Raw genomic sequence first — 71,659 nt, forward strand, 5'->3', positions numbered from 1 at the left:
CTTGAAGGAATTATAATCCCAGTGAGACCAGACAGGCAGGATCCCTGCCCAGGAATACAGTCGGTAGCCCCTCCGGGGACTCTGAGACCCCAGCCTCCTCAAGGCTTCCCTCTGCAGGAAGGGGGCAGCGACTGGAAACTGCGCCTGAAAGGAGCACAGGAAGGACCCCTGCCTGAAGCAGCCCTTGAAGCACGGAGAGGAGGAAATGGGAGAACGGGCCTTCTGGCTGGAGCAGGACTGTCCGTGGCAAGAGTTGGCTGTGGTGCCAGATGAGATAGCAGCTAAAGCGGCTTCTCTGCAGTTCTCTGGCTTGTGGGTTGTCTGTGAGGGAAGACTTGGGTGGGATGCCCAAAGGGCCCTGGGGTGGGTATGCTACCGTCAATCGTTATTTTGCTCTTTCATTGCCATCAGCCATTGGTATTTGTTAATTCCCACTGCTAATTTACTTACTTCCGATTCTTGATGCATGTAGATGTGAGAAAGGTGGGTAGCTCTAGGAATTGCAGGGAAGCTATGGTTTTCCCCTGAAGTGACGTTGTGGCACAGATGACGCTGTTTTGTGTTTTCTCCTGGGTAATGAAGGTTGCTGGTGGGCTGGCAGCCCTACCCTGGCGTGTTTGCAAGTAGTTGCAAATGAAAAGTATTTCCTGGGCAGTATATTTCTATCCCAAGCCAAATTCCAAGGTATCTTGGGACGGAAAATGTCATGCCATACCAAAAATGTATGTGTTGGCAGAAGTCATTGGCAATGTTGACAGATCCCACGTCTGAGAAAAACACTAACATGAGGCAGAAGGTTTTTTTTAGAAGACATACTGCTCCCGTTTTTGCATCTACCTCAGTGGTTCCCAAAGTGGGCAGTACCACCCCCTGGGGGGCAGGGGGATTACCTAGGGGGGCACGTGTTGGGTAGCCTACAGGTTTTATGTATCTCGTTCATTACCGTAAACAATTTGGGAGTTAACTCTTCCTTAAAGCATTTATAATATTTGGCCGTCAGACCATCTGGTCCTGGTGCTTTACCAATTTTTAAATTATCGATTGCCAGTTGTATTTCCTCCGTTGAGATTTCTTGATTTAATACATCTTTCTCTTCATTAGATAGCTCCTCCAGATGATTTTGCACAATATATTCCTTAATTTCATCCGTTGATGTATTTTGCGAGTTTTCCTTATAAAGTTCCTTATAATAATTTACAAAACATTGTGTTATTTCTTCTTCGTGAGTTATTTGTCCGTCTACTTTAGCAGGTGATATTACTCTTCTTTGTTTTTCTTTGAGTAAAGACGCTAAATATTTACCCTGCTTGTTTGCATGTGCGAAATGTTTTTGCCTCATAAACTTAAGTTTTCTCGCCATTTCCTCTGTGTGTAAGAGATCAATTTGGTGTCTGGCTTCTGTAATCTCTTTTTAAAAATTTTTATTACCCGACAGTTGGTGGGACCTTTCAAGATGTCTAATCTTCGTTTGTAGATCTAGTAGTTGTTTTTCTCTCTCCTTCTTATTTTTGGAGTTGATTGCGATAAATATGCCCCTCATGTATGCCTTTGAGCAGTCCCAGATTGTGGCCTGACTCATTCCTGGTGTTTCGTTTCTCTGAAAAAAATCTTTAAGTTCTAAACGACTTTTATCAAGATCTATCTTTTTAAGCAATAGAGCATCATTCAGCCTCCATCTAAAAGGACCATTATGTTTTTTAAACCACGTTACTGCGATAGGGTTATGATCTGAGAGAACTCATGGTAATATTTCCACACGATCGAAAGTATGGAAAAAATACAAAAAGAGAATAAGTCCTTCTCCACCATCTATAATGTCGCCGGTTGAAGCTTATCACGACAATGTCAAATTAAAACCGGGTGTCCTTCTTACCTATAATCAAATGATCGAGTCCACAGGAGAAATCAAGACCCTGACCAATCTTCAAGAAAACTTCCAAAAACTGAATTGGCTGACTTACTTACAATTGAGATCTAATTTACAAAAAGACTGTTTTTATCCCCAGCCATTTCACGAATTAACAGAATTTGAACAGATAATATCCAAAAATGACTCACACTTATTAGGAAAAATTTATAAGCTTCTACTGAAATATGAAACAGAAGAAGAACAAGTGAAAACCAAAATGATAAAATTGATGCAAAACTTTGGAGAAATGATTAGTATGGATTTATGGGAAAAACTTTGTACTTCCGAAATGAAATATACCGTCTCTCAAGAAGTGAAAGAAAATTGGTATAAAACATTCTATAGATGGTATTTGACTCCTAATATGCTTTCCCAGATGACTACTCCCGGAAAGAAAGGTGCCTGCTGGAAGTGTCAAAATACTGACGGTTCTTACTTTCATGTTTGGTGGACATGTCCAAAGTTACAAACATATTGGAAAAGAATTCATCAAGAACTTCAGCTAATGTTCAATATTAAGATAACATTTGATCCTAAATTTTATCTACTCAGTATCGTGCCACCTAACTTGCCTTCGGAACTTTATGACATTTTCAAATACGCCACTACAGCAGCTAGAACGGTTCTTGCAAGAACTTGGAAACAAACTGTTATACCCGAAATAGAAGACTGGAAAGAAAAATTATTGGAATATGCCAGCATGGCCAAGATGACTTTTGAGATAAACTTAAGATCCAGTGAATCTACAGAGCAATTTGACGATAAGTGGGTGTTATTTTATAACTATATGAATTCTAGTTAACTGAATGAAATGCGATGGTTATGTATTATTTAACTTGTTATAATTAACTGACAGTAATTTCAGACCTTTATATAATAGAATATTAATACAGTAGAATACTTGAATGATGTTTTGCAACAATTCTGTTTCTTTTATTAAGTTAGAGAAAGTCTTACAACATGTATCGGAATTTACTTTATTTTTAACATTGTATTGTTTTTATGCTATAATGCTTCATCCCTTCCTTTTTTTTTCCTGTACCCCTTCAATTTAAAAATAAAATCTTTATAAAAAAACGATCGAGATTCCTTAAGAGCGATGACGAGGCCCAGCACATGACATACGTAAAACGCTCATTGATCCAGTTTTGTCTAACTTCCCAGATAGAGACAGAGTTAGCTATACCACCTTACTATTAGATGATACTGTTAAAGATATTACCTATCGGGTTGTAAGATTCTGTGCTAGGGCATGTGCAATAAGGCAGAAGAAGCTATTAAAATGTCTTTTACGTCAAACAGACTATTTTACCAAGAGTTGTTGTAACTAAATTTATGATTTATTTGAGCAAATATCAGACATTTTGTTTTTAATTATTATGATACCTCTTTTTGTGCAAACTGGTCTTTCACCGTAATAAACAAATGATGATGATGATGACAAGGGGGTGGGAAAAGGGCAGAACAAAATACCGGAAAAATAACACCCAAGAACACAGCGCATGGAATCCCAAACTAAAAAGCAAGACAGTTGAACTACATCAACAAAGTAGTTCACGTGATCTTGGCTATAACAGGTTCTAGAGCATGTACCGAGGGGTCCTTGCAGTTACAAGATGTTAGAGGAGTCTTTAGCTCCTACCTGACCACATGTTGCTCGGACTCCTTGGAACAGCTCCATTCTGAAAAGAGAAGATGGGGTTAGTCAGACTTCCTAATGTCTGCCGTGCGGTCGATGAAAATACGGATAGCCCTTCTTAGGTCTAGTGTGTGCCATGAAGTTTCCTTTGGCCCTGAAGGTTTGGGACAGAATGATGGCAGATTGATCTCCTGGGCCCTGTGGAAGCATGAGTTAACTTTAGGGTGGAAAGTAGGGTCGGGTGTCAGCACTACTTTGTCTTTGTGAAAGACACACAGTCCTTTTCTAAAGGACAGGGCTCTGAGCTCAGATACTCTTCTAGCGGAAGTGATTGCTGTAAGGAAAAGTACCTTCATGCGAAGGTATTTCATGGAGGATGTTCTAAGGGGCTCGAAGGGTGGTGCCATGAGAGCTTTTAGGACCAGATTGAGGTTCCATGTCGGAAACCTATGGATGACCGGTGGTTGTGTTTGAGAAACCCCTTTTAAGAATGCTAATATATGCCTATGTTGAGATGTGGGGCATCCTTCTGAGAATGGCACCACGGTAGAGATAGCAGCTACCTGGCGCCTCAAAGTAGAGGCCTTAAGTTTTTGTCGAACTCCCTCCTGTAGGAATTCTAGGATTCTAGGAATGCCTGGTTGGATTGGATCAAACTTTTTTCGTCTAGCCCATCGGACAAAGGCCTTCCAGGACGTGTTATATATGCGCCTGGTAGATGGCCTTCGGGCTTCTAAGATGGTATTGACTACCTCGTCTGAGTATCCTAGTTGTGAGAGGGCCCTCCTCTCAAGCGCCAAGCGGTCAAAAAGAACCACTGAGGATCTGGGTGTAGTAGTGGTCCTTGGCGGAGAATGGCCATTTTTGCTGGAATCTGCCATGGGTCCTGGATTGACTTGCGTTTCAGAGTCACAAACCATGGTCTCCTGGGCCAAAAGGGAGCTATCAGGATTACGTCTGCTTTGTGTTGATTGATTTTGCATAGTACTTTCGGGAGGATAGGGAGTGGAAGGAATGCATAGAGTAGACCCTTCGGCCACGGGTTGAGGAGAGCATCTGTGCCTTCTGCTTCTGGATGGAAGTACCTGGAATAGAATCTGTGAACCTTGCGATTTGACTCTGACGCGAACAGATCTACGGAAGGGGTACCAAATATATCTGTAAGACGATGAAATGTTTGTTGATCTAATTCCCATTCTCCTTCGTCTACAGACTGGCGGCTTAGCCAGTCGGCCCGTAGGTTGAACACCCCCCGTATGTGCTCCGCTCAGATAGATGGTATGTTGGCTTGAGCCCATGTGAAAATTGCCACTGATTCCCTGTGTAGGGAGGAGGACTTGGAGCAGCCCTGTTTGTTGATATGTGCTTTTGTTACGATGTTGTCTGTCCGTATAAGGACGTGGTGATTCCTGATTAAGGGAGCAAACTTCCAGAGAGCCAGTTTTACTGCTCTAAGCTCCAGTAAGTTGATGTGTAGTAGTGTTTCCTGTTGTGACCATCGCCCTTGGGCAATGTGGTCTCCCAGAGCGGACCCCCAGCCTGGAAGGCTGGCATCTGTAAAAATTTGTATGGGATCTTTGTGTATGTATTGTGTTGCCTTGCGCAGGTTTGATGTTTTGGTCCACCAACGAAGGCTGTGTCTGACGTTGTATGGAATTGTTATTCTTTTGATCTTTTTCTTTGTAATGTCTAATTGGTGTGGACGCAGGAGCCACTGCAGAGGGCATGAGTGGAATCGTGCCCATGGGACGATAACTATACAAGACACCATCAGACCCAATAGGGCAGCTAGAGACATGAGCATGGCGGACTTCGCTTTGGTCATGTTGGATGCAGATATCATTAGCTTGTGTACACGTTCCTGTGGAAGTGATAGGGAGTTGTTGTTTGAATTGATTTTGGCTCCCAAATGTGTCATCACTTGTGGAGGTTGCAAGGAGCTCTTGCTGAAATTTATAAGGTACCCGTGTTCCTGAAGGACTTGTAACCCTTTCCGTATGTGTGCGTGCAAGGTTCAGTGTCGGGGCACAGATCAGGATATCGTCCAGGTACGGATGTACCTGGATTCCGTCCTGTCTGAGGGTTGCATTGACGGTTACCAGAACTTTGGTGAAGACCCTCGGAGCGGAGGTCAACCCGAATGGAAGGGCCTTGAATTGGTAGTGATTGTGCCCGTAGGCAAACCTTAGGAATGGTCTGTGCAAGAGGTGGATGGGGATATGAAGGTAGGCCTCGGTGAGGTCCACCGCCGTCATAAATGTGCCAGGGAGTAGGGATTCCACTATTAATTTGACAGTCTCCATACGAAAATGTCTGTGGGCCATCCTCTTGTTGATGTATTTTAAGTCGAGGATGGCCCTCCAGACCCCGTTTTTCTTCAGGACGGTGAAGAAAATGGAGTACACTCCCTGGCCCCTCTGACGGTGGAGTACTGGTTCTATGGCCTTGATATGGATGAGATGCCGAATGGCTGTTAGGGTTCTTAAGTGTTTTCCTTTCTTCAGGGATATTGGTGAGTTTAGAAAACGGTCCCTTGGACGGGATGTGAACTCCAATAGGTAACCGTTTGATTTGCGAAACCCATTTCTCCGGGTTTGACCGTGCCACCTTGCCACGAACTCCTGTAATCTCCCACACACACACACACCTGAATGTGACTGGCGTCACTGGGGATTACTTTTGGCAAATCGGTCTCCTTTTCCCCCTCTGGGTTGGAAACCTTGGGGTCTAGAAAACCTTCCCCCCCCCCTGCGGAATGACCTTGTTTGACTCCATGAGCCTCTGGTAGTTCCCCATGAACCTCTTCTATATTCAGTTCTGAATCTAGGTGAGAATTTGGGGAAACGAAAGGAATGATATGAGGAAGGTCGATGATCCTTTTTGATCTGCATTGGCAGTACCTGTTTTTTATCTTTTGTTTCTATGAGAATACTGTCAAGTTTCTCTCCGAAAAGGCATCCTTCCTTGACAGGGTATGCCATAAGTGTAGTTTTGGCCTTGAAGTCTGCTGGCCAGGCCCTGAGCCAAAGTCCCCTTCTGATGGCGGTGACCAATGCCATTGATCTCACTACTAAGGACATAGTATTAAGTGAGGCGTCAGCTATTAAGGTTATGGCTCTTTGGACATTCTCAAGGCCCCCGAAGACCCTGAGGTTGTCCTCGGGAACTAGCTGGATAATTTTTTTATCCAGAGGTAGGATGCCCGAGCGAAAATGGAAGTGGTGGCGCTGGCTTGGATGGCAGTAGCCGAAGCCTCGTGCGCCTTTCTGGCAAGGTAGTCTGCTTTTCTGTCTAGTTGGTCTTTCAAAGAACCAACCCCGTCCTCTGGAACCAGTCCTGGTGACTGTAGGTCCAAGACAGGGGCGTCTACCAGGGGAACCTTGAGCATTGCCATAGCGTGAGGTGCCAGATTGTATAGCTTTTTGATGTTATTGGGTAGCTGTCTATTAGGGGCTGGATGTTCCCATTCATCCCTAACAGCATTGATGAAAAATTCTGGAAAAGGTACTGAATTTGTTGAGGATTTTGGCCTGGGGAAACATTCCTTGACTCCTTTTTTCCACTTTGATTTGGGTTCATCGGTCTGATCTGTTTCCTCCTTAAGGTCAAGAGCAATCAAGGCCTTGGTTAGTAGGGCCTGATATTCCTCACCAGAGAACAGCCTGTCATGCTGGTCTGCCTCCTGAGGTGTCTCGTCATCAGAATCAAACTCGCCCTCCTCTTTTTCCTCATCTCTTTCCTCCTCCTCATATTCTAGGGAGGAGTTGGGGGATTTGGAATGATCGGTTTGAACATCCGTAGCTGCAGAAAGGTTAGCCTTCATGGCCGCTTTAGTGGGCCAAGTAGCATTTCTCGTATTAATAGAGGTAGTAGGACCTTCGCCTTCGATGACATTATTGCCAGTTTGGAGAGAATGGTGGGGGAAATTGGGGGGAATCCCGTAGGGGCCCAATTCTAGAGGAGGGGGAAGGCGAGCCTGAAATGATTGGAATGCCTGCCACTGACGCTGAAGGGCATAATTGATTAATTCGTCAGCGTTTTGCCAGGAAAGAAAATGGCCGCCGGCCGCCGACTGAGGGGGGGGGTTGCCAACTCCCGCTAGGGAAGGTCCCGTTGCCGCCAAATTAACGTTCCCCGCCAGGACGAATACTGGCGCCACTGCCACCGCCACCTCTGAGAAAGCCCGTGTTTGTGTGCTGGGAGCTTTCGGCAAAGAATCGGGTGTTTTGCGCCCGGCTTTCGGGCCAGTGCAGGCTTTGCTGCCGCGCCTCTTTTTCCTGCCGGCCGGCTGTAGGGAAGCGGCTTTTCGCGCCTTTGATTTTAATTTGAGCTGCGGGTAGTTCAGCGGCCAGGGTCTCTCCCGGTTGATCTGCACCCCCTAATGGTCCGTCATAGCGGCCGTTGGGTGAACCAGAGCCCTTGGGGGTGGTTTGCACCAACCCCCTTTGGTAGTCCTTCTCAGAAAGAAGGTTGTCCTCTCTAGTTAAGATGGCGTCGGCCATCTTAGATTAATCCTGCCCTGAACCCTTTACAAATAAAGAGGAGAGAGGGTAACGAGGGAAGGAAAGAGAGGGGCAGAATGTCAGGGAAGAAAGCCAAGGAAGACTCAGAATAGATAGGTAAGTGAAGAATTGGGAAAAGGTAGATCTCACTAATCCTAATGAAGCGCTGGCACGAAGCTGTGATAGGTTGCCTGCTCTACCCGGAGAGGCAGGACGGAAACTGGCTTCCTCAGGTCGTTTTCCCGCCAAGGGGATACAGGAAGTCAGAACATTTTTTGTCCTGCCTACCCGGATGGAGAGGAAAACAACCCACAGCTCAGGATGCCCTTGCCTCAGGGGAGAATGGCAGACTATAAATAACATAAATACAATAAAATAAATAATTTTCTATAAGTTCTTGTAGGTTATCCGGGCTGTGTGACCATGGTCTTGGTATTTTCTTTCCTGATGTTTTGCCAGCAGCTGTGGCAGGAATCTTCAGAGGAGTAACACTGAAAGACAGTGTCTCTCAGTGTCAAAGTGTGTTGGAAGAGTAATATATATAGTCAGAAGGGGGTTGGATTTGAGCTGAGTCATTGTCCTGCAAAAGTATCAAAGGTAATGTGCTGATTAGGGTGTGGTATGTTAATGTGGAACCATTGTATCCTGAAGTGATCTGTTAACGTGGAATCCAAAGCTAATCTGCATGGCTATTGTGGACTGTAGTCTTTGTTAGTCTGGAGTTTTTCAGGACAGGAAGCCAAGCCTTATTCATTCTTAAACTCTCTTCTGTCAAAGGGCAAGAGTCCAGTAGCACCTTAAAGGCTAACAAAAAATTTTTTGTTAGTCTTTAAGGTGCTACTGGATTCTTGCCCTTTTCTACTACTGCAGACAGACTAACACGGCTACCCACTGTGAATTCTCTTCTGTCAAAGTTGTGCTGATGTTCATGATTTTCTATCTTTGCAATCCAATCTCATCCCATTGTTTATTATATGCTTTACACTGTCCTTACTGCATTGCTAAACAAAAATATTGTGCTCTTGTCCTAGCAACAAAGCAAATAAAGCAAACAATAAAGCAAATAAAGCAACAAAACAAACTATGAAGCAAATTAAATACATGAAATCTGTTCCCACACAGGATTGGATCGTAAAGGGCTGTTCCCGTGGCAGTTCATCCAGCAGAGAGACTTCCAGAAGCCAGCGTTGTATAGTGGTTAAGAGCGGTGGTATGGAGTGGTGGCCTCTGATCTGGAGAATCGGGATTGATTCCCCACTCCTTCACATAAGCAGTGGAGGCTAACTAATCTAATGAACGGGATTTGTTTGCCCACTCCTACACATGAAGCCAGCCGGGTGACCTTGGGCTAGTCACAGTTCTATTAAGAGCTCTCTCAGCCCCACCTACCTCACAGGGTGTCTGTTGTGGGGAGGGGAAGGCGATTGTAAGCTGGTTTGATTCTCTCTTAAGTGGTAGAGAAAGTCAGCATATAAAAACCAACTCTTCTTCTTCTCAGTCTGTGGAGGAGGGGTGGGTGACTCTTTGCTGATGTCCCCTCCTTGCTGCACTCACCTTCCCACCCCCCACAAACAGACCCATTTCCCAGGGCTCCACTCAAGGGCTGCCAACCTCCAGGTGAATTGCCTTTTGTCCATCCTGAATCTGTTGCCCTAAGAGGCGGTGCTGCGTAAGCGTTTGGGTCACCAGGTCCCTCTTCGCCACCAGCGGGAGATTTGGGGGGCGGAGCCTGAAGAGGGCAGGGTTTGGGGAGGGGAGGGACTTCAATGCCATAGAGTTCAATTGCCAAAATGGCCATTTTTCTCCAGGGGTACCGATCTCTATTTGCTGGAGATCAGTTGAATTAGCAGGAGAGCTCCTGCTACTACCTGGCAGTTGGCCACCCTAATAAGCGTGCTACATGAAAAGTGGTGGAGCATGGATCTTGAAGCATGGGAGCCAGTTCCAATTTTGCCACAGCCACACCTACGGTTGCCAACAGGCCTGGACAAAAATCTCCGGTCCCTTGACTAGAACCTGAATGTGTGAAAATGGGCAGCTGAAGCTCTTCATGGCATGCAGGGGAATCGGGTTGCCCGGCTGCTGTGCCACCCCTCCCTGGAAGGAATTGGGGTGGGGCCTGGCACACCAGCATCATGCCGGCACATTTATGTCACTTCCAGTTTAAACATTTTGCAAAAACTCTATGGTTTTGTCATACAGCAGGAGGCCTGACATCCCTAGCTGGAAATCACACCCCATTAAACCTCTATTCAATCAGCAGGACCTTTTTTCCCTTTAGGCAGCTGGCAATGCTACCCACACTATGGAACTGTCCCTGTCCACGGCTGTAATCCAACATACACGGACTTGGAGGGAAGGCCCACTAGACAAAGTGTGGGGCTACCATTAGACTAGGGAGGCCTGGCTTCGAATCCCAGTGAAGCTCAGTAGGTGATTGGGGGTTATTGTGTCTCAGCCTAACCTAGGGTGGTGTAGTGGTTAAGAGCGGAGGACTCTACTCTGGAGAACCGGGTTTGATTCCCCGCTCCTCATGAAGCCTGCTGGGTGACCTTGGGCCAGTCACAGTTGTCTGAGAACTCTCTCAGCCCCACCAACCTCACAAGGTGTCTGTTGAGGGAGGCAACTGTAAGCTGCTTTTAGTCTTTTTACGGTAGAGAAAAGCGGGGTATAAAAACCAACTCTTCTTCTTCTACCTCAAGTGGGTTCTAGATCAAATCAAGCCTGAACTCTCCCTAAAACAAACAAACAGGCTATTGTACTTTGGCCACATTATGAGAAGCAGCAGTGGCTAGCCGTTGCTTTCTTCTGCAGAGTCTTCCTTGGTGGTCTCCCATCCAATTACCAACCCTGCTTGGTTTCTGTGATCTGAGGAGATCAGGCTATACTATACCATTCCACATCTTAGGAATGTAGCTTTCACACAAACCCCACCCACATACTTTCCAGAAGAGGATACCTTGTTCAGAATTAGATGGATAAAAATGGATTAAGGACAGCAACTTCAATATATGCTATTAGAGCTGGAAGAACCAGACTTGTGCTCCAATGGTTCCTCGTTAAAGAATTAAAAGGTCATTTATGCCTGGTCGCTGTAATCTCCTTTATTCTCTGTTTCAGCCAGCATCTAACTTTTCAGTATGCTCGATATCCCATTCCTTGGTAGCTCGATGCTGTTCCAATGCAAAACCAATCCGGGTCCTCCCATTCCTCTGTTAATCCGACTTTTCCCTCTCCCCTGAGCTCAGCCCCACTCAAATTTCCATGCAGATGGCAAGCAGGCTTGGATTCCCCCCCTTCTTTCAGATTGCTCCATTTTTTGTTTTTTTTATCGTTCTTAAAATGCTTTTTTATGTGGCAGTTGGGTTTGAGGGGGAGGAAAATCTTCTCTCACAGGGAGCACTGCAAAGTAAGCCAATTACAGAGCAGCATTTAAAGAGGCGGGACTTGATTTGAGCTTGGGAGACGGCTGGTGTATAGATTCCCAACAGAAAAGTGTGAGTCCAGCGAGCAATGAACCTCAGGTAAAACTCCCATGCATAAATGACCCAAGTGTTCTCGTTCCAATTACAGGGCCTCGAAAGAGTCCTGTATTGTTAACTTTTTTCACTGCCTCCCTGGGTCGGGAGTGGGCAATTTGTGCGCCTTCTGCCTTCCTTCGTTATGCTGTTTCTCAGACTCCCTGAGAATCAAACCCTGAAAGACCTCCCAGAATGAAAACTGATCTCCGGACAACAGAGATCCATTCCCCGTGGCGGTGGGGTGGGGAGGCTGTTTTGGTGGGAGGAGTCTATGGCCCTATATCCTGCTGAAATCCCTCCCCTGGCTCCACCCTCAAATCTTCAGGAATTTCCCAGCTCAGAGCTGGCTGCTCTAACTGGGATGTAGTTTTAACTGGCTGTGTGTGTGTGTGGGGGGAGCGGGGAATAAGTAGATTTCTTTTTTCACCCCTGCACCATACCACATTGTATAATACACATCCATCAGCATCCACCAATCATGGCACAGCCACCCCTGTAATTAATGAAAAGGGGGGAAACCTCTACCCTAGCAAGACAAACAGAGAACCTAAAAGTTGAGCTGCAAACTTATACAAAATACTATTGTTTATTCTATAGTGTACATTCAATTAAAAACACTTGGCCCAAAAAATTAGGCTGACCAGTTAAAAGACTCCAAAAAGATCACTGCAAATTTACAAACATGGTTGATGATCATAGAAATAGGTAAATGACCAATAGACAACCAAACACATTTCGGCCTATGAGGCCCTCTTCTACATTTCCACATTTTAGAAATACATTTAAAGGTATGCTGAAAAGTAATTGCCTGAATGGGGGTGGTGTGTGTGTGTGTGTTAAGTGCCGTCAAGTCGCTTCCGACTCATGGCGACCCTATGAATGAATTTCCTCCAAAATGTCCTATCTTTGACAGCCCTGTTCAGATCCTGCAAACTGAAGGCCGTGGCTTCCTTTATTGAGTCAATCCATCTCAATCTGCCGATTAATATAAAAATTAAAACGTTAATTTATTACCGTCTATATTATGTGGCCTGTTGTCACTTATTGGTGAAAAGCCTGCAATATTCACCATTTAAATTGGCTCACACTGAGGTCTAAATATCAAAAGATGTCCATAAGTAAGGTTTTATTATCAGTTCTAAAAGCATAACTATTTCCCCACAAGAAACTTACTCTAAGGCCCATATTTTAAAAGCCAAATCAAAAACATACCTCATAATGTATTTCCTATTTCATCAGGATGTGTCTATCATCAATCAATGATAAAGCATATTGGCAACAACATTCAGAAAAGTCCAGCTAACATACATTACTGTAGGATGATGCAATACAGTCCATGGGATACTTCTTATCAGGGAAAGAAAAGGGGGGGGAAGAAAAATGGCAGGAGGGTTTTACTTGGCACAGACTATTTTCTGTTACACGGTAGTTCAAATACAGCACATCCAATTTGCTTCAAGGACTCCCTGCTCAACTTGACTGGCTGGGTTCCTGCTCAACTTCCAGCCTGTGCCAGAGACCCAATTCCTCCTGCTCCAGCCTTTTATGCCCCCTCCCTTACATAAGAACATAGGAAAGGCCCTACTGGATCAGACCAAGACCCATCAAGTCCAGCAGTCTGTTCACACAGTGGCCAACCAGGTGCCTCTAGGAAGCCACAAACAAGACGAGTGCAGCAGCACCATCCTGCCTGTGTTCCACCGCACCTAACATAATAGGCATGCTCCTCTGATACTAGACAGAATAGGTATGCAGCATGACTAGTGTCCATTTTAACTAATAGCCATGAATACTCCTTTCCTCCATGAATATGTCCACTCCCCTCTTAAAACCTTCCAAGCTGGCAGCCATCACCACATCCTGGGGCAGGGAGTTCCACCATTTAACTATGTGTTGTGTGAAAAAATACTTCCTTTTATCTGTTTTGAACCTGTCACCCTCCAGCTTCAACAGATGACCTCGCATTCTAGTATTATGGGAGAGGGAGAAAAACTTCTCCCTGTCCACTCTCTCCAAACCATGCATAATTTTATAGACCTCTATCATGTCTCCCCTCAGCCGCCTTCTTTCCAAGCTAAACAGCCCTAAGCGTCTTAACCGCTCCCCATAGGACAGTTGCTGTAGTCCCCTAATCATTTTGGTTGCTCTTTTCTGCACCTTCTCAAGCTCTGTAATATCCTTTTTTAGGTGCGGTGACCAGAACTGTACACAATATTCCAAATGTGGTCTCCCTTCTCCTAGCAGTTCCCAATTCCGGCCTCCCTTTATGGACTCTTGAGGAGACTCTTTCTCCTAAGGACACCTCGACAGCAGATATGGTCACCAGCTGGCAGTGGCATTCAGGGGGGAGAATTCAGGGGTGGGGAGAAATAAGCTATTCAACATTGCTTCTGGTGAGAAGCAAGTGACATCATTGCATCAGAGCAATGTTCTGCAATATACCCCGTTCTTCTCACGTTGAATCTTTCTCTTTTCCTACTGCCTTTAACTTTTAATTGCTTTCCCAGTGATATTTATCTTCTCATAATGTGGCCAAAGTATGATAGCCACAGCCCAGCCATTTCAGCTTCTAGGGACAGTTCAGGCTTGATTTAATCTAGAACCTAGCGTGTGGTATAGTAGTTCAGAACGACGGACTCTAATCTGGAGAACCAGATTGCATTCCCCCTTCTGAAAAGCCTGTGTTATAATCTTAATTACGAATCAATATAACACAGTGGGAGGTTGATAGTTCAAAGCAGTTGTTTATTGAGCCCAATATACATACCGGATAAACTGCCCTAATGCGCAGGACAGTCTTCATACAGAACAAAGGATTGCTACCCCAATTATAACTTCTGGTTAGGGATGTTCCAGTTACGTTGACTCACTAGACATTGGCTGTCCATCTTACTTTAATTAACATAGTATATAGAGATTGGTAGAAGCTGTCTCTAAGCAAACACTTGGTCTTGTGATTCACATTCCTAACAGTGTAGGTAAGACACGGGTTTTTTTTTCTACAGGGGAAAACCTGTACCAGGCAATGTGTTCTGTTAGCCTCTTATAGTTATGGATGCCAACGTTCCCAAAGTTTCCATGTGTGCGGTATGAATACACAGTATTCCAAACCTGCTTTTATACTTTAGGCCTAGCTTTTCCAGAAGAGCAATTATGCAAACTGAACACATAAGCATACAATTATGATCACAGGCATTACACTTCCTCCACATGAAACCTGCTGGGAGACCTTGGGCTAGTCACCATCTTCTCAGATCTCACTCAGCCCCACCAATCTCACAAGATGCCTGTTGTGGAGGGTGGGAAGGGAAGGTGATTGTAAGCCGCTTTGAGACTCCTTACGGTACAGAAAAGCAGAACCAACTCTTCTTCTTGGCAATCCACACTATCCATAAAACTCTCCTACAGCACCACATTTCAAAGCAATCTTTCTTCATTGTTCCTGGCACTGGCATTCAAAGGTTGGCTGCCTCTGAACATGGAGACTCCTTTTAGTCACCATGGCTAGTAGCCATTGATAGACGAGCCCTCCAGGAAATTTAATAGACAACATGACACTGTTTCAAATCATTCTAACTTCCTGCTGGAAAATTATGGCCCTTCATTTTGTAAGAGGTAATGTGGGGTATTAAGCTATCTCACCACCTTGGTGAATGACCCATTAACAACACAGGATTTTACAGAGAAATATAAGAGGGTTTTGTAGAAAAATAAGTTGTTTTTTAAAGTTTTTATTGGTTTTTTTAGGGTACAAAATTAAAAAGGATATGGGAAAGGGAAAAGAAGGTAAACAGATATGTTTCTGTGCCCAAATTCCGTAAATACATTCATTAAATTTCTCAAAAACATTTATTTTAAAGCGCACCCGATCGTACTATTAACATATCACAATAAAGTAATACTCCATCTGCTAGTCTATTTATCAATACATATTAAAGTAACTTTCATTCTTTGATTGCTATTCTTAGAAATGTCTAATACTTTTTAATATTACAATTATCTTATTCATGCAGTTAGCTATAATCAGTAGTTATATATATTATGCATATTTGTCATAAAAAGGTTGCCATTTAAGTCTAAAATCATCTAATGGCTGTTTTTTTTAATTAAACAGATTAGTTTTGACACCGTAGGGAAATCAAATAGTTTGCGAGGTCCATTCTTTCTTCGTTGGAATCTTAGGGTTTTTCCAGTGTGAGGCATAGAGAATTCTCGCCACCATGTTTGCATACTGGAAGAATTCTCTTTGATTGGGCTCACTTGTGAAGGGATTATCCCCATAAGAACATAAGAAAGGCCCAGCTGGATCAGACCAAGGCCCATCAAGTCCGGCAGTCTGTTCACACAGTGGCCAACCAGGTGCCTCTAGGAAGCCACTAACAAGACGACTGCAGCAGCACCATCCTGCCTGTGTTCCACAGCACCCAAAATAATAGGCATGCTCCTCTGATACTAGAGAGAATAGGTATGCAGCATGACTAGTATCCATTCTAACTAACAGCCATGAATACCCCTCTCCTCCATGAATATGTCCACTCCCCTCTTAAAGCCCTCCAAGCTGGCAGCCATCACCACATCCTGGGTCAGGGAGTTCCACAATTTAACTATGCATTGTGTGAAAAAAATACTTCCTTTTATCTGTTTTGAATCTCTTACCCTCCAGCTTTAGCAGAGGTGTTCTAATATTGTGGGAGAGGGAGAAAAACCTCTCCCTGTCCACTCTCTCCAAACCATGCATAATTTTATAGACCTCTATCATGTCTCCCCTCAGCCGCCTTCTTTCCAAGCTGACAGGAAAATTATCATAAGGTGAGAATTGCTTAATTCCCAAAAGCACTGGGACAATCTCAAGATCAAGTTCTGCCAAACCAGCGTCAAGGGCAGAGAAAGGATTCTGATTTGAATGGATCTCTTCATCCCTTACCTGGGATGTAAAGTCTTTGAGCCTTGATTCTTGCGTGGACTGAGGCTCTAAGACCTTTTTACCTAAAAAGATTTCTCTAAGTGTTCAGCCTCTGAGTATGCTGGATAGGTACAGATTTCTCCAACATTTACAAGTCTTCCTGTGAGACTGAAGAACTCCCTAAGGGGGATTCTTTTCAAGATAGGCTTTGGAACTGGTTTCGCTTTGGAACTGGTAGATCCCTAGTCCCTTGCTAGGACTGGATATCTGAACTGAATGCCTGCAGACGTCTCCATCTTATGAATAAGATGGAGACTCCTAGAATCCACCAACCTTAGTGAGGGGTCTAGGAGTTTAGATCTTTCCATATTTAAAATGGAAACACTGAGGGCTCATTGATTCTAGCAGGGTTTAATGAGTTCTCACTAAAGATCTATCTAGCCTTGTTTGGCCTCCCAGTCCCGACAGACATGAAGATTGTAAAACCTATAGCTTCCTTTACACAGATCTCTGCAACCCTTTAAAGAGTTGAAGAAACCAGGAGCTTCTCCTCTGAACAAGAGTCAGAGGTTTCCCTAGCTGACAGGGAAACCTCTGCACTCAATTCTCTACACAGAACTCTTTAGTCTATACATGGATTAAGATCTATGGAGCGTTTAGGCTCTTGCATTGAATTAAAGGTTCACACACAGATCTCTCTAATATTGGCATAACCAGAGAGATTTCAGAACAGAGTCTTATATTGAACTCTAACATTTACATGGCTTTCTAATAAGCTTTGCATTGCTTTCTGGCTCTGACACAGCTATGGATAGCATGCACATACATGTAGATCTTCCTGATCCTAACATAGATCAGAGGCCTTACAGAGGCTAAAAACACATTGAGATTTCTCTATGGCTTCATGAACTTAGTCCTGGCACAGACTGAAAATATGCTTTAAGGGCTCATGACTTCAGCTCTAACATGAACTCATGGAACCAGAGATTTCTCTAACCTTTGCATACACCAAAGATATTTAAATACTAAAATGACACATAGAGGACCAAAAAGTTTTTAAAATATCCTTACATGAATTAAGAACTTCTCATATCTCTTTTAGCCCTGTTGTGCTGGGGAGGTGTGCACATGACAAGACTAGGTAAAGTATGTCTTATGTTTTATGATGCTCTAGGTATTTGAATTAAGATGCTTTTAACTATATCAGATCTAATTCATTGCACTAACCATATTTACAAGATTTCTGTAACTGCATTATTATTTCCTGAATGAAATTGTTAATGTTTTAAGGTTTGAACTCTCATATAGAGGTTTAGAGATTGTTTTTAAGATTGCTTGCATACATGAACATGATGTCTGAACTTGTATAACATGTTTTAACATTTTGTAACCATCTACATGCATATATTATATTGTGAAAAATAAATAGTACATACATTTATGTCCCTTTTCATAATTTATTGGCGCACTTCAAGAGAAACTTACTCCGGTAAGAAACAGTTGAGTCCTGCTTATTAGGTGTCGATCTGAATAAGATAACATACTTCTTCTCAGGAAGGGATCCATTCTAAGAGCATAGGCACTGAAACACACTGACCCGCAACAGGTTGCTCCCAGAAGCTTTGCCAGCCTTTCCAGGAATGGGAAAACCCTGGACCAAGAAACCCCCAGATCCCCCCCCCATGCCATGTGCTTTTTTGCAATCAAAGTTATGGCTGATGGTGGAAGGAATAACTCTAATGATAATGATGATAATGATGATGATAATGATAATAACAATAATAATAAAAAGCTACGTGTTTCAATATTGTCCCCCGGCTTCAGGTTAAGAGGTGAGACTTGCAGTGCCAAAAATGAAGGGCATCAGACCATCCATCCTCGGGTGGAGCAGAGGACGTGCTCCCCGGGTGCCTAGACGTGGCTGGAGCCCTGGAGGGTTCGCCAGGACGCTCGTCTCCACAACGTGGCCTACGAGACGAGGATCCCGCTTTGTTGCAGGACGTTTTGGAAGAAACGCTATGGACTGACGCGGAGGCTACCCAGCTTGTCGGTTTCGCAAGTGCCCAGTGGTGTCGTCTGGCTGTGGCGTCCCCCTGGAAGTCTTTGGACGCTGATCAGCTTGCCCAGGACGACCTTCAGCAACTAGACAGTTTACTCAAAGAAGTCCGACTGGCGCAAGAGGACCTAGCCACCTTGATTCGGTTGTTGGCGGAGCTCACCCTCGTTGAGTTACCACATACGCCAGTGGTCCCAATCCGGGGCCCCGCAGAGTTTTCCACTATGGCGGGAGCTGTAGGGGGAGATATCCCGTCAACCGTTCCCGATCCCGTTTGGTGCCAACGGGAAGCTCAGAATGTGGCGGCCAGGACGGTTATGGTCCTCCTGGACTTGCCGCCGACCATGACAACGGCAGCCGAGGTCGAGAAGCTACTGATCCCTGAGTTTGGCTCTGCCTCAACGGATCTAGCTGCCCAGGTTCAGCCGCTGTTGGGCCAATCCAAAGAGATTGAGTTGCTCTTGCAACGTGAGGCCCTACCGACCGTGACAATGGCTGCCGCTGCCAAACTCGAGGTGGATCAAGCCCTTGCTGACCAAAAGCGAGCGGGGGAGCAACGTTTGGCCGATGAGGCTGCCGCTCGGGCGCGAGCAGCGGCAGGAACCGATGTGCGCCCAAAGGGGTCCAGGGGACTGGGACAGTATTTCCCCTCGTTTTCACTGGATCGAGGTCTGCCCCGGGAGGCGGTGCGCAGACAACGGCTCGCCTTCTCTTCCGACGTGCTGGAATATTCAGATGAGGAGGATTTTTACAGTGAGGGGGACGAATGGAATACCAACTTCCGTGTCAGCCAAGCTCGCCGCACCGGGGCATCTGAAGAAGAGGTTCATCTCCTACGGTTCCAAAACCAGGACTTAACGGACCGCTTGGCCCGTGTGCAAGACCAAATGGACGTACTGATGCGGGAATACGACCGTCTACAGCGCACTCAAACGACTCTGGCGGCGCCACTGCAAGTGCCACCACCGCAGGTGCCACCGCCGGTACTTCTACCGCAAGCGCCCCAGCGTGACCAGTCCAGCCGCCCCTGGCGCCACCAGCCCAACCACTCCCTGGACAGCCTCCAGCACCTCCTCTGGAGGCCCCAGTTGTGCAGTGGAATCAACCCCGTCTATGAGTGACTTATGACGGCTCCGTGGAGACATTACCCTGTTTTCTGCACCAAGTGGACAGTTATATGAGGGAACAGGGGCACCACTTTCCCACAGAAAATAGCAGGGTTCGATTCGTTTCCTTGCTCTTGGCGGGAAAGGCCGCGGATTGGATGGTCCTTCAGTTTGACACACGGGCCCGATCCATCCGCTCGCTTAACATGTTTATGCGAGCGTTACGGCGACCGTTTGAAGACCCGTTCCAAGGGGAGAAGGCCAAAGCCGCCCTCCTTCAGCTCCGTCAAGGATCCTCTTCAGTCAGAGACTTTGCTGATGAGTTTCAACGACTAGCAAGTAAGATAGTGGATTGGACTGAGGCTGCTCGGGTGCATTATTTCCGTGAAGCCTTGCATCCCGAGATATTGAACTGGGCTTACATGCAATGGGATCCAGCCACCCTGGAGGAGTGGATCCTATTGGCAGAAGAAGTTGAGAGCCGCCGCCAGTTCATAACCTAGGCCCAATGTCAAGCCAAGGAGGGAGCAAGTCAGAAAGCCCTTCCAAAAGCCACGGCTCCCGTCCCGCGGAGGCCGGCTCAACCCGCACAAGACCAAGTGTTGCGTTTTCAAAGGGGAGCCTGCCTCGTTTGCAGCGGCATGGGTCATTTTGCTGCAGCCTGCCCGTCTCATCCGGAGCAGCCAACTCCCGCTCCCCGCCTGGAGGGGACACCCCGCGGAAGGGGATGTGCTCAGAGGAGAAGCTCCACGATGGATCGCAGTGCCACACCAGGGCGGAAAGCATCCCCTGCCCTCCATGTCGAGGAGCCGGAACACGAGATTTTGCCAGCGGACCCATCGGGGTCCCAGATTACAATTGGCCCATTGGGGTCCCGGATTACAATTGCCCCAACAGGGGATGGTTCAGCATCATCGGATGAGGACCGCCACTGGGATTCTGCCTTGAACCTGGAGTCTCCTCTGGATCTGTCAAACAACGGACTGGGTCTGTGGTGAGTGGAGTGGCCCCGCAGACCTCCGCAGACGTTTCTGCCAAACCCAAGGCTCCTGTAAAGGTGAGTGAAGTGGGAGAGACTGTATATGTGGATGTGGAATTACAACATCTTAGCAAGGGACCCCCGTTACGAGTTAAAGCTCTTATAGACTCGGGATGTCCCCGCTCTTTGATCAATGAAGCCACTTTCAAGGCACTCAAGGTAAAATCAGTGCCTCTACCAACCCCCATTCATTTCGCCCAAATGGATGGCAGCGACTTTAAAGGTGGACCTGTTGACAGTCGCACTCGGGGAGTGGCGATGGGCATCGGTCACCATTGGGAGCAAATTGACTTCACTATAGCTCCCAATATACGCTACGCTGTCTTATTTGGAATTAATTGGCTGAGGGGACACAGCCCCTCCATTAACTGGGAGGCCGAGACTTTATCATTTTCCAGCCCAAGTTGCGAACAGCATCGGTATGAGGTGACTGTTAAAACTGTACCCCCGACAATCCCTGCCTTGGTTTTGGATGCCTCTGGGTCATCCCAACTACCTGCTGAATACCAGGACTTTGCGGATGTCTTTGATGTACAAGAGTGTGATGTACTACCCCCCCCCACCGCAGAACAGACTGTGCTATTGAGGTGGTGGGGGAGGGGAAACTACCCAAAAGCAAGATTTATCCCATGAGCGTGTCTGAACGAACAGTGTTTCGTGACTTCTTAGACAAGAATTTGGCTCGAGGTTTTATCCAACCCTCTACTGCTCCGAATTCAGCCCCAGCTTTCTTCGTGCTCAAAAAGACCGGTGACTTGCGATTATGCATTGACTTTCAAAAACTCAAGGCAGTCACCCAAACCAATGCCTACCCCATTCCTTTAATCTCAGATATTTTGGGACAGTTAAAGGAGGGACGCATTTTCACCAAGTTGGACTTAGTTGAAGCCTATTATAGAGTCAGGATCCGAGAAGGAGACGAGCCCTTCACAGCATTTTCCAGTTGCTTTGGTATGTTTGAATTTTTAGTGATGCTGTTTGGATTGAAGGGGGCTCCAGGGGTCTTCATGCAACTCATTAATGAAATACTGCCTGACTTGCTATACAAAGGAATGGTGGTTTATTTAGATGACATTCTTATTTACTCTAAAACCATGGATGAACACGTCGCCCAGGTTAGGAAAGTCTTACAATGTCTTAGACGCAATCAACACTATGCTAAGGTATCCAAGTGTGAATTTCACCAAAAGCAATTGACTTTTCTGGGCTATATAATTTCACACCATGGACTCACGATGGACCCGGAGAAAGTGCAAGCAGTGACCACTTGGGAACCACCCTCAACCCGTAAACAGGTTCAAAGGTTTCTCGGATTCGCAAATTTCTACAGGAGTTTCATTCCCGGCTTTGCTCAAATGGCACTGCCCATCACAGACCTCCTTAAGACTAAAGGCAAGGGGAGCACAGCCACCCCGCCTTTGGCTAAAGTGAATTGGACACCCCAGTGCCAAACTGCTTTTGACAGTCTCAAACGACTGTTTACCTCCGAACCAGTATTGAAGCACCCTGACCCGGAACAAATGTTTATAGTCCAGGTAGATGCTTCAGATGTTGCGATGGGGGGTGCTTTATTGCAGCGAGGGAGAGACGGTCAACTCCATCCGTGTGCTTACTTCTCAAAGAAGTTCACACATTCTCAGCTCAATTGGCCGATCTGGGAAAAGGAGGCGGCCGCAGTCAAACATTCCCTGTGTGGAGACAAAAAGGACATTTTGCTTTTCTTAAGATGTTACATTTACTAAGGAGACAGTTTTGGTGGGCGAGCATGCGATCTGACGTGGATTCGTTCATCTGCAGTTGCCCAGTGTGTGCTGCTGCCAAAAGACCCCAGGGCAAATCACCCGGACTGTTACAACCTTTGGAAACCCCCAAAGAAAAAATATATTTTTTCTTTCCACCCAACCTTGGGTACCCAGCTTCTGTTTTTAGGTTGGGTTTTATTCCCCTCTTTTTTCTTCCACCAGAATGACAGCCCCCAGAGTGGAATGACAGCCCCTGGGACTAGCAGAAGTGTTCTGGGACTGGATTGACAACCCCAGGGGTGAAATACATGGGACACAAAATGCCTCGGCTAAACCTGCTGTTTTAGTTGTGGTTTTCCATGTTAAGGTGCCTGATTCTGCTATTACTTGAACATTCAGAATACAGTTGATCATGTTCCATGTTCTGGTTCAAATTCCTTATTGCATATAAGAAGAACGTTAGAAAAGCCATGCTGGATCAGACCAAGGCCCATCAAGTCCAGCAGTCTGTTCACACAGTGGCCAACTGGGTGCCTCTATTATAAGAGAGGGAGAAAAGCTTCTTCCTGTACCACACATAATTTTATAGACCTCTATCCTGTCTCCCCCTTAACTGCCCTATTTCCAAGCCAAACAGCCCTAAGCGTTTTAACTGCTTCTCATAGGGCAGTTGCTCTTGTCCCCTGATCATTTTGGTTGCTCTTTTCTGCACTTTCTCAAGCTCTGCAATAACCTTTCTTAGGTGTGGTGACCGGAACTGTACACAGGATTCCAAGTGTGGTCTCACCATCGATTTGTGCAAGGGCAGTATGATATCAGCAGTGCATTAATATTTATCATGTTGCAGTAAAATTATATAAAATTGTTACAATTCAATACTTTTATTTACTAGAGTGGATATTTCCTATATTTTCCAATTGCACATTATTTTTCTGAATAGGGCATCCATGTACTCGTGTTCCTATTGCTGTATAGTTGGGACATATTGACAGAACATGGCCCCAGCAGCATAAAAATATTTTCATTTAAGCTCTTGATTTGAGAAATATAGTGATTAGCTAAAACAACTAAATATTTTAAGGTTGACAATGAGGAAATTGAAATTGTTCAAGACTTTCTATTCCTTGGCTCCACCATCAACCAAAAGGGAGACTGCAGCCAAGAAATCAGAAGGGGATTGAGACTGGGAAGGGTAGCCATGAAGAAGCTAGAAAAGATTTTGAAGTGTAAGGATGTGTCACTGGCCACCAAGACTAGATTAATTCATGCCATAGTATTCCCTATTACTATGTATGGGTAGAAAAGGGCAAGAGTCCAGTAGCACCTTAAAGACTAACAAAAATATTTTCTGGTAGGGTATGAGTTTTCGTGAGCCACAGCTCACTTCTTCAGATACAGAAGTGAGCTGTGGCTCACGAAAGCTCATACCCTACCAGAAAATATTTTTGTTAGTCTTTAAGGTGCTACTGGACTCTTGCCCTTTTCTACTACTGCAGACAGACTAACGGCTACCCACTGTGAATTATGTAAGGGCGTGAAAGCTGGACAGTGAAGAAAGCTGATAGGAAGAAAATAGATTCCTTTGAAATGTGGTGTTGGAGGAGAGTGTTACGGATTCCGTGGACTGCCCAAAAAACAAATCAGTGGGTTCTAGATCAAATCAAGCTTCAACTGACCCTAGAAGCTAAAATGACTAAACTGAGGCTATCGTATTTTGGTCACGTCATGAGACGACAAGAGTTACTGGAAAAGACAGTCATGCTAGGAAAAGTTGAGGGCAGCAGGAAAAGAGGAAGACCCAACAAGAGGTGGATTGACTCAATAAAGGAAGCCACAGCCTTCAATTTGCAAGATCTGAGCAAGGCTGTCAAAGTTAGGACATTTTGGAGGACTTTCATTCATAGGGTCGCCATGAGTCGGAAGCGACTTGACAGCACTTACAGTATTTTTTGCTCCATGAGACTCACTTTTTTCCTCCTCAAAAGTGAGGGGAAATGTCAGTGCGTCTTATGGAGCGAATGCAGTGGCAGCGGGGCTTGGAGCCGGGACGCCGCCCGCCAGCTGGGGGGCGGCAGGCCCCTCCAAGCCACCCAGCGCAGCAGCAGCGGGGCATGGAGCCGGGCCGCCACGGGAGCCGGCTGGGACACCGCCCGCCAGCTGGGGGGCGGGAGGCCCCTCCAAGCCGCCAAGCGCAGCAACAACGGGGCATGGAGCCGGGCCGCCCCGGGAGCCGGCTGGGACGCCGCCAGCCAGCTGGGGGGCGGGAGGCCCCTCCCAGCCGACCAGCGCAGTGGCAGCGGGGCGAGGAGCACCGTCCGCATGCTCGGGAACGCCCCTTTTTGTTTTTACTTTTTGTTTTTTGCTGGCGTATCTCCCTCATAGGGTTTTTGGTGCAAGAATCCTCTTTAGGAGGCAACACCGTTGGGTTACCTCCTAAAACCGTAAGGACAAGCCCCAATTGTTTCCCCCACTGTGTGTGAGATGCAGGGAACCAGAGGCCTGTGCTCTTGCCCCCTCCCCCCTGCAGAAGGCTGCTGGGGGGGTTGAGATCCCGCCGAGCCTCCATCCAGTCACTCTAGCTGCAGCCAGGCCAACTCCCCATAGAGGGGCCAACTGCAGCAGCCAAGCAGTCCTCTTTCCCACCCACCCCCAACACCTGGACTCAATAGTTTAGTACACTAAATAGTTTAGTACACCATTTGATTCAGAATATATTTTTTCTTGTTTTCCTCCTCTAAAAGCTAGGTGCATCTTATGGTCAGGTGCGTCTTATGGAGCAAAAAATATGGTAACACACACACACAGTATAAAATAACAGTATTATTTTTAAATTTCTCAATTTGAATATAGCCAGTCCCCCTCTACATCGACCTAAATTTTTGTATGGGTTCTGTCACTGAAGAAGCTCAATATGTTTGGGTAAAAACTTTTTTTATCATGATAAAGTAACATATGATCATGGAATGCCCTATGCTTAGTGAGTTGAGGGCCAGTTTCATTCATCCTTTATTTATCCATGTGGAAAGGTCTGGAAAGGTCTGGCTACGAATGATTCTGTTACTCTGTCTGTGGCAAAATTTATCAGAGAAGATCTGTGTAGTCTGGAGATCAGATGTAATTCAGTGTGATCTCCAGGCCCCTCCAGCAGGATAAACCAGTAATCCTAATTTTTCAGTTGATAATTTTGTGTGGGCTGCAAACGATGTTATAAATATCCAAATGGCCCTTGGCAGAAAAAAGGTTCCCCACCCCTGCTGTTCAGGAAGCAGCAAAGATCTTGAGGAGGGAATTGTACTGAAAATACTCCCCATTATAGGGCAACAACATGGCTAAACAGAACTTCAGGAGGGCACAGGGGTCTTTCCTCTAAGAAAAAATACTGCCAGTGCAGCGAGCTTTGGGGTTGGTGAGGGGAGTGAGCAGGCGGGGTCTAGTCTATATGAATAAAGGGACCTGCCTGTCAGTCTTTTTGCGGCAGCCAGACCTCCTCAGGAAACTTGGCCATCAGCTTTAGGAATCTCTTGGCAGGACAAGTTCCCCTCCTTGTTCTATCAGACTTCCAGACAGACATTCCCTGAACTGCAGAGCAGAGATGAGAGAAAGGATCCCCACCCCACCCAGAAATCCATCTTGGTCTCTGTTAACAATATTAAATGATGGGTCTGATCTGTGCCTGGCGTGGCTCCCCCTGGGTCTGCTCTGAGCTTGACAAAGAACAGCAGAATATTACAAAGAGAACTCGACTTCCAAATCCATGGGCATCACCTGGAACATGGCTGTGGTGTCTTTTGCTTGGCTTCTCCCGCATACCACCTTCCTCCCTCACCATCTTTCTCACAAAACAGAAGCGTTCACAGACGACTCTTGTTTTCCCTCTGCCCAGATTTTACCTCCAATTTTCCATCCAGCCCAGCTGATTCCATTCCAAGAAGGGTCTCAGGCAGGGGCCTTTCCCAGCCCTGCAACCCAAAATCTTCCTGCCTTAACTTTAAATGCCATCCCTGAACTCCAGACTTTTGAGATGCAGGACAGGAGCTCTGCCAATGAGCGAGGGCCCCTGCTCTGGCCCAGTCAAATCAACAAGGCCATCTTTCCTCCCATCAGCCTCAGCCATTCAAACAAAGGACTGTGGAAGAACCCCTCTGCGCCAAAATAGAAAGGCTGAAAAAGGAGCCCCAGGGATTTGCAAACAGGACCAAGCCTGGATATCCTCTATCTCTCCCAGTCAGAGCCCTCTTCATCAACAGATTGTTGTTTACAGCATCTAAGTATTTAATGCTTTCTTTTTCAGGCGCTGTTAAGATCCCCAGGTGTGGGATCTCCATTCTTTCCTCTGTGGCAAATGGAAGTGTGTCCTGAAGTTCAAGAGAGTCAAAGAAAGACGCTACCCCCTCCCTTCTCTTCTGTGTTCATAATGAAAGGGAAACGATTCTTACCCAGAGAGGCCATAGTCTCATAATTTTCCTCCATAACATCCCAGAAGAGTTTTCTTTGGCCTGGATCCAGCAGATCCCATTCCTCCTCCGTGAAGAGCACGGCTACATCCTCAAAGCACACTGGGGGTCTCTGAAAGAGGAAAAGAAGGCCCAGCTGAATATTGATTCCTTCCCCTGGGCAGAAAGAAAGAAGAATCCTATTGACTAGCCAACTGCTTAAAAAGTGGTTTCGCTCTTCTCCTCCCCCTCTGACAAGTAGAATATACTGAAAGTCTCCAAGAAATACAAATTTAGAAAATTGCAAAGGACTGGGCTTCTCCTTGTCAAGTTCAGCTAAATGAAAAACAAACAAACAACCCGCCCCATTTGACTGTATAGTGGGTTCAACAACCGAATTACTTTGCATGGGTACTATCCTTCCAAGGTCGGTAAAATTTGTACCCAGCTTGCTGGGGGTAAAGGGAAGAAGGGGTCAATTCTAAGAGCATAGTCAACTGAAACGCACTGACCCGCTTCAACTCTAGGTGAGGTCTAACCAGAGCAGAGTAAAGTGATACCATCACTTCGAGTTGGCTGTAAGCCCCGCTTGGCCCCTTGGCCTCCTGAGAGCAGAAGCCTTGGAAGAATTGACGCAACTCCTCCCTCCTCGTGGCATCCTCTTGCAAGATGACGACCTTCACTTTCCCATAGTCCTCTCTCTCTTGAGCATTCAGGTTCAAAAAGGCCCGGGAAGCTTCTCTGTGGAGGGCTGGCAGGAGTCTTCTCTGGGCTACCGGCAGGATTTGGCCACTTGCTCAAAGGAAGCTAAAAAGACCTTTACGTCATCCCATGGGGTTCATTCTCCTGGCAAGTGTTGGATTCCCCATGACAAGTGAGGGGACTCCTCCATCATGAGGAACTCCTGCATCGTGCCTTCCCAGTGCTGGGTCCCCCTCTCTTCTGGCTCATCCTTTACCTGTTGTGGGCATGGCCAGTCCCAGAAATTCCTCGGTGGTCTGAACTTGCAGATCAGCAGCAGCTTTTCCTTCTGATTCTAAACACTTCTCTGTGTTATCTGCAAACCTGTCCTTCGTTTCAAACCTTTTCCCGCATTTCAACATCACCTGGAACTTGAGACCTCAGATGAGGAAGATGTCAAGATGTCACCCACCCTACTGAACTAGCAGTCTCCCCGATTAACCTGGTGGACTTTCTTCCTGGGGGGAAAGGGCAGAAAACAGATCCTGATGATCATTAGCTGGGCCCTGTTACCCAAGGAGGGAAAAACATTTCAGCTGTTGACAGTGGATTTTAAGTTACCATAAGAGGAGCCATCTTTATTTTCCTCCTGGTTTCCTTTCTGGCTAAGAATAGGCTTCTGAATTGTGCTGGCTCTGCTGTTGTACAAGATTGATGGCCTGAGAACACAAAGCAAAGTTTGTCTGTGTCTGCTCTTTCTGATAAGAACGAACGCAGCACAAAGTTTCACTGAAGAAGGGGTGTTTGGATTTTCAGTTTGGAAACTACCGGGGGTGTGTGTGTTATTTTTATTGTTAGTAACAACAATAAACTCAAGCCATGTTCAAAGAACAAGCAACCTGGAAACCGCTCTCCCTTCAGCCCGTACAGTGGGAAATTCCTGGAGATTTGGAGATGGAGCCCAGGGAGGGGCATCAGATCAGTATAAAGCAGGGGTCCTCAAACTACGGCCCGCGGGCTGGATCCGGCCCCTCAGGGTCCTGAACCCGGCCCCTCAGGCCGGGCCCAAAACCAGCGCCCCGCCCCCCCACCAGGAGCTACGAGCCCCATGATGCAGCTCGGCCCGCCTCTGGATGGAAACAGGAGGGGGAGAAAGCCCGTTCCCCCTCCCGCTGCATGCCGGGAGTGGTAGTTCGAAGCAGCCCTCTGCACGGGGATGGCCTCCGACCGGCTCTGCTTGGGCGCTATCTTGTGACCTGAGGCGGCCGTCACCATCTCCTCCTCCTTTCCCCCTCCCTACCTGCCTGCCTTCATCCAGCCCCCCAAAAGAGGGAGCTGAGGAGGCTGCCGCCAATTGCAGCCGCTGCTGGTGGTTTGGGAAGAAGCCGGAGGCAGCCGACCCGGACCTCAAGCCTGTAAGGGGGGCAACGGCTTGCCTCTGGGGCAACCCGCCTTCCTCTATTTCCCCCCCACCCCTTCCCCTCTGTCTAGCCTCCTCCCTCCTTCGCCTGGTCCCAAGTGCGCCTACTCAGGAGTAAACCGCATTGACTCCCGGTAGAGCTTAGCCCGCCTCCTCCTGTCCGGAGTTGCTCCTGTCTAAGCCGAATTTGGCCAATTATGCACGGGAGGTTTTGCCTTGGATTTGCCACTCTCTAGAGACACATTTTCCCCATCTTGCATGCTCAAAACTCTGCATTGGGGGGGGGGCTTATTGTTGAGCTTTGAGCATTCAGATGGGGAAAATGTGCCTCTAGAGAGGGGCAAATTCAAGGCAAAAACTCCCGTGCATAATTGGCCAAAAATAAGCCCCCGTGCAGAGTTTTGAGAATTAGATAGGAGAAATGTGCATCTAGAGAGCGGCAAATCCAAGACAAAACCTTCCACGCATAAACATTTCCCCCCATCTGAATTCTCAAAAAAACTGCATAGGAGCTTATTTTTGACTTTTCAGGATTTGACTCGGGAAAATTTGCATTTAGAGGGCAGCCCTAGGTTCGCACTGAGATAGAACCTGCAACCTTCCACATTCCAAAGAGATACTCTACCACTGAGCCACAGCCCATTCCCTAAATAAAACTGTTTGACTGAATCAGACTCTTGATCTACCTCATCCTTTCCACTGGAAATGCCGGGGGTTGAACCTAGGACCTTCTGAGGGGAGGGGCCGTGGCTCAGTGGTAGAGCATCTGCTTGGCATGCAGAGGGTTCCAGGTTCAATCCCTGGCATATCCAGTTAAAGGGACTAGGTGATGTGAAAGACCCCTGCCTGAGACCCTGGAGGGCTGCTGCCAGTCTGAGTAGACAATACTGACTTTGACGGACCAAGGGTCTGACTCTGTATAAGGCAGCTTCATGTGTTCATGCCAATGCCATGCAGATGCTCTAACACTGAGCCACACCCATCTCTCTAAAATGCTCTCAGGGTCCTCACTTTGCGCTTCCTAGGAACTTTAAAAGCACCCTACTCTTGGAAAATAAGACAGGACTTTCTATTTAGTTATTGGTAATCTCTGAAAAATCTACTTTGCCACTCTTGAGCACTCTGGATTCCAAATCTCATTTATCAATGGGAGGGGGAAAATGCTTCTCCTCCAGAGCTCAGAGAAACGAGGCAGGTGTGAAGATGTCCTCTTGTCAAGTAATAACAGGAAAAATCTGAAAAATCTACTTTGCCACCCTGTGATTTCTCTTTTCTCATTTGTTATCAACCTGCTGCTTATTCTTTCCTCATCTTGGGACAAAGATCTGTTATGTAGACTGAATAAGGCAGATCACAAATGTTCTTGGCACACACTCTTGAAATGACACAATCCTGGCCCTAAATACTCATCCCTAACTGGGCAGAAAGACAGGATACAGATGTTGTAAATATATGCTTTGATGTTTTGTATTGTCCTTGAGCACACCAAAGACACACAGAGCCCTTTGTTTATATAGAAGATGAACATGAGTCCTATAATAGGTCTTGAAAATGACCAATGCTTTCAATAAAGTTCTCAGTGCTAACAAGTTACATTTCTGTTTAATAAATTTATATTCTGGAGGAAAAGATAACCAGTAGAGCAAACTTCCTTGTTAAGAATGGCTTTTGACTTCTTGTTCCACTCTTCCACAGCAATTGAACTGTGAGGCGTCTGCCCATGGTTAGCTTCTCCATGCCCCTTCACCGTCCCCCACTCAGTCGCGTTTCTTCGGCCTCAAGAGTCTGGATCTGAGGAAGGTTGCCCTTGCTCTGCTCCAGTAGCTGCCTGGCTGCCCGTTGTGACTGGCACCTGGCCGCCTTCTCTCCTCCCTGCCCTCCACGCCTCCCTGGCATTTATCCCCTCCTGCCGTCTATTTCCCCGCCCCCAGCTGAACTTACAAAGGGAGCCTTGGCTTCAGGCCTCCCTTCCTCTCCTGACTTTCCTCTTCCCCCTCCCTCCGTTCCCAATGCCGCGGGAAGGAGAGCATGTCCGTCCCGCTCCCTTGCAGCGGGTCTCTTCCCTGCAGCGGGCCAGTCCTCAGGCGGTCGCAGGTCCTGAGTGAGCCAGGCAGCCCAACGAGCTAGCCCTCCTGCCACCCTCTGCAATACCATGCTTGGTGAGGCCAGTGGTGGTAGCAAGGGCTGCAGCCGGGCCTTGGCATCCTCCTCCCTTGGAGGATGGATGTCTTGGGCCAGCGTCTTCCCGCCACTCTCCTGAAGATTCAGAGGGCGATGGCTCGGATAGCAGCGCCAGCGACCTGGCGGCAACTTCCTGCCGCTCTCCCAGTGACTTGGATGGCTGTGAAGCCAAGGCCTCCTGGACTCCCAGGTATGTCCTGGAGGCCCGGGAAATGTGGTGAGAGGCAGTGTCTCAAGACATAAACTTACAAAGATTGCAAAAAGTGTTTCCAGTGGATATCTGTGTTGGAAGGCTTTAAGAGAGTACATGTTCATGGAGGATAAGGGTATCCATGGCTACTAGTCAAATGAATACTAGTCATGATGCATGCCTATTTTTTCCAGTATCAGAGGAGCATACGTATTATATTAGGTGCTGTGGAACACAGGCTGGATGCTGCTACAGTTGCCTTGTGTGAACAGACTTATGAACTTGATGGGCCTTGGTCTGACCAAGCATGGCTTTTCCTATGTTCCTATGTCTGTAGTAGAACAAAATTTAAGTCCGGCACCACCTTAAGGACCAACAATTTTTTTCCAAAATATAAGCTTCTGTGACTCAAAGTTCATTTCATCAGACAAAAATGAAACTGAACACCCATCAACCCCTTTATTATCCCAGTCAGGTGGGCAGCATGTTACAAAGCAGGGCCAATGCAGGTCAGGATGCAGAAGTACAATGCAAAACGTAATCAGCATGATTTGATTTGGGGGATATGCATTGAGGTGAACAAGGCAGGAAATTAGCATGTTTAGCTATGAAACTACTTCAGCATAAATTAACATTCATACAGGTGATTTTATACCTGATCGGGATAGCCTGATCTTGTCAAATCTCAGAAGTTAAACAGGGTCATAGAATCATAGAGTTAGAAGGGACCACTAGGTCATCAAATCCAACCCCCTGCACAATGCAGGAAATTCACAACTACCTCCCCCCACCTAGTGACCAGAAAATGGCAAGTATTTGGAGGGGAGACTTCCGAGGAATACCAGGGGGTGATGCAGTGGAAACAGTGGCAAACCACCTCAGAACATCTCTTGCCTTGAAAACCCTACAGGGTCACCTTACGTCATCTGACTTGATGGCAAAGAATACTGTGTTACAAAATACAAATAATAAAGAAAAGCATTCAAAACCCCATTAGCAGAAATTGCTTTTGTTGTCAGAGGGCTTCTATTGAACTTTTGTAGTCTCCGGTGAAACCTACAGATCTTACACAGCATTTCCCTAGCTGCTATGAAATGAGTTAAGCTGGCTAGACGGATTCAGATGTAAGGTGAGGCTTCGGCTGTGAATGAAACTTTTTCCACACTCCATTTTATGTGGCTTCTCCCCTGTGAACTTTGATGTCTTGTTTGGTCGACATTTCAAGAGAAGTTCTTTCCACATTCCGAGCATTTACATGGCTTCTGCCTTTGATGTGCAGTTAGTATAAGAAAAAATCTTGCCCCACTAAAAGAATTTATATGGTTTCTCTCCTGTGTGAACCCTTTGATGTCTAATTAGGTTGCCTCTGCAAGAGAAGCTCCTTCCACACTCCAAGCATTTATACGGCTTCTCCCCTGTGTGAACCCTTTGATGTGCAGTTAGGTCACCATTCCAAGAGAAGCTCTTTCCACACTCCAAGCATTTATATGGCTTCTCCCCTGTGTGAACCCTTTGATGTGCAGTTAGAGTGTCATTCCGTGAGAAGCTCTTTCCACACTCCAAGCATTTATATGGCTTCTCCCGTGTGTGAACAGTTTGATGTTTAGTTAGGCTGCGACTCTGGGAGAAGCTCTTGCCACAGTTCAAGCATGTATATGGCTTCTCCCCTGTGTGAACTCTTCGATGTTCAGTTAGGTGGCTACTGCAAGAGAAGCTCTTTCCACACTCCAAGCATTTAGATGGCTTCTCCCCTGTGTGAACCCTTTGATGTGCAGTTAGGGTGCTATTGTAAGAGAAGCTCTTTCCACACTCTAAACATTTAAATGGCTTCTCCCCTGTGTGAACCCTTTCATGTTTAGTTAGGCTGCTATTGTAAGAGAAGTTCTTTCCACATTCCAAGCATTTATATGGCTTCTCCCCTGTGTGAACCCTTTGATGTTTAGTTAAATATTTATTCAAAGAAAAGCTCTTTCCACACTGCAAGCATTTATATGGCTTCTCCCCTGTGTGAGCCCTTTTATGTACAGTTAGGCGGTCACAGCGAGAGAAACTCTTTCCACATTCCAAGCATTTATATGGCTTCTCCCCTGTGTGAACCCTTTGATGTTTAGTTAGGCTGCGACTCTGGGAGAAGTTCTTGCCACAGTTCAAGCATTTATATGGCTTCTCCCCTGTGTGAACTCTTTGATGTTCAGTTAGGTGGCTACTGCAAGAGAAGCTCTTTCCACACTCCAAGCATTTAGATGGCTTCTCCCCTGTGTGAACCCTTTGATGTGCAGTTAGGGTGCTACTCTGAGAGAAGTTCTTTCCACACTTCAAGCATTTAAATGGCTTCTCCCCTGTGTGAATCCTTTGATGTTTAGTTAGGCTGCTACTCTGAGAGAAGTTCTTTCTACACTTAAAGCATTTATATGGTTTCTCCCCTGCGTGAACCCTTTTATGTACTGTTAGGCGGTTACTGCAAGAGAAACTCTTTCCACACTCCAAGAATTTATATGGCTTCTCCCCTGTGTGAGCCCTTTTATGTACAGTTAGGCGGTCACAGCGAGAGAAACTCTTTCCACACTCCAAGCATTTATATGGCTTCTCCCCTGTGTGAACCCTTTGATGTGTAGTTAGGGTGCTCTTGTAAGAGAAGCTCTTTCCACACTGCAAGCATTTATGTGGCTTCTCCCCTGTGTGAAGCCTTTCATGTGCAGTTAAGTCACTAATCCATGAGTAGCTCTTTCCACACTCCCAACATTTATATGGCTTCTCCTGCACCATCTCCCTCACTTCCGCAACTGCAAGAGACAGAAATCAAAGAAGAATGAAAAGGTACAAATACCAGTGGAATTCTACCAGGCCAATCCTACCCCTTCCTTTTACATAAAGCCCTTAACACGGGTGTTGAACTCAATTGTTTCAAGGGCCAGATATAACATAAGTGTTATTTGGCTGGGCAGGGCCATACCTCACAAGCCCAGATTGAGAGTGGGGTGGCGGTGGCTGCCTTGAATGGCTCGCGGACCGGATAAGAGCTCTCAAGGGGCCGCATCAGGCTCTCAGGCCTTATGTGTGACACCCCTGCCTTTACACAAATAACTTGTAGCTTTGGGATTGAATGTCATCAATATCATACCCAACTATATATCATTATATAACTCCTCTGAATAACTGCCTGGGTGCTGTGGTAAATTAGCTAAGAGTGAACAAATTGAAACAAAAGCCCGAAAAGACTGTGGTCACGCTGGTTGGGAAGGTGGAGATCTTGAAGTACATTGTGCTCCCCACATTTGATGGAGTTCACTGCTGTTTTATTGACTATTCCTGCATAATTTTATAATAAAACGCTTTACTCATATTTTGTGGTGTTCTTGAATTCAGTCTGAATCCAGCACTTGCGCCTTGATTGGCTACAACTACCACATTAATGGCTTTCTGAAACTTGCCTTGTAAACGTCCAACCTTGCAAGGGTGGCATTCTTGATTTTAATCCCAAGAGGGCTAAAGGATTTGTCCCTTGGTCTCTGGCTGGCTGGGTAGAAAAGGGGCTGGGGGTAGTGCTATCTAGCAATTGTGAGGACTCACACATCAGCCTTTTTTATTTTGTCTTGCTTGACCTGCCTCTGTGAGGGATTTTGGCTTTTAAGTCTCTTTCCAGTGCCAACCATTAAAGGAAGTGGAACACGCTTAAACAAGTACCCCTAGATCCCTCCCCCCACCACCACACACTTCTTGTATGAGGAGCTATGGATGACCGTGGAAGGCATAACTCATCCACAATCAAAGCAACATGTCTGAGTATTGGCACCTGCTTCAGGATGGTGTGCCAAAAACATCCCTCTGCTATTTGCAATGGAAGCAAAGATTTATTCATGAGAAGCCAGAATAGTACCACAGTAGAGAAAGGGAGGGTGGAAAACCTCTCCTGTGGGGAAAAAAAAGGATTTAACCACTTCCTTGGCCTGCCAAAGCCTAGTCATTGGAATGTCTGACAAGGATCGTGGAAGATCCCCACTCAGATCCCCACTCAGCCACAGAAGGCTGCCAGCTGACTTTCGCCCAGTCACATGTCTTAGCTAGACCTACCTCACAGACTTGTTGTAAGGATGAAAAGGAGGGGAGGAGAAGAGTGAAACCAATTTGTGCCCCAAGAAGGAGAAAGGCAGCACAGCTAAATGGGGCTTAAGAAAATCCCACTGCTTTCAGAGGCAGTGTGATGGAGTGGTTAGAGCGTCTGATGAGGATCTAAGAGACCCAGCTTGGAATATCCAAGACTCTTCTCAGGATACTTCCTGGGTGACCTTGGGCCAATCACACCTTTCAGCCAGGATAAAATAGGATCTAAGAGACCCAGCTTGGAATATCCAAGACTCTTCTCAGGATACTTCCTGGGTGACCTTGGGCCAATCACATCTCTCAGCCAGGATAAAATAGAGGAGAACAGAACAATATATGCTGCTTTTTGTCCCCTTTGAAGAGGAATATGGGGTACAAGTAATGCAGTTCTTCTGCTGTTTGCAGTGGAAGGAACAGTTGTTTATTTGTGGCAGGCAGAAATCAACAAAAAATAGAGGAGCATGGACAGCTACAGGGCTGGCAAGTGGAGAAAGCTGGTTAGACCTCCAGAAAATAAACAAATGGCTACTAGCCATGGTGACCGAAGGGAACTGCCATATTTAGAGGCAGCAGGTCCACGAAGAGCAGTGCCAGGAAACAGAATCAGAGGAAGGTCTCAGCATCAGGGGAAGGTGTGCCAGGGTGCCAAAGAGGGGGGCAAAGGAGGCCAAAGTTCACCTCCTCATTCTTCCAGAGAGATATTCCCTGAATTGCAGAACAGCCTGTAACTATTCAGTGCTTTCATTTCCAGGCTCTATAAGATCCCCAGGTATGGAAGTTCCTTTCCCTGAGGCAAAAGGAATTACATCCTGAAACTCAAGAGGACCAAAGGAAGAGGTTGCCACCTCCCTTCTCTTCCGTGTTCATGATAAAAAGGAAAAGATCCTTACTCAGACAGCCCAACATCTCATAGTTTTCCTTCATAACTTCCCAGAAGAGTTTTCTTTGGCCTGGATCCAACAGAGCCCATTCCTCCTCCATGAAGAACACGGCTACCTCCTCAAAGGACAATGCAGATCTCTGAAAGAGGAAAATATGGCCCAATTCATCATCAATTCCTGTCCCCGAGCATCCAAGAAAGAAAGAAGAATCCCATCAGCCTCTCAATAGATTAAAAGAACGCAATACATCAAACCAATGGCAAGGAAAATTGCATTAGGTTTTTTCAGCCTACGATTATAATACACTGGAAGTCTTTAAGTAATACAAACTCAGAGATTTGCAAAGAACTGGCCTTCTCTTGGTTGAGTCCAAGTAAAAGTTGAAAGAAAAAAAAACCCAACAGACTGTAAAGCCAACACTATACCATCTTGAACATTTGACCCCAGAAATACATGGAAATTGTGTTTCCAGAGAAGGTTTCTGCTTTAAACTTTTTGTCTGCAGAGGAGTTCTGTGTTTCTCTAACGCTTGCCTCCAGCTGTGGAAACATAAATTGGCTTAATTAAGGCAACAATGTCTTTTGTTCTATTTTTGTGATTTTCACAAACCCAAAGCGTATCCACCCCAGGCCATATGATCCTTGGGGCTTGGAGGGTGAGAGATGCAAGGCACAGAACACCCAGCACAAACCTACAGCCTCAGAGACCTTTCCAGATATTTGCACAATGTGGAATTACTGCAGTTTGTACAACTTATGCTTGAATGTCAAGCCAGCTATTGTACGATCAACAGATTTTAGATTCCAAACAAAAGGAACAGTTTAAGAAAAATCACTATATTGGGGTGAGGGAATTATTTTAAATATATTTTTATTTTTTATTAAATGTATACACATAAAGAAAAAAATCAACTACAAAGCAAACAAAATAAACATACAGTAACCTCATATCCAATATAAAAGATGATACCATCAAGTTACAGTAAAGAAAAAAACAAAACAAAAAATCCAGGGTTTCCATAGAAGATGGATGAGACTTTACATATTCATTTCTAATATAGAAAAGAAAAAATATTCAACCTATATATAACTATTCAGTACCTTAGTCAGAATTTTCATGTATGGCCCTCCAACCATTAAAGAAAATTCTTTAACAAGCTATGCTCTTGAAATGCCGTTAAATAAATTATAAAACTATTCCAAACTATCTTAAAGTCATCTTTCCTTTTCCTCCTTTTATTTGCAAGAAAACTATTGTATGATCTCAACAGAGTATGGATTTCAAACAGATGGGTTAAGGAAAGATAAACATATGGCAGAAAAATCACTAAATTGGGGGGGGGATGATTCAGATGAAGAATAATAAAATGAAAGCTCGGAGTTGGGCTGCCAAAAATGTTATTATCTGTTTTGTGATTCTGTTTTAAAACTGTTTTACTCGGCTTCTGCAAGACCCGTGGGCCGTAACAAAGACTGACTTGACTTCAGACCAGCTGCCAAATCAGAGATTCTTGAGGATGATGCTCATTGGAATCACACTCTAGAACAGTGGTTCTCAACCTTTTTTTGCTCCATTCCCCCCTTTCACCATTGTTCAGAATATAATTCCTCCCCTTCCCAAAATAGTCTATCTCAAAAGGTGCATTCCAAAAGTATGCACTTTGCTGAATAGTGGTCCCAATTTCCCCCCCTGAAACCCTAGACACCTCCCCCCCCGCGGAGGGTAATTCCCCCTTTGTTCAGAACGGGAATATTTTAAATACTTTCTGCTGCTCCTTCTAGACTCTAGAAGCAGCAGCAGAAAGTATTTAAAATATTCCCGTCATAGGAGCAAAATATGGCCAAATGCTTCTTTGGGGGTAGCCGATGGAACCTGCAAAAAACACTGCGAGTGCAGTGAGATACGGCGCCCAGTAAGGACAGACAATGAACTCTGCTCCACAAGACCAGGAGTGCATGTATGTGTTAATAATCGAATAAAAGTGGGCTGATTGCCTGGAACACATTCAAGAGAGTGAAAACACAAGCACACACAGCCTTTGCCAGGGAAGTTTCACTCTCCATGCCCACTTTGGCTACCTCTTCTTTTTTCACTCCTATTTACACATAGTTTCTCTCACTCCTCTATTCTTCCCAAGAGCTGTTGAGAAAATTCTAAACTCACCTTTTCTGCAGATGTGCAAGAGTCAAATTCCCCCTCCAGTTGGGGGAAGCAAGAAAGAAGAGAGGCCCCGTGGAATTCCATATTCCATTGATTTCCTTCTGCACCATGAGGAAAAACCGGCCCCTGGACACCGAAAGTAGGCAGGGTTGATGCATCTGGTGCTTGCAAGGCCTTCTGGGAAAGGTAGTTTCCTGCAACAACAAGGCACAAACAGAACAGGGAAAAATTAAGTAATTGGGAATGCGGAAGAAAAGGTTTTGTTGTTCGTTTGTTGCTCTGGGGAACAGCTCCATATTTATATCTATAAATACATCTTTGCAGTTTGTAGTTTCCTAAGTAACTGAATAAATTTTCTTTCTTTTTCTGTGTCATCTTCAGGCTCAATAGAAAACTTACCTCATAGTGACCCAAAGCCTTCACACTTGCTGCACTAAGAACATCTGGACACTCAGGGGAAGGCATATACCACATATGCTGTAAGATCCTCATGTGCAGAAGCTCCATTCTTTCCTTTGTAGCAAATGGAATTGTGTCCTGAAGTTCAAGAGTGTCAAAGGAAGATGTTCATTCCATGTTCATGATAAAAGGGAAAAAGATCCTTACCTATAGATGCCACCGTCTCATAATTTTCCTCCATCACTTCCCAGCAGAGTTTTCTTTGGCCTGGATCCAGCAGAGCCCATTCCTCCTTTGTGAAGAACATGGCTACATCCCCAAAGGAAACTGGGGATCTCCGAAAGAGGAAAACATTGCCCAGTTGATCATCGATTCCTGTCCCCGAGCATTCAAGAAAGAAAGAAGAATCCCATTGGCCAGTCTGTTGAGTAAAAGAATGCAATACATCAAACTGATGGCAGGAAAAATTGCATTAATCTTTTTTTACCTGTGACAATTTTAGCATAAGTCTTCAATAAATACAAACACAGAAAATTGCACAGAATTAGGCTTCTCTTGGTCATAGTCATATTGTAGATCATGTCTCAGTCTATAGACAGTACCAGAAAAATCATGCATCCATCGCTTTGTGACACCACCACTGTGCAAAAATATGGCCCTGAAGCACAGCTCCTCATGAATCCTCATGAATTTTAAGTTTGGTTACCCCAGACTCACCACCTAATCTTATATCATGTCCAAAGCCACAGACTGCACTATAAAAATCATGAATCCACTGCTTCATGGTAAGTGCTGGGAGCCATGGGGGACCTGTATCCTCTGACAAATATCACCTACTGAAAGTCTGCAAGAAACACAAACTCACAGAACTGGGGTTCTCTAGGTCAAGTCCCGTTAAATGAAAAAACAAAAACCCCTAACTGTATTCCACTGTTGACTGCACTATTTTGCATGTTGAACACCAGGAATACACAGAAAACTGCTTTAAACATTTTTGTCAGCAAAGGCGCTCTGTGTTACTCTAAGGCTGGCATTCTGCTCTGGAAACATATGCTGGCCTAATTAAGGCCACTGTGTCTTTTATTCTATTTTTTCCTAACAAACCCAAGGCCTATTCACTCCAGGCCATGTGATCCTTGGGATTAGCGGGTGAGAGATGCAAGGCACAAAATACCCAGCACAATCCTGTCACCTCAGAGACCTTTCCAGATATTTGCGCATTATTGAATGACTGTAGTTTGTACAACATGCCTTCCAATTGCAAATTAGCTGCTGCAACACCTGAACAGATATGGGATTTCATAGAATAGAAATTGTTTTAGGCAAAGATAAACCTCTTGCAAAAAATACTAATTTGGCGGCAATAATATCTATAATAATAAAATGAAAGCTAGGAGCCTCAAATTGATCACCAGCTTCAGGATGATTTTAGGAGTTGGGCTGCCAAAAATTAAAGGGAATGGGAACATAATGGCCCAAATTAACAACAGTAAATCCCTCTAATATTTTGCAATGGAAGTGATGGTTCATTCCACAGAAGCCAGAAAGGTGAAGGCAGCACAGACAGGAACAGTGAATTAGATCCCCTCCTTTAGAAACCTTCAGATAGGGTTGCCAGGTCCCTCTTCGCTATTGGCGGGAGATTTTTCGGGCGGAGCCTGAGGCGGGCAGGGTTTGGGAGGGGTTTAAATGCCATAGAGTCCAATGGCCAAAGCGGCCATTTTCTCCAGGTGATCTGATCTCTATCGGCTGGAGATCAGTTGTAATAGCAGGAGATCTTCTGGTATTACCTGGAGGTTGGCAACCACACTAGCTGCATATTCAAGGATGTCCCTGAGGATGGTGCTCATTGGGATCATATACCAGAGAAAGCAACTGTGTTTATTGAAAATACAACCATATGAGCAAAATATGGCCAAACGCCTCTTTGGGAGTTGTTAGCCTGTGACGGCGTGCAAAAAATAACACTGCGAGTGCAGCGAGGTATAAAAAGTATAAAAAATACTGTTCGCACTTTCTGTGTATTCCCACCGATGTATTAAGAGTTTGAAACTGTTATAAAAAATACTGTTCGCACTTTGTTTGGCCCCTTTAGCTGCGAAGACGTCTTCCAACCATTTTTTAGCCGTAGTATCCAAAAACCCTTTTAAAGCGATGTTTTTTTTATAACATTTGCAAACTCTTGATACATCGCTGGGAATACCCAGTGCGGTAACAGCCCCAGTCTAGGAGTTAAGAGGAAAAAGAGCCCAGGTTGGTTGCAGGCAAGACATGCGAGGGAGTGAAAGCACTAGCACCCCCAACCCCCCCCCCCCAATTACAGATCTTGCCCGGGGAAGCTTATCTCTCTCTCTCGGTGCTCCCTCCAGCCACCTCTTCCTCTCCGTTTCACACGTGCAAATTACAGATCTTGCCCGGGGAAGCTTATCTCTCTCTCTCGGTGCTCCCTCCAGCCACCTCTTCCTCTCCGTTTCACACGTGCAAATTACAGATCTTGCCCGGGGAAGCTTATCTCTCTCTCTCGGTGCTCCCTCCAGCCACCTCTTCCTCTCCGTTTCACACGTGCAAATTACAGATCTTGCCCGGGGAAGCTTATCTCTCTCTCTCGGTGCTCCCTCCAGCCACCTCTTCCTCTTTGTTTCACACGTGCAAATTACAGATCTTGCCCGGGGAAGCTTATCTCTCTCTCTCGGTGCTCCCTCCAGCCACCTCTTCCTCTCCGTTTCACACGTGCAAATTACAGATCTTGCCCGGGGAAGCTTATCTCTCTCTCGGTGCTCCCTCCAGCCACCTCTTCCTCTCTGTTTCACACGTGCAAATTACAGATCTTGCCCGGGGAAGCTTATCTCTCTCCCGGTGCTCCCTCTAGCCACCTCTTCCTCTCTGTTTCACACGTGCAAATTACAGATCTTGCCCGGGGAAGCTTATCTCTCTCTCGGTGCTCCCTCTAGCCACCTCTTCCTCTCTGTTTCACACGTGCAAATTACAGATCTTGCCCGGGGAAGCTTATCTCTCTCTCGGTGCTCCCTCCAGCCACCTCTTCCTCTCTGTTTCACACGTGCTTTCTCTCCCCATCCCTATTTTTGCCCCAAGATCTGCTTTATGAAAGCCTCCACTTACGTCTCCTGCAGATGTGCAAGAGCCAGATTCTCCCTCCAGCCGGGGGAAATCAGACAAAAGAGATGCCCGGTGGATGGCCATCTTCCCCACGTTTCCTTCTCCCCATCCAGGAAAAAGCTTCCCCCTTTAACGCCCGGAAGAAGCCGACTTGACTGCCCCGGGGCTGCTCGCGAGTCCTCCTGCGAATTGTATTTCTCTGCAACAACAAAACCCAGAGGATAAAAGTTTGCAAAGAGCAGTCTCTTCCCTTTTCAGCGGCTGTGCCTTTTCCCATGACGGGTCCAGTGCAGGAGAGACCAGAAGGAGGGATTCTGGAAAAGGCACAGAAAGCAACGGGGAAGAAACCTTTTCTGTCTACTCTCTAAATCAGTGGTTCCCAACCTTTTTTTGACCAGGGACCACTAGGACTTTTTTGTTCGGTGCAGGGACCCCAAGGTTCAAAATAAAAATTCAGAGAATTTGAAAATAAACTTTAATCATAACTGTTAGTTAAACATGAAACTTAGAATAATATTTGAATATGTTTTTTATAATGGAGAACTTTTAATTGTAAATCAATGTGATTTTTGAGCTTGCATCCTTTTTACAAGCTGGGCAATTCTGGGGCTAATACTGTTGCTCAGAGCTACACGAATATCATCACTTGCTTCCAATCGATTTCTGGTCTTGTTCTTAATTATAAGCAAAGTAGAAAACCCTTGTTCGCACAAATAAGTTGTGGAGAAGAGCATAAGATATCGCAAGGCGAATCCCCGAACTGTAGGATATGAAATTGCTTTTTTACACCAGAACTCTTCAAGAGAAACGGATTCAAACGCATCCCGCGTAAATATTAATTTATTATGTGTTTATAACTTTGTTTCGTGGACCCCTGGTTTAGTTCTCGTGGACCCCTGGGGGTCCATGGACCCCTGGTTGGGAACCAGTGCTCCAAATCTTTGATCTGACTCCCCCCCGCCCACGCTGAGAACTCCACTTCCTAGATGCCCTTGCAAGAGGAGGCTGAAGTTGACCCAGCATGCGCCATCTGGAAGGGCACAGTCCCCTGAATGTGGGGGGTGTATGATATGTGGTGGTCCAATCCATATCTTGGGGTGCAGAGCTTTTGAAATGTCCTCAAAATCATTCAGGAACTAGGAAATGTGAACAAGGAACTGGGAACAGGGAACGAACTGGGAATAAGGAACCAACTTCAGCCTCCTCCTTGCAAGCCCAAAGGAGGCCCACGGGAATGTCTAGGCATAGAAGAATGAAGAGGGGGCTGAATGCTTTCCCTAGAGAGGACAGGAAAGCTCAGACACGAGGGGTAAAGCTAGGGATGCCAGCCTCCAGGTGAGACCTGGGGACGCCTCCCCCCACCCCAGAATTACAGCTCATCCCCAGACTACAGAGATAAATTCCCCTGGAGAAAATGGATGCTTTGGAGGGTGGATTCTGTGTTATTGTACCCCACTGAGGTCCCTGCCCTATTGATGATCCATCCCGAAACCTCTAGGAGTTTCCCAACCTGGATCTAACATCCCTCCCCCCCCCATGGCCGGGTGGGGGGACCTGGCAACCCTGGTTAAAGCCCAGATTGTCCTTCCATTGTTGGGGGAAATCAAAAGGGGTTAAAGAGGGATTCCCCTTTCCCCTGAATAGAAAGAGAAGTTGGCTTTTGTGTATCTGCAGAAAAGGCGAGTTTAAGATTTCCTAAAGAGCTTTTGAGCAAAAATGGCTAGAGGAAGGAGAGGGGGGGGGAGAGAAAATATAAAAGAGGAGCAAAGGGTTGCCAACCTCCAGGTGCAGCCTGGACATCTCCACGAATTAGTTGATCTCCAGGTGGTAGAGGTCAGTTCCCCTGGAGAAAAGGACTGCTTCGGGTTGTGGACTGTGTGGCTTTATACTGTTCTGATGCTCCTCCCTGGGCTCCATCCCCAAAGCCGCTCTGAGCCCGACCTTTGGGTTGGGGAGAGCGGGGTAGAAATGTAATAAATAAATGTAATAAATAAATAAATGTAATAAATAAATAAATGTAATAAATAAATAAATCGTCAGGAATGTCCCACTGTGGAGTTGGCAGCCGCCATATGGGCTGAATGGAGGGTGCATGTGGAGGAGAAGAGAGAAGGGTTTCCATGTCGCTCCTTCTTTGAACACGCTTGGGTTTACTCCTGTTACTAACAATAAGAATAATCCCGCCCCACCTCTGGTAGTTTCCAAGCTGGAAATCCAACCACCCATTCAGTTTGAAGAGTGTTCCTTGTAAATCAAAAATCTCTTGAGATGCTGAAGTTTCTTTGCGGTTCATACAATGGGAGAATGATTTGAGCTGCTTTGGGCCCACACTGGAGGAAAGACAGGGAGGATGGGAACAAAAAAAGGGGGTGCCTTTACCCACTCCCTGAGCCAGGGCCACTAATGGAGGGGGAGTGGGGGGGACGGGACAATATTCATCAGCCTCTTTGAACTCCTAGCTTTAATTTGTTTTTAAAGCAAGTCTCCATCCTCTTCCCTTTGTGGAGATAGGTCTTTCCCCTTGTATGTATCAGCTGAGTGACCTTGGGCTAGTCACAATCTTTCAGCCTCACTCACTTCACAGGGTATCTGTTGTGGGGAGGGGAAGGGAAGGTGATTGTAAGCCGGTTTGAGTCTCCCTTAAGTGGTAGAGAAAGTCGGCATATAAAAACCAACTCTTCTTCTTCTTTCTGGAAATTTACCCATTCTCACAGTGAGGGGCTACTTCCATATTCTGGACCTTGGTATACACAGGCAGTGGTCCATAATTTAAGTGTATCCAGATACACACGTGTGTTCTGAACATGCAAAGAGATGCTCCAAATGTTGGGGGTCAAACATGTTTATCAACCAGCCAGGATATCGTTGAAAGAGATAAGGTGGTGACCAGAGAAGGAAGGAGAGGATTTATTATGTCTGTTCCCAAAGTTACTATCAAGACATCTGAGGAAGAGCAGCCAATGAGTAAATGTTAAGGTTACTGTGTTTCTTGGAGTTACGTGTTTCTTGGAGCCTCACCATCGTCCTGAAGTGGGCGGCCAATTTTGCAGCTCCTAGATTTATTCAGATGAGTTAAGCCTGCTGCAGACAACCATCCCTTCCAATGCAAATGATACCCAAATTGGGGTTCAGGTTCGTTTGCCTGATGCTGTTTTGAGACCAGCTACAACTTAGTGGAGGAAAAATAAAGTTTATTCGTGGCCACGAACAGATTGAAGCAAGGGAGTCATCTCCAAAGCTTGCATAAGGAGACAGTAAATGTGCATTACATTTTATACCTTGATCAATTTGCCATTTCTTTGTTTTGACAATACATAATGTAACACATTGCGTCTTATTTTCAACACCTCTCTTAATTCATAATCGGTCTTTAGTTCCGTTTAATACCTGTTCTCAAGCACCTGTAACATCTCAACTTGGTTATCTGACTTGCTGGCACTTTCCACTTGGGTTACATTACACTGTGACTAGTACAAGCACTTTTTTTCTTTCCAAGCAGGCCCCTCTGTTTGTCTTATCTTGCTTATTCCTTTCTGCTATACAGAGATAAGGCCCTTTTCTAACAGAGAGCAATTCTGAAGGACCCTGGAGAGAAGGGATCAGCACACAGCAGTGAGGGGGAACACGAGGATGGGGAGAGGGCATGTTTCATGTTAATGTGCACTGGGGTGCGTCTGTGAGGATGAAGTTCTAATGACCTTCCCACACTATCATTTACTTCAAAGCTGTGTTGGCAATCTATAAAACATGGACTGGAGGATCAATCGCCAAACCCTATTAAAATGCCCCTTACAAATACCCAAGTCTGCACAGAGATTGTTTCAGAGGGTAGCCACATTGGCCTGCAACAGAAGAGCAAGGTTTAGTCCAGGAGCACCTTAGAAATTAACAAGATTTTCGGGGTATCGGTTAAGGGGAGACATGATCTATAAAATTATGCACGGTTTGGAGAGAGTGGACAGGGAGAAGCTTTTCTCCCTCTCTGATAATACTAAACGCGGGGTCATCTGCTGAAGCTGGAGGTTGAGAGATTCAAAACAGATAAAAGTATTTCTTCACACAACGAATAGTTAAATTGTGGAACTCCCTGCCCCAGGATGTGGTTATGACTGCCGATTTGGAAGGCTTCAAGAGGGGAGTGGACATGTTCATAGAGGAGAGGGCTATTTATGGCTACTAGTCAAAATGGATTCAGTATGAGGCAGCTTCATGTGTTCATGAGGGGCATCAGAGCGGTTTAAAGCTACACAGTCCACAACCTGAAGCAGCCCTTTTTTCCAGGGGAACTGATCTCTGCCACCTGGGGATCAACTGCAATTCGTGATGTCCAGGCCCCCCCTGGAGGTTGGCAACCCTCTATTACTTCCTTCTGTCTCCCATTCTGTGGTTCATCTCAGCCATATTTTCTCTCCCCCCACCCACCCCATTCCTAACAATATTTCTTTAGGAAATCTGAAGCCCCCCCCTTGCATTCGAAGATGCAGATGCAAAAGCCAAATTCTTCCTCCAACCCGGAAAAGGGAGACCCACCTTTTTACAGGACTGAAAAAGAAATAATTAAATACTTAGATGCTGAAAAGTGAAATCTGTTGATAAAGAGGGCTCTGATTGGGAGAGACGGACAATCTCTAGTTGGGTTCTTGCCAGCAAATCCCTGCGGTTACTGCTTTCTTCTTTGGCCTTTCTACTTTGAACCAGTAACACAGATAGAAGGGGCTTCTTCTGGTTCTGGCTTATCAATACCAAGGTTTTCTGAAGTTTCTTGACTCAAGAAGATTGAAAATGGAAAGGGCTTTTTAGAAGCTTGAGGAAACTTGGGTTTACAATAAGGATATTTCTACAATTAGAAAAATCTTCTAGCCCTATCTAGATGAGACAACTGGGGTTGATATGAAGGAGTTAACTCTATCAAATGCTTGTTTAGCAGCTTTGGGAAAAAAGGAGTTAAAACTGGATTTCCGAAACATGTTTGGGGATGAATCTTATGCTGGTTTAACCATTGTTGATTAGCCAAAATCAATGAAGGCATTCTTGCTGAATAAAATGTAAGAGTCAAATGACTTATTTGTAAAAATCCTGAAAGCCTCAGAAAGTATTATAAATAAGTGTATTTTAGAAGGCAGCTTTGGAGATAACCCAGGTGTTCCTTAATTTGCCACTTCTAGTTCCAATTTATAACCCATCCATAATTTGGTCAGATTATCACTGAATTTTATTATTATAGACCAGCAAAGACTAAGAAGTATCCTGAGAAGGAATGGTTGAGAGGGAAAACATACTGCTAAGGGGTGAGCTCTGAAACCGTGTGTGTGAGTTCTTGTGTTAAGTGCCATCAAGTCACATCAGATTTACGGCACCCGTTTGAATTAATGTCCTCCGAAACATCCTATCGTTAACAGCCTTGCTGAGGTCTTGCAGGCTGAGGGCTGTGGCTTCTTTTATGGAGTAAATTCATCTATGTTGGGTCTTCCTCTTTTCCTGCTGCCTTAAACTTTTCCTCGTATTGTTGTCTTTTCCAGTGACTCTTTTCTCAGAATGTGACTAAAGTATGGCAGCCTCAGTTTCGTCATTTTAGCATATAAGGAGATTTCAAGCATGATTTGCTCTCAAACACACTGATTTGTCCTTTTCGCACTCCATTGTATTTGTTTTGATTTGAATCTAGAACTCACTTATTTCTCATTTTTGCAGTCCACAATATTTTACTGTATTTCCTCCAACACCACATTTCAATTGAATCAGCTTTCTTCCTGTCAACTTTCTTCATTGCCCAGTTGGGGAGCCAAGTGGCTGATATTGTTATTTTCTCCACTTTATCCTCACCCTGGCCCAAGTTCAGCCAGCAACTTTCAATGGCAAAGTGAGGATCTGAACCTGGACCTCCTAGATCCTAGTCAGACACTACCCTCTAAACCTGACTGGCTCTGATAGTTCAGGGATATTTTCACACACACACCGTGTTTTTTGTAAAGGGGGGGATATTTTCCACCCTCCCTGTCTGTCCTGCCTTTCTATGGGAACAAAAAGCAGCCGACGTTGATCTCCTCTCCTCCATTCCATCTTACAACAACCCAGTGAGATAAGTCTGGCTGAGGCTCAATGGCTGAAAGTCAGACAGCACCCCTCATGGTCCTAGTCCGACATTCCACAACTGCCCCATGCAAGTTTGGCCACGTCAGGGAAGTGGTCAAGCCCCTGTGTATTTTCATAGACTGAATATTTTCCACTCTCAGGTCTTTGCTGCTGCCACTTTTCTGGCTTCTTGTGAGTAAACCTTTGCTTCCCTTGCAAATAGCGGAGGGATGTCTTAGAGCTACACTGTGCCAGGATAGTCTGATCCAATTCCATTTGGCACTGCAAGTTGCATTATCATCCTGAAGCTGGTGGCCAGTTTTGACATACCTCCTGGCTTCCCCCCCTTTTTTTGTGAGGAGTTATGGGCTCCACCATCAACCGTAGCTTCCAATGCCAAAAGCACTTGGCTGGAGGTGAGGTCCATGCTCCAATTCCTTTCATCTTTGGTATGGCTTTTGGGGAGGAGCTCATTATTACTCTATCCCCTGTTCCACACTTTTCCCCTTTTGTTCTTGTGGTATACACCTTCCTCTCAGTGACAAGATGTTCTTAGGGTAGCAAGGGTAAAGACTTTGAGTCGCTGCTGTGAGGTAAGTTTTGTATCGAGCCTGAAGAGGACAGAAACAGGGTTTCAGAAAACAGCAAAGATTAATTTGTTGATATACACATGAAGCTGGCTCACAGAGCAACAAACAAACAACAAAACCTTCTCTTCCTCATTCCCAAATATTTCATTATTTTCATTGTGTTTGTTGTTACAGGGAACTATGTTTCCCAGAAAGGCCTTGCAAGCACCAGAGAGGTCAACCCTGCCTATTGTCGGTGTCCAGGGGGTGGTTTATCCTCAAGGTGGAAAAGGACAAATAGGAAATTTGGAGTTCCACGGGGCCTCTCTTCTTTCTTGTTTCCCCTGGCTGGAGGGAGAATTTGGCTCTTCCACATCTGCAGGAAAGGTGAGTTGAGGATTTCCTCAAAAGCTCTTGGGCAAGAATTGGGCAGGGAGACATTAGTGTGTCCTACCTATTGTAGGTGTTTAAGTTAAGTAAGATAAATACCACATCTTAGGAAGGGGTGCATTCTAGAAATTTATTTACTGAAAGGCATTGACTGCTTCAGTAACTCATCCTGATGTCATCACTAAAGTCATGCCGCTACCTGTGGCCTTTCGGAGGTGGGGGGCTTTGGATTGCACTGCCCATCATGAAGAGTACGAAGCTTGTTTTTTTAACTATTTAGTCGTGTTTGTCTGAATATTTGTTTTGTGAAGAGGGGTCTCTACTATACTGATCTGTGCTGCCACCACCTTTCTGGCTTCTCAGGAGTAAACTGTTACTTCCGTTTAAAAATATTAGAGGTGTTTTCTGTTGTTGATCTTGGCCAGGATGTTTCCATTCCCTTCATTTTTGGCAGCCCAACTCCTATGGTTATCCTGAAGTTGATACCAACTTTGAGGCTCCGAGCTTTCATTTTATTATTCTACATAAGAATAATCCCCCCCCCAAAATTAGTGATTTTTCTTAAACCGTTCCTTTTGTTTGAAATCCAGAATCTGTTGAGATCACAGAACAGCTTACTTGCAATTCAAGCACATGCTGTAAAAACTGCAGTCATTCCACAATGAACCAAATATCTGGAAAGGTCTTTGAGGCAGCAGGTTTGTGCTGGATGTTCTGTCCCCTGCCTCTGTCGCCCACCAGGCCCCATGGATCACATGTCCTGGAGTGGATATGCTTTGGGTTTGTTAGGAAAAAACTAGTACAAAAGGGATAGTGACTTTAATTAGGCCAGTCTGTGTTTACTGAGCTGGAGGCAAGCTTTAGAGTCAAACAGAATGCCTCTGTAGGCAAAAATGTTTAAAGCAGAAACCTTTGAAAAAACAGTTTCCATGTATTTCTGGGGTCAAACGATCAAGATAGAATAGTGTTTACTTTATAGTCCATTAGGGTTTTTTTTTTTTACATTTAATTAGACTCGACCAAGAGAAACCCAATTTTTTTGCAGATTTCTGAGTTTGTATTTCTTGGAGACTTCCAGTATGTTATAACTGTCAGAGGCTGAAAAACAGTAATGCAATTTTCCTTGCCATTGGTTTGTTGTATTGCATTCTTTTAATCTATTGAGTGGCCTATGGGATTCTTCTTTCTTTCTTGGATGCTCGGGGACAGGAATCGATGATGAATTGGGCCATATTTTCCTCTTTCAGAGATCCACATTGTCCTTTGAGGAGGTAGCCGTATTCTTCATGGAGGAGGAATGGGCTCTGCTGGATCCAGGCCAAAGAAAACTCTTCTGGGAAGTAATGGAGGAAAATTGCGACACCTTGGGCTGTCTTGGTAAGGATCTTTTATCATGAACATAGAAAAGAAAGGAGGTGGTGATGTCTTCCTTTGGTCCTCTTGAATTTTAGGACACAATTCCTTTTGCCACAGGGGAAGGAATGGAACTGCCACCCTCTAGGGATCTTTCAGTGCATGAAAAGGAAAGCACTAAATATTTTCATACTGTTCTGCATGTCAGGGAATATCTCTCTGGAATCCTGGAAGAATGAGGAGGTGAACTTTGGCCTCCTTCCCCCCTCCCCCCGTGACAGGAACCCTCCTGCCTTCCTTCCCCTGGAAAAAAACACAATGGGGCTTCCACTGATTCAGCTGAAATCTCTGAATAATTGATTCCCATTTCTATTTTTTAAAGAATTCAAGAGGGGTCTTGCTGGATCAGCCCAGTTATCCATCTAGTCCAGCGTCCTCTTTCACACATTGGCCGATCAGTTGTCCTAAAGAGCCAGACATACAGACAAGAGAGGCCTAGACCTTCCCCCGATGCTGTCTCTGGGCACTGCTCTTCATGGGTTTGCTGCCTCTAGATATGGCAGTTCCCTTCAGTCACTATGGCTAGAAGCCATTTGTGTATTTTCTACAGGTCTGATCTGCTTTTTCTGCTCACCAGCCCCTGTGTCTGTCTCTGCTGCTATATTTTCTGATTAGTGCCGCCTGCCACAAAGGCAACTGTTCCTTCCACTGCAAACGGTAGAGGGAACTGTATTATTTGTACCCCGTAGGCTGGATCTGGCCCTTTGAAGGCTGTTAACCGGCCCATCAAGCCGAGGCAGCCTGCCCAACACGTGCACGCCCTCCCATAGCCCTCCCGCAGGATGTGCTTCCTTCCCTGCCCACAGAGCTCAGAGCCAGTCACAGGGAGTGATGCTCCCCTTCTCTGTGCCAAGAGAGGGAGAGGACCTGCTCTGGAGAGTGGTCCAAGCGAGGGATGCTGCCTGCTCCCTCCCAGCTTCTTTGCACACCACCCTTTTCAGCTCATGGCACCAAGGCCAACTCCGAAGTTTAGCGTCCTACGTGCCAGTGTGTGTGCGTGCACGCAGGCTGTATACGCTGCATCCAATCTGCGGGCACCTCTGTTGCACCACCCTGCAGCTCCTTGGCTTGCACCATAATTACTTTCAAGCTGCCCGCAACTGTTGAGACTGACCAGTTGGAGCTTATGGGTGGCTTCCCACATGCAACAAGCAGCTTCTTGCGGCAACCGCTGCTGGCATGCGGCGCTCCTGAAGGGGGATTGTATTGGGGGATCGGGGCCCCAGTTCCTGTAAAGGGAACCCCGATCTTTAATTTATCTGCTACCAAATCAGAGGGAATGGATCGTTCCTCTTGAACTATGAGAATTGAGATCACACACACGCACAAAAGAGGCAAGACGCATTTGTCTTGAAGTAAAGCAATCTTTACTCTAACTCAGGGTAGGGAAAAAGTCACTGGGATACAAAACAAATAATATCTGTCTACATTCTATGTTTCCTATACTTGCCAAAAGCCTTTGGCAAGGCACTAAGCTTACTTACGAGTAGGCACCCTTAGCAAAAGGAGAGCCTCTCTCCATCCTGCCTGTTCAGCAGTCAAGCAAGGAGAAAAAGGTGATCAACTACTTTCTCTTCTAACAAAGAAATCGAAAGCAGTTGAACATGCAAAGTAGTTGTATACGTGACCCTCGGGCACGACTGCAATGGTCACTACATTGACCAAATGGTCAGTTACAATATTAACCCTTTAACTGTCTGACATGTAACAAAGCTCGCTCTCTAATACCCAACAATCCCCTTTTCGAGGTTTAGTTACATTCAGACATATAAACACAATGCATCACGTAAGTATTCAAACTGTTGTCTAGGCAGTGGCTTCGTCAGGATGTCGGCCACCATCTCTTTACTTTCACAGTACTTCACTACTACGAGACCTCTTTCTTGTTTGTCTTTTACTGAGTCCATTTTGAGTCGAAGAAGTCTCTTCCCTTTCTTAGAGTTCTCGCCATTCAGTAGTGCTATACACGATTGATTGTCCTCAAACATTGTAGCAGGTGTCAGTTCATCTAGTCCAAAGTCGCGTAGCAGTTCAATTATCTCTTCCAGCTCTGTACATGCGCACTTGGCAGCTATGCATTCTGCTTCAGTTGAAGATGTTGACACAACTTGCTGTTTCTGGCTGGTCCAGGAGATTAGGTCTTCTCCAAAGTAGAACAGATATCCACTTGTAGATTTGCTGTCTGTTCTAGTACCACCCAGACTAGCGTCCATGTATCCTATCAGTTTCAGCTCAGTATTTGGAGTTATCTTCAACTTCAAATCAATAGTTTTCTTTAAGTATTGTGTGAGGTGTTTGATTGCATTCCAATCATGTTCTGCAGGTGTGCTGGTCCTTCTACTTAGGATTCCAACTGCTGCACTTATATCCGGTCTACTAACGTTGCTTAAGTATAGAAGTTTTCCAATAGCTTCTCTGTATTTGTGATTGTTAGGCAATAGTTCACCTCCGTCTAGATCCATATATGAAGGGTCAAGTGGAGTGTTCTTGGTCTTGCACTCCTTCATATTCATGAATTGTAGAAATTCCAGTATCTTGTTCCTTTGATTGATTGAAAATCCATTGTCTTGGTTTCTTTCAATCTCCATTCCAAGATAGTTCTTTACTTCTCCAAGTAGTTTCACTTCTACTGATTCATTCAGTTTGTTTGCAATTTCTTTTGCAGCTTCTTCAGTGTCAGAACAAATCAGAAGATCATCTACAAAGGCCAAAACAAAGTCCCATCCATCATCCTTCTTCCTTCTGAATAAGCATTTCTCTATATTTCCTTGTTCAAAGCCTTGAGCTTTCAATAATGAGGTTAGTTTGTGGTTCCATGCTCTTGCTGACTGTTTGAGCCCATATAAAGTCTTTTCAAGTTTACAAACTTGATTTTTAGTATCACAGTCCTTTAATCCTGGTGGAAGTTCCATGTATATTTCTTCTGATAAGTCTCCATTCAGGAAAGCTGTTTTGACGTCGAGTTGCAGTACCACTTTATTCCTGGAGGCGGCTATACTCAGCAAAGTCCTTATAGCCGTGTGACTAATCACAGGTGCGTAGGTTTCTGTGTAGTCAGTTCCATACTTCTGGGTAAATCCTTTTGCAACTAGTCTTGCTTTGTATTTGTCAACAGTTCCATCCGAATTCTTCTTGACCTTGAACACCCACTTACATCCCACAGTCCTTTTGTTTGGTGGGAGTTTGGTTAGTTTCCAGGTATTATTCTTCTGCAGTGAGTCTAATTCTTCTTGAATTGCCTTCAGCCATCTCGACCGCTCCCCATCGGGCAACTTTTGCAGTTCGTCCCAACTTGAGGGTTCCACGTGGCTGTCAATTCTAGTGAAAAGACTCAGTTTCTCTGCTGGTATTCCTTTTGTAGTCCTTGTAGATCTCCTTAAGGTCTGAGAGGGTTCCGCTGTTCCATCAGCACCGGGATCAACCCCTTTTGAATCTGCAGTCTCTTGCTGTTCCGCAGGAGCAGGTGGATTGCAATCCCATGCTGTAAATGGAATCTCTATGGTTTCCTCTTCACAAACCTCTGGATCATCAAAGTTATTAATTTGTTGATTATTAATAACATTTCTTTCATCTATATATACTGCGTTCAATATTTGTAAATTGTAAGTCTTAATGTCCATTATCCTGTACCCTTTTGAGAAAGGATGGTATCCCACAAGAATTCCAAGTTCTGTAGTAGGATCCATTTTCCCCTTTTTCTCCTTTGGGATGTATGCAAACACACGAGATCCAAATGCTTTCAAGTGTTTCAGACTAGGCTTCCTGCCATTCCATCTTTCATATGGAGTCATGTTGATAGCACTTGAAATTGTCCTGTTGTAAAGGTAAGCTGCTGTATTTACACATTCTCCCCAGCAGGGGTAAGGCAAGCCTGCCTGTAGCATTAAACATCTTGCACTTTCCATCAGAGTTCTGTTAAACCTTTCTGACAACCCATTGTTCCTAGGGGTATATGCAACTGAGGTTGCATGCTCTATTCCTTCAGATTCAAGAATTTCTTTCATTTCTTTATTAAGGTACTCACTTCCATTGTCAGTGAACAATAACTGTATACCTCTGTCATGTTTATTCTTCATCAGGGCAACATAAGCTTTAAATTTTTCAGCTACTTCAGTCTTTGATTTCAACAAATACACATATGCAAATCTTGAAGCGCTGTCTATGAAATGCAGAACATATTTTGCCCCTCCTGCTGAAGCCTTGAGTGGGCCAATCAAGTCTGAGTGCACTTCTTCCAAAATCTCTGCCTTAACACTGCTTGGCCTCTGCACGTGCTTAGGCGCTGTTCCCTTTCCTCTGAGACACACTTCACAACGTTCTTTGTCCTTAAAGCATTCCTTAACTGGCATTCCACAATCAATCAGCAGTTGCTTCACTGACTTAAAGTTTTTATGAGCTAGTTTCACGTGCCATTGGTACAAACAGTCCTTGTGGTTACAATCTGCAGCCTTCTGCTCTGTCAATCCTTTATTAAAAGCAACTAGGCACTTTGATTCTTCCTCAACATTATCCTCATTTCCATCAAAATCACTTTCATCAGAATCAACATTGCTCTCAAAATCACTACAAGCATATTCCTCCAATTGACTTGCAACATTCTCCAGGCAATAGTGCGAGCCTACTGATAGCACTGGGTATTCTCTTCCTTTAGAATCAAATAAGCGACATTTGTCTCTTTTTATAGACACTTCAAAGTCTGCATCCACTAATTTATTCACGGACAGTAAATTTTCATCTGAATTAGGCATTAGGAATACGTCTTGTAAGGTCAAATGCATTACATTTCCACAATAGCTTTGAATTGCAATAGAAACTTCTCCTTTCTGAGTGCATAGAAATCTTTCTCCACAAGCCATAACTAATGTTTCATCACAAGGCTCTAGAAAGTCAAAAGCTGATCTCAAGCCAGACACATGTACATCTGCACCACTGTCCAGAACAAATGTATTTACACGCCTTAAATAATCTTTGGTTGAAGCTGTATTCGAGACTAGATAAGCCTTTGGGTGACTGTGCCATCTGGGCTTCCCTTGGCTTGTACTTGGGCTCCCTCTTGTGGACGATTGGGGCTGTTGCCTCCCATTTCCATCCCTCTCCCTTTGTGAGGATTTGGCGGGCTTTTCTTCCCGGCGAGAGGGGGGGGGAATTTCTCCCTTTGTTTCACGTCTCTCACATTGAAACGACCGGTGACCATGCCTTCCACACAAGAAGCATCTGATTGTGGATTTGTCATTTACACGCAGTACAGACACTCCACGAGACAATTCCTTCTCTTGGCTCCTGTCTGCTTCAAACTGTTTAAGTGCAGTCACCAGCTTAATAAGGGTTAAGTCCTCTCTACCCAAAAGATTCCTTTTTTCAGCGTTATATTTAAAATGCAAACTTCCCAGAAATAGTACAAGAAACTCTTCTTCACCGATTTCCCCTCCTACAGCCTTCAACTCTGATTCCATATCTTGCATTTTCTTAAGGTGTTGCAAGAGGGTCATATCTCCAGACATTTTATTTGCATACAGTCTAGTTTTTAAAATCATTTTCTGGGTTTTTGACACAGTTCCAAATTTCTCATTGAGTGCATTTAGCATTTTCTTGGCGCTATCATTATTCAAAATTATCGCAGTTTCTTCCGGATTAATTGCATTGGCAATCAAATTCATTGCCTGGGCATCTGCAATCTTAAATTTCTTTAGGGCTTCTCTATCTGTGTCAGCTGGCGGGTCTTCATTCAAAACGTGATTCACCCCAATTGCTGTTAAAGCATTTTCCACCATTCTCTTCCATACTGGAAAGGAGGCTTGGGTGATATGGGGGACAGAAACGGACTGGGGCCCTTTGGAATTCATACTTTCCTTATCGTTGCTCATTCCAGTGGCTCAGGGCTGCTTTCCTCCTCACAGGATCCAAGCGCGGCGCGCGGGGTTAAGTTTCCTGCCGTCCTTTGCAGACCAGGCTGCTGGCTCCGTCACAGGAAAAATTCCCTCTGGGCGTTTGTAAATCCTTTCGTCTCCAGTGAAGATCCCAAAAGCAAAAAAAAAGTGCGGTGTGATCCTATCTCAATAGCCAAAATAAAAACCAAGCGTACTCAGCTACCACTTATTGGGGGATCGGGGCCCCAGTTCCTGTAAAGGGAACCCCGATCTTTAATTTATCTGCTACCAAATCAGAGGGAATGGATCGTTCCTCTTGAACTATGAGAATTGAGATCACACACACGCACAAAAGAGGCAAGACGCATTTGTCTTGAAGTAAAGCAATCTTTACTCTAACTCAGGGTAGGGAAAAAGTCACTGGGATACAAAACAAATAATATCTGTCTACATTCTATGTTTCCTATACTTGCCAAAAGCCTTTGGCAAGGCACTAAGCTTACTTACGAGTAGGCACCCTTAGCAAAAGGAGAGCCTCTCTCCATCCTGCCTGTTCAGCAGTCAAGCAAGGAGAAAAAGGTGATCAACTACTTTCTCTTCTAACAAAGAAATCGAAAGCAGTTGAACATGCAAAGTAGTTGTATACGTGACCCTCGGGCACGACTGCAATGGTCACTACATTGACCAAATGGTCAGTTACAATATTAACCCTTTAACTGTCTGACATGTAACAAAGCTCGCTCTCTAATACCCAACAGATTGCTATAGAGATTTTCCCCATTCTTGGTGCTGCTGGTAGGAGAAATCGGCTTCCATATGGCCATCCTTCGACTCTTCCTGAGCTATAGGGAAGATCAGTCCAGGGCGCCTTACTGTGCTTTCATCTCTGGACAATTTCAGTTTGATCCCCCTTTTGGAAGCTGCGGGGGGCGGGAATATTATTGTCCAGCATTTCACTTGCCCTCTTTCTGTGCATGTCTAAAACAGAAGGAAAGGGGAAGGAGGAAGGAACCCCCCCCTTAAAGGTACAGCGGCATTAATAATTACTGCCATACTGATCCCAATGGCCAGCAACGCTCTCTTGCCTCTGAAGGCTTCTCCTCAAGCACACTCCTATTGATCCTCTGGGCAGCAACAGAAAGAAATCTACAGTTCTGTGTGTCCTCTGCAAGAAGCACATGGCAGGGGATCTAAGGGTATTTGTTTCAACATGTTCCTTTAATGGTTAGCACTATCAAGAGGCCTTCAAGCCAAGATCCTTCATAGGGGCAGGTCAAGCAAGACAAAATAAAAAAGGCTGATGTGTGAGTCCTCACAATTGCTAGATAGCACTAACTCCAGCCCCTTTCCTACCGGCCAGCTAGGGACCAAGGGACAAAGCCCCTAGCCCTCCTGGGACTAAAATCATGATAGCCATGGTTCTCGTAGGTTATCCGGGCTGTGTAACCGTGGTCTTGGTATTTTCTTTCCTGACGTTTCGCCAGCAGCTGTGGCCGGCATCTTCAGAGGAGTAACACTGAATGACAGTGTGAGACACTGTCCTTCAGTGTTACTCCTCTGAAGATGCCGGCCACAGCTGCTGGCGAAACGTCAGGAAAGAAAATACCAAGACCACGGTTGCACAGCCCGGATAACCTACGAGAACCAATGAACTCTGACCGTGAAAGCCTTCGACAATATTATGATAGCCATGTTTAAATATTTGAAGGGATGCCATGTTGACGAGGAAACTAGCTTGTTCTCAGTTGCTCCAGAGACTAGGACATGGAGTAATGGATTTAAACTAAGAGAAAAGTGATTCCACCTAAACATTAGGAGGAACTTTCTGACGGTGAGTGCTGTTCGATGGTGGAATGTGCTGCCTCGGAGGGTGGTGGAGTCCCCGTCTTTGGAGGTCTTTAAGCAGAGGCTGGATGGCCATCTGTTGGGAGTGCTTTGATTGTGGGATTCTGCTTGGCAGGGGTTTGGACTGAATGGCGCTTGTGGTCTCTTCCAGTCTTGTGAACGTCACCCTTGCAAGGTTGGACATTTTACAAGGGGGAAAGCCATTAATCTGATAGCTGTAGCCAACCAGTGCTCAAGTGCTGGATTCAGATTGAAGCTTCTTGAATTCAAGAACACTAGAAAATATTGGTAAAGTGTTTTATTATAAAATTATGCAGGAATAGTCAATAAAAGAGCAGCGGACAGTGAGGATAGAAATAATATAGCTATAAGTCTAACTAAGCACATTTACAGTCGTTGTTTCAAGGTCCAGATATGACTCATAAGACTGAGTCTAATAGGTGTCCAAGACAAGGTTTCCACTTAGTAGGACCCATACAAAATGAAGAAGTGTCCCAAAGTGAAATGTAATCCAGACACAGAGCACAGGACACCGCAACAAAATTAGAAGAGATTCCCTATATGCTCAAGGATCTGTGTTGGCCTAATTCGAGTCAACTGTATTTGTGCCAGGTCAGCTGTATCAACATAAGGGGCCATCTTTTGATCTAGCCTGAGTTGAAAGAAAGCCTTTTTAGCAACTCCATTAACTTTCTTCTCCAGTAATAAGTTGGGTGCAGTATAACTAAGGTAAAGGTCCCCTGTGCAAGCACCATGTCATTCCTGACCCATGGGGTGACGTCACATCCCGACGTTGACGAGGCAGACTTTGTTTACGGGGTGGTTTGCCAGTGCCTTCCCCAGTCATCTTCCCTTTACGCCCAGCAAGCTGGGTACTCATTTTACCGACCTTGGAAGGATGGAAGGCTGAGTCAACTTGAGCCGGCTACCTGAAACCAGCTGCCGTCAGGAACTTGGACTACAGTGCTGCAGCTTACCACTCTTCGCCAAGGGGCTTCAGTATAACTACAAGGCTCTTAACTGAGTCAGCAAGGGTCAGATGAACTCCATCAAAAGTGGGGAGCACAGTGTACAACAAGATCTCCACCTTCCCAACCAGCATGACCTCTGTCTTTTCAGGGTTTCATTTCAATTTGTTCACTCTTATCCAATTTACCACAGCAGCCAGGCAGTTATTCAGGACCTCTACCATATCACAATGGGATTTGTATAAGGATGTATAGAGCTAGGTATGAGCCACATAGTGGTGACATTTGTCCTGAGATGCAGGCATGACCCGCACTCTTGGACCCCTTGCCATGCCGCGTGGGCCCACTTACCCGCCAAAGACCACTGCCGGCTGAACTCCTTGTCCGACAGATGCCGCCATCGCCAGAACCCACCAGCCCTCCTCTTTCTCCTCAGTCCAGCATTGGCAGCAGACAAACCACCACGTCTCACCCACCAGCCACCGCCACTCTGAGGAAGGGAAGAACAGCCAGTCAAGCCCTAGCCAGTGTGGTGTAGTGACTAAGAGCGGTGGTTTGGAGTGGTGGAGTCTGATCTGAAGAACCGGGTTTAATTCCCCACTCATCCCAATGAGCGGTGGAGGCTAATCTGTTGGACTAGATTTGTTTCCCCACTCCTACACTGAAGCCAGCTGGGTGACCTTGGGCTAGTCACAGCTCTCTCAGCCTCACCTGCCTCACAGTGTGTCTGTTATAGGGAGGGGAAGGGAAGGCGATTGTAAGCTGGTTTGATTCTCCCTTAAGTGGTAGAGAAGCTCAGCATATAAAGACCAACTCTTCTTCTAGCCAGCATGCCATCACCCGTAGCCCCACCTGCCACCAAACAGCTGATGGGTGGAAGAGCGACAGCAGGGCGAGGACAGCATGTCACTTAACTTGGGTGAGGAGAATTCTGAGGGAAGCTCACACACTAAGGGCCTCTTATGGACGTCAGTATAAATCTAGGAGCTGAGGCTGAGGAGAGCCACAGGTTGTTGAGGCTGTGACTACCTAGCATCCTGGTATCCATTGAGGGAGAGTCGAGCTGAGACTCCCCCTTGGATTGGTCTGAGGTTGAGGAAGCTCCCATGACCCTTGCTGCCAAGGAGAATGCTTCTAAGTTAAGGGCGGGTCCAGCGCCTGACAACATTCAACCCCAAAGCTACAAATTATTTGTGCTAAGGGCTTTACATAAAAGCATAAGGGATAGGATTGCACCCTGTAGGCACCATACTCTAGGTCCCACGCTGATGTCAACTGGTCTCCCACAGCAGCCATTTTAGTCCAATCTGTGAGGAATGGTTTGGACCATTCAACCCAAAGCAACAGAGGATTTCTCTTTCATTAATGCCAGAGAAAACATTAACCTTAAGAGCCACTTTTTGCAACAGAAGAAAGAAATCCCCTCCCTTTTGATAGCAGAAATAAGAACCTTTCATCCTTTACTCAATGCAAGGCACCTTTTATGCTTAATCAGGGTTCTAAAAACATGTTTCAATGAAATAAGGTCCAACAAATGAGCCTGTAGGTTAGTGTGTTTAAACTGATGAAGTTTAGAGCTGATTCTTCTTACAAATTCTCTACTCAATCATCAAACCAGGTATTTCTTCACTATGACCTAGAAGGCACTATCAGTTTTGTACAAACTGGCTTGAAAAGATCTAGAATACTGGATAATACTTTTTATCATTTCTGCAGCATTCCTCTGTCTCAAAAATTCCACGAGCAAGAGTCTGGCAGGTCAGGGAAGTGGTTAAACCCCGTGTTTTTCCAGAGGGGATATTTTCCACCCTCCCTGGGTTATGGCACTTTTCTGGCTTCCTGTGAGTAAACCTTTGCTCCCACTGCAAATAGCAGGGATATGTTTTGGCACTGCAAGTCCCACTGTCATCCTGAAGCAGGTGGCCAGTATTGAGACGCCTGGCTTTATTTGTGGATGAGTAATGTCTTCCGCTGTCAACCATAGCTTCCAATGCAAAAAGGACGTGGGGGTGGGGGGTTGGAGGGGGTTGACTGATCCAGGAAGTGGGTCCTGAAGCAAGTGGTCAATATTGAGCTGCCTAGCTTTATCTTTTGATGAGTTATGCCTTCCACCATCAACTGCAGCTTCCCATACAAAAAGCCCTTGCTGAGAGTGGGATCTAGGGATTGAACTGTCCAAATGTTTTGATTCCTTGAATGGTTCGCATGGCTTCTGGGGGCAACTTGAGTGTATTTGACAGGCCCAAAGTCACCTAGTAAGCTTCCACGGCAGTGTGTGTTGAACCTTGGTCCCGATTCTAACCTGAAACTTTAACCAATACACCATGCTGGCTTTTGTAGTGTGGGTGCTGTTGAACAGGAATAAGCAGCCAATCCTGGGGCAGTCATGCAAGTCATTGTAACATCATGTTACCTGGCCGATTGCTGCTGGGCCTGGCCCAGATGAGTCAGCCTTGAAAAGCCAAGACACCCATGAAAGGGATCGGTCCCCACTCCCTGACGTTAACTGACAGAAACCAAGGCTTGAAGGCTGACTACATTGTGTGGTTGCCTAACACCACCCACTGAGGATATTTGTCCGCCCCCCCCCCCCAATTTCTTTTTAAGATTTGATTTTTCTGCAAATTTGGGTCATTTTCCAGGTTTTTGGAAATATTGTACCTATCTATCCATGACTACAGTTTCCAGATTTAAGAGTGTCCATATTTTTTCCATTTTCTTTAAACAAAAATGATTTTTAAATTAAAAATTAAAAAAAAACCTTTTCCATTCTGGCTCTATGTACTTCATATATTAACAACAGGAAAAAATTAACCTTAATATGATCTCAAGAGCAACTTTCCGCAATAGGAGCAAGAAAAGAAAGAATGGGGAAAGACCACATTCTGAAGGACAACTTGGTGATCTGTTGAAGTCAGCATGGATTTGTCCCCAACAGGTCCTGCTAGACCAACCTCGTTTCCTTTTTTGATAGTGACGAGCTTACTGGATCATGGGAATGCAGTTGATGTTGTTTACTTGGATTTCAGTAAGGCTTTTGATAGGGTTCCCCATGATGTTCTGATGGGTAAACTAGAGGACTGTGGACTTGACCCTAGGATAGGTGGACAGGGAACTGGCTGGCGAACCGGACTCAAAGAGTAATTGTCAATGGCATTTCTTCACTATGAATGGAGGAAATCATCCAATGGGGTGCCACAGGGTTCGGTTCTGGGACTGGTGCTTTTCAATATTTTTATAAATGATCTGGATGAGCATGTGGAGGGACTACTCATTAAATTTGCAGATGACACCAAATTGGGAGGAGCAGCGAACACACCAGTAGAGATAGAATTCAACGAGATCTGAACACACTGGGGAAAAGTGGGCAAATGTGAACAAGATGCAATTCAACAAGGAAAAGTGCTGAGTACTACATCTGGGTAACAAAAATGAGGAACATGCATACTGGCTGGGGGATACACTTCTGGGTAGCAGTGTGTCTGAACAAGATCTTGGGGTACAGGTGGACCGTAAGTTAAATATAAGCAGCAGTGTGATGTAGTGGCAAAAAACAAACAAACTAATGTGATCTTGGAGTGCATCAACAGAGGCATAACATCCAAATTGCAAGATGTCATAGTTCTGCTGTACACAGCATTGGTCAGACTACACCTGGAGTATTGTGTGCAGTTCTGGAGGCCTCACTTTAAAAAGGATGTGGAAAGAATGGAGCAGGTGCAGAGGACAGCAACGAAGATGATCAGGGGCCTGGAGACCAAGCCCTATGAGGAAAGACTGAAAACGTTTGGAATTTTCAGTCTGGAGGAGGTTGAGGGGAGACATGATTGCTCTCTTTAAGTAACTGAAGGGCTGTCACTTAGAGGAGGGTAGCAGAGGATAGGACTCGCAATAATGGGTTTAAATTGAGGGTGAAAAGGTACCAGCTGGATATTAGGGGAAAAATTTTTACAGTGAGAGTTGTTCAACAGTGGAATCAGCTACCTAGGGAGGTGGTGAGCTTCCCCTCACTGGCGGTCTTTAAACAGAAGCTGGACATTTGTCAGGGATGCACACACCAACAGATTCTGGCCAGTCCTATGTACTTATTACACGAAGACTTACTTCTAAGTAACTGTTTGATATCCAACACAACTAACCTCTTTGCACATGATTTTATATACACACGTCTTTCCAATTTCTCTGTGGAAGATGCTTGTGTAAGCTTCCACAAACCAAGGTTTGTGCCACTGTATCCAGAGATTACAGGAGAGAGACTACAGGAGAATTACACAACTTTAAAGTTGGCAATGAGGAAATTGAAATTGTTGAAGACTTTCTATTCCTTGGTTCCATCAACCAAAAGGGAGAGTGCAGCCAAGAAATCAGAAGGAGATTGAGACTGGGAAGGGCAGCCATGAAGGAGCTAGAAAAGATTCTTAAGTGTATGGATATGTCACTGGCAACCAAGATCAGGTTAATTCATGCCATTGTATTCCCTATTATTATGTATGGGTGTGAGAGCTGGACAATGAAGAAAGCTGATAGGAAGAAAGTAGATTCTTTTGAAATGTGGTGTCAAAGGAGAGTGCTACGGATACTCTGGACTCAAAAAAAAACAAATCAGTGAGTTTTAGATCAAATCAAGCCTAAACTGACCCTAGAAGCAAAAATGACTAAACTGAGGCTGTCGTACTTTGGACATATTATGAGAAGACAAGAGTCACTGGAAAGGACAATCATGCTAGGAAATGTTGAAGGCAGCAGGAAAAGAGGAAGACCCAACAAGAGATGGATTGACTCTATAAAGCAGGGGTGGGGAACCTTTTTTCTGCCAAGGGCCGTTTCAATATTTGTAACATCATTCGGGGGCCGCACAAAATTACCAACTTAAAATTAGCCTGCTATAATTAATTAATTAAACATTAATTAACTCACCCCTAACATCAAATCTCAAAAGCTAAGCAAGGTCAGCCCTGGTTAGTACTTGGATGGGAGAACACCAAGGAATACCGGAGTCATTATGTAGAGAAAGGCAGTGGCAAACTACCTCTGTTCATTTCTTGCCTGTCCCGGAAATGCCATGGTTTGAACCTGGGACCTTCTCCATGCCAAGCAGATGCTCTACCACCGAGCCACAGCCCAAGCAGATGCTCTACCACTGAACCCGCAGGAGAAGTGGATGCCACACAGCAAGGATCCACATTGGGGAGGGGGAGTCGTGTGCAGCTTCCCTCGGTCCCTCTCCCCGCCAATAAAAGCCCACTCCCCTTCACACCATTCAACAGCACTGGCCTTAAGAACAGAGATTTCATCCAGCAATTCTGACAGCTGCTACTACCCCCCCAAAAATTAAAATAGATTGGAGCTGGTTGATGATTGAGCAGAAAGTGGTGATTTTGTCACTGGAATGTTTTCCCCCTTCTTGGCTCACATCCTTGACAGAGAAATCCTTGATTCTTGACAGGGAAGTTTATGCCGCGGCATGGCTAGCACGCGGGGGAGGGAATGGAAGCAGGAGCTTCGCCCCCCGCAGGGAACTTTGCAGGAGCTTCGCCCCCCCAGGGAACTTTGCAAACGGGGGAGGGAATGGAGGCAGGAGCTTCCCCCCCCCCCCCGGGAACTTTATGCCGCGGCGCAGCTAGCACAAGAGGGGGGAGAATGGAGGCAGGAGCTTCCCACCCCCCCGGGAACTTTGCACACAGGGGAGGGAATGGAGGCAGAAGCATCCCCCCCCGGAACTTTATGTTGCGGCACGGCTAGCACAAGAGGGGGGGAATGGAGGCTGGAGCTTCGGCCGCTCCAGCAGATTCAGGCCGAGGAATGGGATTGCAGCTGGGGGAGCACGAGGTGAGGGCCGCGTAGGGGCCCACCGAGCCGGTAGCATACCACCCACTCACCTGGAAAAAGCTGGTAGGTTGAAGGGGAAAGGGCCAGATGCACGTGTTCTCTCTCACGAGGACAGAAAACAAGCAACAGGAAGCCGGGAGACTTGGGGGAAACGCCCCCAAAATCATCCAATCAGCCTTCAGTTTTTTTGCACATGCGCTCCTGCTTCCCAGTGAAGCCTGAAATGCCGAGGAGGGCTTGGCTAGCGATAGCTAGCTCCATGGAGCTCTCGGCCTCAGCGGGTGGGCTGTGGAGTTCCCAGCCCCGGCAGGTGGGCCGGGGGCCGGACAAAATGATCTCGCGGGCCGGACCCGGCCCGGTGGCCGGAGGTTCCCCACCCCTGCTATAAAGGAAGCCACAGCCCTCAATTTACAAGTTCTGAGCAAGGCTGTTAAGGATAGGACACTTTGGAGGACACGGATTCATAGGATTGCCATAAGTCGGAAACGACTTGACGGCACTTAACACACACACACACACACACATCCAGAGATTCCCTTACAATATGGATGAACAAAAAGCTCTTTAGGATACGCATTTTATTGAAGCGTGCCCCCTCATAAAACTGATATACAATGTGAGAAAAGAATTACAAAATACCACCTATAACGATACATCAACTTCTTGCGCCATGTGAGGGTTTGGCAGATTTAACCTCAAATCTCGCTCCACCAAATCACTATGAAACAATTCTAACTATCGACACTGGAATGATCTCTCTCCAGAAGAGGATCTCTTGGCTCCCACTGAAACATTCACATAGCATACATATAGTTGAAATTTTTCTTTCCACCATATCTTTAGGTCTCACTGGGGTTGCCAAGCTCCTAGTGAGACCTTACCTGTTGAGGCAGGAGCTCTATAATTAACGACACCTGTGCTTGAGCCACCAAAGACAGAACATTGAGCAACCCTCTGGGAGCAAGCATTGACTAGCTGAGAATCATACCCTTGTTTACATGTAAGATATTCTCTTGATATTTAATGTAATTGTATCCATTGTTTGTTAGGAATGATTAATTTTAGCTTTATATGTATAACTAATGAAACCAATTTTTGAGAAAGCTTCTTGCAATGTTTTAATAGTTGTAGGAGCACTGCCTCCTTGCACACGGAGAGCTGAAGAAGCTACCCCTGGTGGCGGCGAAAACGCAAAGCATCCGGACGGCGTTCCGACCCGACTTCAATCTCCCTCTTTTTGCCTTCTGTTAGGAATTATGAAATAAGAGACTTTGCATTTGTACTTCCTAGACTTGGACCCCAAGCCGGAATTGACTTTTTTACAGTTGGCATATTTGTTTGTATATACTATTGTTGACTATCTTGCAGTATTGAGTCCGTCTTTAGATTTGATAAGTTTCCGTTGTCACACCATTGCACTTGCACTTTTGTTATTGTCAATATATACGTTTTGCAATCATTTTGAGAGCCAGTATTATCTTTACCTTAGCTTACCTTAGCTAAGCTCCTAGTGGGGCCTAGAGATCTCCCAGAATTACAACTGATCTCCAGAGATAAGTTCCCCTGAAGAAAATAGCTGCTCTGGAGGGTGGGTTTATGTTCCTCCCTTCCCCAAACCCTGCCCTCCTCAGGCTCCACCCCCAAACCTCCAGGAATTTCCCAACAGTCAACAACCATAGACCCCACAGAATGTTTTCCCCATTGTCAATGCAAATGGCTTCTCTCCTTTCTTCTGGATTTCATGAAATGCGAGATAATCGCAGCAACAGAAGAACAAAGTTCTCCTCTCAGAGTGGATTTTATGGGGTTTTTTTTGCAAATGATAAATCATTTCATCATCCTGAAAAGGCCAGAAAGTATCTTTGGTCTCTGATCCCACCTGCCAGTTGCTAGATGGCCTTCCAGTCTATGGAAACCTAAGCAAAGCCCTGTTACTTACGCCTCTAGAAAGCTTTATTGGAGGGACATGCTTGTCTGTGCAACTCACAAGTTATAACTGACTGTGATCAATTAATTATAAGCACTTCTGCGACTGGACAAAGCTGCCCAGACCAGCAGTCGAATATGTACAGAAGTGTCTCGCACACTATGAACTGGGGACCTGATTTAAATGAGACACTGGCAAGCAAACACTTCCCACTGTGATGCTGTCTGAGGTGTCATGCCAGCAAGCAAACCTGGTGGCTAAGGGTCCGCATTAAAGATGGCGTCAGGAAGTCTTTCCAGTTTCTCAGAGGCAAGTTCTTTTTGGTAGGGCATCCAGTTCTGGGTTGGGAAATCCCTGGATGTTTGGGGGTGAAGCTTAAGATGGGCAGGAGTTGGGAAGGGGAGGGACTTCAGTGGGGTATACTGCCATAGAGTTCACCCCACCAAAGCTGCCATTTTCTCCAGGGGAAATGATGTCTGTTGGCTAGAGATCAGTTATAATTCCAGGAGATCTCCTGGCCCCACCTGGTGGTTGGCAACCTTATGCTGAAGCCAGCTCCAAGCATGCGTCAAGAGGGCTGTTCCAATTCAGTGTGAATCCTCTTGTGTCTTCTAAGGCTTTCCTTTTGAATGAAACTTTTCTCACACTTCTAGCATTTGTGTACTCTTTCTGCTGTGGCACCTCTGGTGTCTCACAACGTGTGATGGTCTTTGGAAAGTTTTCCCACATTCCAGGCATGTGTGGGACTTGTCCCTGACATGGATCCTCCTATGCATATTGAGAGACGACTTCCACATGAAGCTTTCCCCGCAGTCGGTACATTTGAAGGGTTTCTCTCCGGTGTGGACACGCTGATGTCTTATGAGGTGTGACTTGTTGTAGAAAGATTTCCCACATTTTAAGCATTTATGGGGCTTCTCATTTGCAGAAATTCTTCTTAGGTATACTGTGGATGTGTGGGGAGAGTTCAGTAGGACAGGGGTTGTTTTCTCTCTCTTATGGTTCTTTCTATGCCTTTCAAGAGATGAGTTCCACCGGAAAACCTCCCCACAGTCAGGACACTTATAGGGTCTCAGTGGATACACTGAGTTTCTACACTTATGTCCTTTCTGTTCCCATGCGCTCAAGAAGATTTCCCCACACTCTGAGCATCTGTAGTTTTCTCCCTGGGTAGAGGGGTTCTGGGCAGTTCCTTTTTCTCCCACGTGGATCTTTCTGTGTCGATGGAATGAAGAATGCCACATGAAATTTTTCCCGCAGTCTGCACATTGATAGGGTCTCTCTCCCGTGTGGACGCGCTGATGTCTTTTCAAGTGCGCGTTGATGACGAATTTTTTCCCACACACCAAGCACTGGTGGGACTTTTTTCTGGAGAATCCACACTGATGGATATCAAGGTCTGACATGCTATTGAAACTTTCCCCGCACTCGCAACAGATGCGCATCATCCCTTCTCCCTGTTGCTTCTCATGAGGAGGAATGACTGATGTCTCTTCAACGTGGATCTTTCTGTGCACATCACGAGAAGCGCTCCAGGTAAAGCTTTCCCCGCAGTCGGGGCAGTGATAAGGTTTCTCTCCCGTGTGGAGGCGCTGGTGTCTTCTGAGGGCATATTTGTCATAGAAAGCTTTTTGACATTCTACGCATTGATGTGGCTTCTTGCCAGTGTGAATCTTCTGGTGCCTGCTGAGGGACTGTGAGGAAACAAAGTTTTTTCCACAGTGAGAGCATCTGAACGGTCTTTCCCCAGTGTGGGTTCTCTTATGCAAGATGAGTTGGGAGTTACGACCGAAGCTCTTCTCACACACGAGGCACACGTTTTTTCTCTTGCCCTTGCTGAGCCCACTCTGGAGTGTGGCTACATTGGGTTTCTTGTCAACCTCTTTGCAAGTAACAGGTTTACTCACTCCCTCTATTGGCTGGGTTACCTGCTTCCTTTCTAGTATGTGTTGATTCTCTAGGATTTCTCCATTGTAACACTGGGGACCGTTGTCACTGGGTTGTTCTGGAGCTATGCATTGCGGCTCTATCAGTTTAGTAATTTCTTGGGGATGGTGTTCCCCCTTGTCCTCACTCAGCTTCTCATGATCTGTTGAAGGAACTGGAGAATTTGCCCATTAGAAGTTGACTTGGCCAAGGAAATAATCTACATTGTTTAAGTTAATGGCAAAGGAATGGAGGGAGGAGAGGAGAGGTCAGATTCTGCCCAGATACATAAACTAGCAATTTAAAATCAGGATAGCCAGGAGAGAAAAACTGATAAGAACATAAGAAAAGCCATTCTGGATCAAATCAAGGCCCATCAAGGCCAGCAGTCTGTTCACACAGTGGCCAACCAGAAGCCCACAAACAAGATGACTGCAGCAGCATTATCCTGCCTGTGTTCCACAGCACCCGTCCTAGTATATTTGGCATGCTCCTCTGATCCTGAAGAGAATAGGTATGCATCATGACTAGTAGCCATGAATACTACTCTCTGTGTAAACTCTGCCCTTTAAACAATTAATTATTCTGTATCAAAATCCAGATATCTGTATAAATTATGCAAACTGAGCAGCTATATCTACACTTGTTTACTTTGCATAAGTTCATTCTGCTAGTTAGGTAGACAAGCAGAGAGCTACAGAAGACACATGCGCAAGTACCCTTTGATCTCCAGAAATCCTGGCCTCTCCGATGACCATAGAACTGTTCAGATTTCCGCACTCATTACAGAAATTAACAGTCCGCAGTCTTCACACACTTAATTTGTTTTAATTTATTTTGCTTCATTTACACCACACCTTCCTTCCCAATGGTGACCCAAAGTGGCTTGCATCACTCTCCCTTCCTCATCTTTATCCTCACAACAAACCTGTCAGGTAGGTTAAGATGAGAGTGTGTGACTGACCCAAGGTTCCCCAGCAAGCTTCCATGGCAAATTGGGGATTCGGGTCTTGGTCTCCTAGGCCCTAGTCTGACACCCTAACCACTGTGACATGCTGCCTCAATGCAATTTTAGTTGGAAGAATCATTCAATTAATCTAAATATCCCTACATTCTAGATTTATAATGAAAGTAAAGAGAAAGAAACTTCTAAAAAAAAAAATACCCAGGAACATTGTTCAACAATGCAAAAGTAAAAAAACAAAAGAAGATTACCATAAAGATAATTCACAGTGGGTAGCCGTGTTAGTCTGTCTGCAGTAGTAGAAAAGGGCAAGAGTCCAGTAGCACCTTAAAGACTAACAAAAATATTTTCTGGTAGGGTATGAGCTTTCGTGAGCCACAGCTCACTTCTTCAGATACCATTTTTACCAAGATTACCATGTTTACCTTTCAGCCTCTCTCTAGTTAGGTGAACTACACTGGGTCTTTTGTTAAGGTTAAACTTAAGCACATTTAGAAGCATAGCAGATCCATATATGGAGGTTCTGTCCGGTCTTAATTAATAAAGAATGGCCCAGCCAGATCATACCAAGAAGGTGGCTAAGGGGAGACGTGATAGAGTTATATAAAATTATGCATGGTTTGGAGAGAGTGGACAGGGAGCTTTTCTCCCTCTCCCATAATAGTAGAACGCGGGGTCATCTGCTGAAGCTGGAGGGTGAGAGATTCAAAACATAAAAGGAAGTATTTTTTCACACAACGCATAGTTACACTGTGGAACTCCCTGCCCCAAAATGTGGTGATGGCTGCCAACTTGGAAGGCTTTAAGAGGGGAGTGGACATGTTCATGGAGGAGAAGGGTATTCATGGCTACTAATTAAAATGGATACAAGTCATGAAGCATAACTATTCTCTCCAGGAACAGAGGAACATGCCTATTATCTTATGTGCTGTGGAACACAGGCAGGATAGTGCTGCTGCAGTCATCTTGCTCGTGGGCTTCCTAGAGGCACCTGGTTGGCCACTGTGTGAACAGACTGCTGGACTTGATGGGCCTTGGTCTGATCCAGCAGGGCTTTTCTTATGTTCTTATGTTCAAGCATTCCTTCTAGACAATATCCTATTCTTAACAATGGCCACTTCCTCTCATCATAAGAAATTGCCTTTTGCCCCAAGCCCACACCATCTGCATGGCCCAGGTTAGCCCAGTTTGGTCAGATCTCAGAAGCTAAGCAAGGTTGGCCCTGGCTAGTCCTTAGATGGGAGACTGTCAAGGAAGTCCAGGGTTGCTACACAGAGGCAGGCAATGGCAAACCACCCCTGAACGTCTCTTGCTGTGAAAACCCTATGGGGTCACCACAAGATGGCTGCAACTTGATGACAAAAAAAAAACCCACTATCTGTCACTGTACATCTAGCAAACTTGGAAATCAGAAATATCCCCAGAAGCACCTGGGAGATAGGGTGATCTCCAATTCCTCAATCAGAGGGACCCCCCCCCAAATGTGCTCCATGACCACCCAAGTCTCCAGAATCTTGAGGCAGTAACCTGTTTAGGGTTGACAAAACCTCCAAGTGGGGGCCCTGGAGTTCTCCTGGCATTGTAATTAACCTTCTGACCACAGAGACAAGTTTCTCTGGAGAAAATGACACCTTTGGAGGAAAGAACCTATGGCATCACATCCTCACTGAGCTCCTTCTCCTCCCCAATCTCTCCCCCCTCACCAGGCACCACCCCCAAATCTCCAAGAGTTTCCCAAGCTGGAGCTGGCAATTCTTATTCGTGTCAGTAAAATAAAAGGAAGAAGTCAGCAGACATCTGTAAGGATGGGTGCCCCCCCACACACACACCTAGGGTTGCCAGCTCTGTGTCTGAAAATTCCTGGAGATTTGGGGGTGGAGCCTGGGGAGGGTGGAGTTTGGGGAAGGTA

General features: G+C 45.6%; 2 protein-coding genes across 2 annotated transcripts in view; both read right to left on the reverse strand.

Annotated features, from left to right (window-relative positions):
- Window positions 1-32,627: 32,627 nt before the first annotated feature.
- Window positions 32,628-59,505, reverse strand: LOC130490063 (zinc finger protein 501-like). The gene is made up of 4 exons (XM_056863898.1): window positions 59,456-59,505; window positions 39,071-39,198; window positions 33,852-34,105; window positions 32,628-33,698 (listed from the first exon to the last, which is right to left on the reverse strand). Exons 1-4 carry the CDS (start codon window positions 59,503-59,505, stop codon window positions 32,628-32,630), a joined length of 1,503 nt encoding a protein of 500 aa, XP_056719876.1.
- Window positions 59,506-65,104: 5,599 nt separating this feature from the next.
- LOC130490163 (zinc finger and SCAN domain-containing protein 23-like) overlaps window positions 65,105-71,659 on the reverse strand; it is an 11,843-nt gene continuing 5,288 nt past the window's right edge. The window contains exons 2-3 of the mRNA XM_056864017.1: window positions 68,289-68,554; window positions 65,105-65,315 (exon numbers count right to left, since the gene is read on the reverse strand). Of these exons, the coding sequence (XP_056719995.1) occupies window positions 65,105-65,315; window positions 68,289-68,554 (477 nt within the window). The remainder of the gene's footprint in view (window positions 65,316-68,288; window positions 68,555-71,659) is intronic.

Source organism: Euleptes europaea, chromosome 1 (assembly GCF_029931775.1).
Source record: "Euleptes europaea isolate rEulEur1 chromosome 1, rEulEur1.hap1, whole genome shotgun sequence".
NCBI classification, from domain to species: domain Eukaryota; kingdom Metazoa; phylum Chordata; class Lepidosauria; order Squamata; family Sphaerodactylidae; genus Euleptes; species Euleptes europaea.

What these genes read in the sequence shown, in the direction of transcription:
- LOC130490063 (XM_056863898.1), bottom strand. Translation starts at nt 59,505, where the DNA reads ATGGCGGCATCTGTCGGACAAGGAGTTCAGCCGGCAGTGGTCTTTGGC. An exon ending in TGAGACGGTGGCATCTATAG is followed by an intron (nt 34,106 to 39,070) that starts GTAAGGATCTTT and finishes TGTCTCTTGCAG; the next exon opens with TTGCGGAAGTGAGGGAGATG. An exon ending in CTCGCTGTGACCGCCTAACT is followed by an intron (nt 33,699 to 33,851) that starts GTACATAAAAGG and finishes AACTTCTCTCAG; the next exon opens with AGTAGCAGCCTAACTAAACA.